At 36.4% G+C, this 67,845-nt stretch overlaps 1 protein-coding gene across 1 annotated transcript; it reads left to right on the top strand.

Annotated features, from left to right (window-relative positions):
- The first annotated feature begins 8,019 nt into the window (after positions 1-8,019).
- Positions 8,020-59,874, top strand: LOC130854962 (phospholipid scramblase 2-like). Its single transcript, XM_057737793.1, has 8 exons — positions 8,020-8,062; positions 8,580-9,011; positions 21,192-21,496; positions 22,792-22,834; positions 40,421-40,641; positions 43,432-43,593; positions 56,843-57,004; positions 59,815-59,874. The coding sequence occupies exons 1-8, from the start codon at positions 8,020-8,022 to the stop codon at positions 59,872-59,874; spliced, it is 1,428 nt and encodes a 475-aa protein (XP_057593776.1).
- Positions 59,875-67,845: the final 7,971 nt, after the last annotated feature.

Raw genomic sequence — 67,845 nt, 5'->3', positions numbered from 1 at the left:
CCAAAATTAATAGATTGCTAAATAATTTATGCACCTACAATACTTAACAGAAGGGAGTTATTTTGGTCTGAAACATTTCCATTTTATAGCCACATAGTTAAACAGCTGATTTGACATTTTCCAGGGAGAAGTGCTTCCTAAATCCACAGATTCTAGATTTGCTCACAGTATAAATTCTAGACAAGCCGGCTCCATCCTATTGTAAGCATAAATGGATAAAATCTTTCCCACTAGCAAATGCCATTAGTTCCTTATCCAGGAGATCGGTCTTTAGTATATTTACATGAAGACTTGATCATGTCACTTTTTATTCTTGAGGGCCAAGATGGTAAAGTGAGAGACTAAACTACAGAACTGCTACTTACATTTTTCAATCCCAGACTTATTATGAAAGAGTGAAAGATAAATATAAGCACCTTTGTTCTTGCTGAATTATAAAAAACTTTCAGACATACTCCCAAAATAGTGGTTTGGGGATTTTTTAAATTACTGACTTTATTAAAACATTTTATTTTTTATTATTTTGTCATTAAGCTTATAAAGGACAAAGAGTGATCTATATTTTAACTAAATAACCCTCAAATAATATTCAAGCAGCCCAGCATTTATTTTGTAGAGACCTGAAAAAGCTTTTTATATGCTGGAGACCAACTGAAGAGGCTTTGCTCTTATTTACTGAAGTCTGATCTTACTAATATGTGCACCAAAGCACCTCACGAATTATCCATTTCGCAGTTTCTAATTTTTCAAAAAGGTCCATTTTAATTTCATTAGAGTTCTTCTCTAGATTAGAATCCAAACATTTTTTGTTCCAAAAGTGTGAGAAAAACGATGACATTTCTAATTTCATTGTTATGTAGTTAAGATGGGCCCTCTGAACTCCTATCAAACCGAGTCTTTAGGAGAAATAGTCATGATAATACGAGTAGTCATGGAAACTGTAGCCTTAACAGAAGAAGTAATTTAATTGTTGCCATTTCCAAATCTACAAATATGGATTATTAACTCTCTTACTCTCCAGTTAGCTATGTCAAACACTGGAGTCTGAGGCAAGACTTTTAAAGTGGTCAAGAAGCGTTAACTGAAGCACGTCTCCTAAATCGATGTGTTCTGTTACAGTTCATGGGAACACTTTTTTAAATGAAGTGGTCCATCTCTTCTATGAAGGCTTGCAGGTAATGTGTAAGAGAGCGCTCAAAATCTCGTTCTGCAAAGAAGGGCTCAACTCGGTATATTAGGAGACAGTGCTCTTATTTTGAGAGATCACTCCATATCCCAATTCACTGAGCTAAATAGCAACACTATGGTTATTCAAGGCCTCAATTCTTCTACAAAGGATGGATTCTAAATTTTCATAAACTGTAATTCAAAATAGGACTCTCATTAACACACCATACTGAGAGCTTCTGGTGTCATTTGCAGTTACAGCAGATTTGTATCTATTTACTATCTATGATGCTAAAGTTAAGCCCTGAAAAAAGCAGCAGCATTTTCCCAAATCTCAAAGCCTAAAGTAAACATTTTTCATAGCACAACAGATGGTTAACTTGAATGATCCAGAGAGGCCAGGTCTTGTAGAACTTCTGGTAGAGGACTGAGAGAGAATCAGGACTGAGAGAGAATCAGGAAACCAGTATAAATGCAAGGATGCACCTCACCACTCACGCCGGGGGAATAACCAGTGCTACCTCAACCAGGAGTAGTGAATAGAGTAATAAGGCTGAGAACTAAGGATGCGACACGCTTCACTGCTATCAGCATCAGATTATATATAGGAATGACAATCAAAACATAACTGGTATGTCATGGGACCAAAGTGATCAGAATAAATACTGGGGTAGTTAGAATTCTAAAGAGTGAGATCCTGTTTTCTTCACACTGATAACATCTACCTACCAAGCTTCAGACTGTAAATAAGAATGTAAGATATGTCTTTTGACTGGAGATCTCCCTTCCATTCTGGAATTGGGGAAGTGAAGGGCACAATAAAATAGGTATTGTGTTTAACCAGAAGCTATGTATGAGCGCTGTTTCTTTGTCATTAGCTACAAACAAAAGGACATGATCCTGTGACCTGAGTAGCAGGACTTGGCCACCACAGCCACAACTTCTTCTACTTCCTTATCTTGTGCCTCATTTGATCACCTCTCATTCAAAGTCTCTCCCACCTTAGTTTCAGAACCATCACAATTCTGTTTTACAAATCTCTTCTTGTCCTCCCTTGCAATCCTCTTTAGGCAAAAGGTGAAGAACCAGTGCTCTTTACCTATCAGTTGTCTCTACTTTGATGTCCCACAGGCAGCTCAAATTCATTAAATTAACTGGACTTTACCCCAGATCTCATCCTGTGGTCCCTCTCTATATGTGTGCACTGCCACCCATCCAAATGCTCACCTGGAAATCTTCTTAAAATAATCCTCTTTCCTTCCTTTCTCCTAATTCTGTCTACTCACCAAACACCACATTTCTTCTACGCCTATTTCTCTCCCTCCTCCTCCTCTTCCTCCTTCTTCATCTCTGAAACCCATCCTCTCCTTCTAATTTTACTAAATAATATCTTTTTAGGGTTACATTATTTTGTGTCTGGAATTGTCACTAAATGATCTCCCATTTTACAAATCATTCTTCACCCTGTCACTAATTTAGTTTTTCTAAAGCAAGAGCCTAATAGTGTCTTTCTCACACTAAAAAGTATATCATTCTTCAATCCACCCTCCAAAATAAAATGCAATCTCTCCAGCATAGTGTATGACCTTTTATAAATGTTGCCTACTCAACTTTTCCAAGACTGATTACATAGGATAGTGGTAGCTACAGTAAGAAAATTTCAAAGGCTTTTCCCCATAGCATTGTATTTCTCTACTAAAAACTATCAAGGTGGAATTTCTGTTCTGTACACAGCTTTTATCCACATGGTTTCAGGACCACAATAATCTTGTTTTGTAGTTCTTTCTTTCTCTACATCTCATCATCTTCTGCATCAAGCCAACAGTGGCGGGGAGGATGGGGGACAGCATGGTGAAGGCTCACCTACTTCTTAAGAACCTTGGCCTGGAGGTAACATGTTTGATTCATCTCACATCTGTTGCCAGAAATTCAGTCACATGGTCTCAACTAGATGCAAGGAATTGTATTTCTAAGCTAGACATCCGATTCTTAACAACAATTTTATATCATAGAAGAAGGAACACAAATGATGTTAGTTATCACATAATTTAGATTTGACTAACAGAATGTGAAAAGCAGTGATGTGTGTGCCAATTCCAGGCCTGGCCCATAAAAACCTTCCATATGCAATGCTCTTCTCATTTCTCCTTTCTGCAGACTCAATGTCAAAGCCCAGAAAACTTTGGAAATCACATATTAAAGATGCCAGTGCTTCCATTAACTTGGGTCCCAGAATAATGCTGGAAAGCAGAGCCTCAGTGCACCAAAGGGTAACATTTCCATTTGGTTGTTATGTCATGAAATAACAACAATAATAAAAAGCCTGTACTGTGCTATAGAAGCTTTACGCTTTTGCTAATGCTACCAGTATTACCCCCAGAATTATAGCCCAACCTTCATGATTAAAGAATTAGTGTTAGTAACCTAATTGAAAATTAAAATGCTCTACTAAGCCAATTTTATCAAAATAGAAAACTCTGCCCTACTTCAGGTGAACCTGAGGCACCCAGATGTCACGACCTTCTCCTGCTGCTTCTCGTAAAGCCCTGTTATGCCAGTTCCACCTCGGGGCTAAGGGACTCTTGGAGCTACTGACTAAAGCAGTTGGCCAAGACGGGAAAAAACAAAAAAAACAAAAAGACGTAAGAGCAATAAAGAGAATTTTAGAAGGAATATATTTAAGATCTTCAGTGACACAATGCTTTTGACTAAAAATAACCTAAACAACTAAAACAGAGCCAAAATCAGGAGAGCTACAACCATAGTACAAAATTAAAAATACTTAAACCCCACCATTCAGACAGGAGAACAAAGAAATCTGCTTTAAGTATGAAATTAGACGAAGAACAAAAATAAATATCCCCTAAGTATTCATAACCACAAGCCAGGCTTCACATGATGAGTCATGGGGAACCAGACGTCACGGTCAGTGCTGCAGCTCATCAGTGTCATCATGTTCTTGGGCTCTTTCCACAATTCAGTCCTACCATTCTCAAGACTTTTCACAATGTCTCAAGATATTGTCACAATTCCACCTATCACTGCATATATAAAGGAGGAGACATATCCAAGCATCTATGTATGTATATGTGTGTGTGCATACACACACACACACACACACACGTAAAAGTAAGCAGGAAACACTTTCCTAAAGTCCTCAAGAAGATTTTTCCTTAGCCAAATCTGGATAATATGCCCATATGTACACCAATTACAGGAACAGGAAGCTGTTGTCACTATGGTTGTCTACTAATGAAAATTCATCCTTAGGGTTAGGACCCTCCTTCTACGAACACATTGCTCCCCAATACCTGACCAAAACAAGATTCCTTTACCAAGTGGTTCTCAAAGTGAGGTCCATAGTATGGCATCATCAACATCACATGGGAACTTGTTAGAAAAGCAAATTATTAGACCCCATCTAAGACCTACTGAATGAGAAACCCTAGCCTAGGTGGGGCCCTGCAAAATGAGTTTAACAAGATTTCCAGGTAATTCAGCTGCACTCTAAAATTTGAGGTCATAATTTACCATGTAAAAGCAGATACCGTTGGCCCTCCAGCATCCATAGTTTCTATGAAACTCTGATCAAATATACTCCCCCAAAAAAATTTTCCAGAAAGCTTCTAAGAGCAAATTAGAATTTGCTGTGGACCAACAATTACTTACACAGCATTTACATTATATTTACAACAGTTTATATAGCATTTCTATTGTACTAGGTATTATAAAGTAATCTAGAGATTAAAGTATAAAGGAAAATATGTGTTGATTATATGCAAACACTACATGACTGTATATAAAGGACTTGAGCATCAGAACATTTTTATCCTGGAGGATCCTGGAATTAGGCCTAAGCAAATACCAAGGGACAACTCTACTGAGTTTTGGGTAGGCAACCAATAGATTATGCCACTTCGAGATGTTTTCTAATTAAAGATGGTAATTTTCTTCAGAGATCATAATGAAATGAAAATGAAAACAGTTAAAACAGACAAAAAATCAAAAGCTGTCATAACTCCAAGGACAATAAAAACACGAGAATGTATAATAGGGAGAAAATGGAAAGTAGAAACAGATGTGGTAAATGATTCTGGAAAACAGAGGAAACCACAACTTAAAGCGAATAAAGAGGAATGTAAGAAGAAGAAGATCCAATTTAATTCCACAGAACCCCAAGGCGATGAGTACTCAGTGATGCTAAATAAAGAGGAGGATAAAGTTGAAAATTAGAAATTAAAATGAATAATGCATGAAAGTCTATATTCAAAAGGCTGTTCACCCACCCTCACTCACTGCCTCCATGGAGGAAAGGTGGCAATGGTGTGCATTACATTAAACAAGAGATGGAAGATTTCTTCTCTGTAAAACTAAACAGAGAAGTCTTGGGATTCACTGGGGAAGGAGAGGTTAAAAAATAACATTTAAATTGGAAATTACTGGATCTCTACCATTTTCCTATCCCTTCTGCAGCAGAAGCTCAGCAGTCAGGAAGCTAAACCCCAGCAGAAGTTTCTGCAAACACTGGAGACCTTGGCATCTACCTTGACTAATACATAAAAATGCTATGAACTGAATGTTTGTGTCCCCCAAATTTCATATGTTGAAGCCTTGCCCCCCTAATGTGATAGTATTTGAAGATGGGGCCTTTGGGAGATATTTAGATTTAGGTGAGGTCATAAGGGTGGGGCCCCATGATGGGCTTAGAATCCTTATAAGAGGAGGAAGACAGGGACTTTCCTGGTGGTACAGTGGTTACAACTCCATGCTTCCAGTGCAAGGGGTGCAGGTTCAATTCCTGGTCGGGGAACTAAGATCCCACATGCAACGTGGCAAAAAAAAAAAAAAGAGGAAGAGAGACAAGAGCTAGTTCTCTCGACCATGTGAGGACACAGTGAGAAGTCCGCTGTCTGCAAGCAAGGAAGAGGGCCCTAACCAGGAACCAAATCTGCTGACACCCTGATCTTGGACTTCTCAGCTTCCAGAACTGTAGGAAAAAAGGTCTATTGTTAAAGCCACCCAGTTTATGAATTCTGTTACAACAGACAAGCTGAATAAAACCAATGTTAAGACCAAAGATAAATTTCAGGATCCATCAAGCAGGAAAAGCTAATAGAAGATGCCCACTAAAATCTGGGTTCACAAAAGTTACTACCTTGTAAAATGGAAGAGAGTAACTCCACCATGCAGAAGGGAATGCACAGAAGAAACCTGACCCTCTTAGCATGTTTCCGGATAATGGAACATGTCTATGTCTATATATATGCATGTGCGTGTGTATATGTAAATATATATATGAATATATTTATGAATTAATTAGACATTAATTTCACACAAAATAGATATAAAGGAAAAGCATACTAAATGGAAAGAGAACCACTTCATAATGATAAATGTTCAATTCATCAGGAATTTACAACTTTCAGTTTTTTCCTAATCACATAACCTCAAAATGAATGAGAAAATATCAAAGCAAGAAGAAATAAACCCATAATCACAGTTGAGATTTTAAAATCCTTCTGAATAAATGATAGAGCAAGTAAACAAAATAAAATGACTGTACAATTAACAAAATGAGCAAATTTAAAAAACAGAACACTGTGCCACAACTGAAGACTAGCACTATTTTTCAAGTAATTATAAGTGCAAAAATTGTTTTGTGTACCAAAGGGCCATAATGCAAGTCTCAAAACATTTCAAATGACTGAAATCATTCATAGCATGTTCTTGGACTATAATTACAAATAATAAAAAATAAAACTGGAAATTCACACCCCTTGGAAATTAGGAAATAAACAGGTGTGAAGGAGGAAGCCGTAATAAATATCCTGGGGCACAATAGGCTTTTGAAAATCAGGCACAGAACCCAGAAGTCAAAATAAAAAAACATTAAAAATTATTAAAAACAAAACCTTATGACTCCTGAAAGCATGAAAGTTTAAATAAGTTATAAACCAGAGATTCACTGAGCAAAAGAACGGTATCTTATTTAATAGATGAGGGATGTGACAACAATATAAAAGAAAGCGCCAATAAATCAGCAAAAGGAAAAAATGCTAATCCCACAGAAAAATGGATATTAATATCAGATACATCACATAATAAAATGGTAAATGACCACTAATCATATTAAAAAGTACTCAGCCCTATTAACAATTAGATATTACAAAAAAAATGAGAAAAGGACAAAAACTGCCAATCAGAGAAGCAAACATAACTGAAATTACAGCACTGGAGAGATGTGAAAAAACAAGCATTCTCAGACTTGATTGGCAGAAGAATAGGATGTTTTCCTGTAGTTTGTACAGAAAGATATGTACAAAGATGGCAACAACAAAATTTCTAAGGGTGAAAAGTTGAAAATAAAGCACACCAAGATTATTAGATCCATGACAGTTGTATTAAAGTCCTGGAGATTTCTAAGATGCATCATCTGGGGACAGTTTGTATAAAAATAATTCTGTTTATACAAAAAAATAATAAAAAGCACTGTGTATACATATGTATACATATTTGTATGTGTCGCATGTACTGAGTGCTCACTCTGTGGCAGGCACCATTCTAAACCCTTTACATATTTAACTTCCTTAATTTTCACTAAAAACCCTATGGATAGGTACTATTATTACCTTCATTCTACACATTAAAAATGAGGCACAGAGATGGTCAGGTAACTTTCACAATGTCACAGAGACAGTAAGTGAACGAGAAAGGGATTCAAACCAAAGTGCCTTGGTCTCCTCTCTTCCTTTTTCCATCTTATTTTCTCAATTTCTCTCTCTATTCCCCTTCCTTCCAATCCCCTTCTCTCCTCCCACCTGCCCCTCTTAAGTCTTCAAATGTCTGTTAACCATGGTTAACAGTGGAGTAGGAAGAAAAACACGGAGTGGAGAGGGTAAGGTTTCACTCTTTTCTCCATATTCAGCCTTATTGTTTGGAAGATCATGTATTACCTTTGTAAATAAAAATTGTTAAAGGAAAAATAAAATCAATGAACACATTTCAGTCCAATGTAACCAGTAAGTATTTATGCATGGTTGTGTACCAATGTGGGGTCAGAAAATTAAACATTCCACACACCTGGTCGCTTTGACTCTTCAACTACTTTAAAACCTCATCTGGTAGAAAGAGGCAGAAAGCATGCACTAGAGAGAAAAGAGACCATAAAGAAAACGAGCGTGACCCATCCTCATTTGTATTCTTTATCCGTCCCCCGTGTCCCCAACCCCCACCCCCCACCCCCCTGGCTTAAAAGCAGCAGGAACGTAAAAGTTGGAGGTCAAGGCCAGAGTCAAGGAATTTCCCTTGAGTCAGCACGGAGAGCCCACTTTGGAGGCGGTTACTCCGCTATTAACGACTTCCAAGTTCCAGCTGGTGGCCACGTCCTAGTTCCTCGAGACCCTGACCCTCAGAACCAACGTTTTTGGAGCGTCGCCAGGGGCAAGATAGGGAGCGGGCAGCCTCTTCGCTCCTTGAGCCTCACCTGGGTGGGGGTCTCACCTCCAAGTCTCAGGCCCTGCAGCAGCGACGCGGGGCCGCAGGAGGCAAGAACCACCTCAAGCGCCCAGGACCCCTGACCTCAGCTTGCTGTATCCTGACTGTCCAGGACCACGCCAAAGGCAAGGCGCACGCGCAGGAGTGGGGAGGCAGTGGGCTGGGAGGGAGGGGGAGGCAGAGCTTAGTGCTGGCTTCACAGGGTGGGGGTGGGGTATCAGCGGCCTTGGGAATCGAATGGACCCCAGAAGCCGAGCCAGGACTTAGCGAGCAGCCCAGCTGGCCCCCTCCTATCCCGGCCAGGCCCAGACCTTTGCAATGCCAAGGGGTCTCCTGCCTGAAACCACCCTGTAGGCTGGGCTTTGCTTAGTCCATCTCTTCACGACACAGAGCAGCGCTGGATCATAGCCAGAACCTGGGCTCAGGGTTATCTGCCAGCATTTGGGGGTCTTAGAAGGGACATTTAGTAGAGCCTGATAGCTGTTGTTGAACAGTAAGTATTAATGAGGATTGTGGCTGCAGCCAAAATTATGCTAGGCACCCTGGAACACCAGAAGAATTGGGAAGACAGGTGGGTTATCACATAGAGTCTAAAGCCATTAACTCAGGAGTCCATCTGCCTGACTTGAACCTGCCTTCAACGTTCAAGTTATTTAGACAGTTATTCCTGCAAGTCCTGGCAGGGCCACTTCCCAGTTCCAGCAACAGGCAGTCAGTGTTTCCTCTCTAGTTTAGCAACTTGAGATACATGATTAGTCCAAGCGTGATTTGCTTACTGTCAAGTGTCAGGCAATTCAGGGTCCCACTGTTCTTCCTGGAACTTTCTTAACAATAGAACTTTCCCTTAATACAACCCTGGCAAGTATGACAATTGTAGGCCCTTGAACACTGAACGAGCACAAGGAAATGAAAAATAAATGAAAAGGGAAACGAGTGGGTTTCTGAAGTTAGATAGAAGTGGCACATAAAAGGGCTAAGTCACAGATTAGCCAGCCTTCACATCTGTAAAGTAACTGTTCTTTCTGACTGAAGAGAGTGAAATAATACTGTACACACTATTGAATCAACAAGCACCAATTAATTGTCTTGGACAAGACAAACATGCTCTGGCCTTTGAGAGCTTGGGGAGCAGGTAGAGAGACAGTAAACCTGTAAAAACTGCTCCTTGTGTGTCTCTCCATTTCGTTCTGTAACTCACAGATGTTTATTCCCTTAAATGAGCCAAGCTCCCTCCCTATTCAGCCTCAGGACTGCTACCTACACAGTTTCCCCTGCCTCTAACGCCTCACCCCATCCCACCCCACACCTCCGCCTGCATGGCCTGGTTGATTTTAGACTTCCTTTGGCTCTCTGATCTGAGTTTCTTGACAGCCCTACCACCACCATCATCTAATATGGTGCCTCCATCTCTCTTATAGAACCATCACTTTTAATTACCGCACTTAAAAGTACTTATAATATTGTACTTAATTTTGTTTAATTGTCCATTTCTCCATTTTTGTTCTACTGCCTGATAGATGGCATTGCATGCTTACAATTTTTAAACGAAAAGGAGGATCTTCTTGGGAACACCAGATTTTAGTTAAGGATATGAGGGATTCGTTGACTTTTTTTTTTAATTGAAATAGACTTGACAAATAATATTATGTCACTTTCTAGTGTACAGCATAGTGATTTGACAGTCAAAAACATTACAAAATGCTTACCATAATGTCTAGTAACCAATATAACCATACAAAATTATTAGTTATTGACTATATTCCTTATGCTGTATATTTCATCCACTTCTGTATTTTATAACTGTAAGTTTATACTTCTTAATCCCCTTCACCCATTTTGCCCAACCCCATACTCCTGTCCCCTCTGGCAACCAGCAGTTTGTTCTCTATATCTGTAAGTCTTCTGCTATTCTATTTGTTCATTTGTCTTTTAAAGATTCCATATATACGTTAGATCACAGGGTGTTTGTGTTCTTTTTCTGATTTATTTCACTTAGCATAAAAACCTTTAGGCCCATCCATATTGTCTTGTCACAAATGGCAAGATTTCATTCTTTTTATGGCTAATATAATTGTGTGTGTGTGTGTGTATAAGTGTGAATGTACATCTTCTTTATCCATTCACCTATTGATGAACATTTAGGTTGCTTCCATATCTTGGTTATTGTAAATAATGCTGCAGTGAACATAGTAGTGCATATATCTTTTTGAATTAGTGTTTTTGTTAACTTTAGGTAAGCAGTCTGAAGTGGACTTGCTTGTTCCTATGGTAGTTCTATTTTTAATTTTTTGAGGAACCTCCATGCTGTTTCCCATAGTCACTGCACTAATTTGTATTTGCACCAAAGTCCCTTTTCTTCACATCCTCACTACCACTTGTTATCCCTTGTCTTCTTGATAATAGCCATTCTAACAAAGGTGAGGAGATATCTCATGGGTTTGATTTCCATTTACTTGATAATTGATGATATTGAGCACCTTTTCATGTGTCTATTGGCCATTAGTATGTCTTTTTTGGAGAAATGTTTTCCAGGTCCTCTGCTCATTATTTAATCTGATTATTTGTTTTTCTTTCATATTGAGTTGTATGATTTTTTTATATAATTTGGATATCAGACACTTATTGGAGGAATTATTTGTTTTTTATTTACCATTTATGATGACACAGTAGGAAGCTTTAGCAAAGGGCAGGAATGGCTGGAGAGGGCTTGGGAAGGACTGATTCATATTCATGTATAGTTCAAGATAAACCAATCAGATAGAGTTTTGTCACATACGCTAATTGTAATTAACAGGCATATAGAGAGTTGGGATTTAAAGTGGAGAGATAGCAAAAATAGTAACTGGATAGTAGTGGAGAAAACTAGAATGTTATCAAGGCACTAGAAAAGGGAGGTTCTGAGTACAAAGTGTTTGTTTGTTTGTTGTTTGTTTTCTGTAGAAATGACCAATACAAAATTTCAGTTGGATTATCATGGTATTACAGCTCCTATAAGCCCTGGGTGTACGTTTTTTAGTAAAAGCATGTTTTGATATATAAAATGAGGTCAAGGTTTTCTCAAATTTGCTGTTCACGCTGGACAGAACATGTCTTCGGGACCTGGAATTTCCAGAGATATTTGTAATAGTGTGACCAGATAACTAACCCTTCTCCTTCTCATGTCTGGAGCCCAGCCCTGAGGCTGGATGTAGATCACATGTTCCCCTCAGGCTGTGTACATTGTGAAGGCTCTGATTTTTAACTTGGTTACCATGTGAGGTCTTAGGTTCACAGCTTTTCTTCATGGCTTTCTGCCTCATTGGACCCTCAGGGTTTTAGAAATTGTCCACTATCCTGGACTGACCAACCACTTCTAAAGTCCTACACAGCAGTGGGGAAGGGGTCAAGCTCAAAGGGTTTAAATGGCCAGATGTGGCTAGACCAGATGAGCAAAGAGGAATATTCCATGTGTATGACTATATAGCTTTAGAGTGTCTTGCTTCAACAGTCATATTTGACTTATAAATTTGTAGACAGTATATTAATATGAGTCTTCTTTTTTCAGAACTCTCTAAATCATGGACAACCAAAGTAAGTGATTTGCTTTGTTTACTTTCCACCCTATAATGTTAATTCTCTTGTTAACAGGTTATTTGTTATAATGTTTTATTCAGTTTCAGAAAGGACACAATTTGCTTTGTGTTCTTTATGTTTCACAATTCAGTGCGTTGTTCAGTATTTGTACTACAGAGAAGATGTAGACAAATATCCAATACTGCCTGTTTTCCCCTCAAAAAACAAAAAGATACTTTAGAGAAACCTAAGAAATTCTACTGAGAAATACATAATTTATACTACATTCTAGATACACATCCAGATCAGTTTCCCCTTTTCTGTGTACATTATATATATATTCAAATCATACTAACAAATAATAAATTTAAGATGTCAGTTCATAGTGTAAAATCCTCAGCTGTATCCCTTGATATATATTTCATAACATACACAAGTGTATAGGTTTAAATAAATGCCAATATTATGTTTGGGTTCTCTATCTCTCAAGAAACTTCTGCAAAAGATGGATATTGATCAAGCATGTAATAAAAGACCTCTTTTTAAAATTTTAAAGTTCTAAAGAGAAAAACACTATATATTTGGGGAAAATATCAAGAACAAAATCCTAAGAACAAAGTTAGAGGACTGATGTTACCCAAAATCTAGAAGACTTACTACAGCTACAGTATCAAGACAGTGTGGAAGTTGCAAAAGAACAAAAAAATATTGGTCACTGGAACAGGATAGAGAACCCATCGTTAGATACCCATAAACAAAATCAACTGATCTTTTAAAAAGGAACAAGGCAATACAATGGAACAAAGACAGTTTCTTCAACAAATGAATTAAAAGGGTATATTTAAAAAGGCATTAGTGTGAGGTTTAGTCTTCTAAGTCTTACTTTTGTTTTAATTGAAATGTAGTTGACTTATAATATTATATTAGTTTCAGGTGTACAGCATAGTGATTCAGTATTTTTGCAGATTATACTCCATTATAGGAGTATAAGATAATGCCTATAATTCCTTCTGCTATACAGTATATTCTTTAGCTGACTATGTTATACAGTTTATATTTGTTAATCCCATAACCCTAATTTGTCCCTTGACCCTTCTCTCTCCCCTTTGGTAACCACAAGTTTGTTTTCTGTATCTGTGAGTTTATGTTTTGCATATACATTAATTTGTATCATTTTTTAGACTCTACATATGAATGATATCATACAGTATTTGTATTTCTGATTTATTTCACTAAGCATAATATTCTCTAGGTCCATCCATATTACTGCAATTGGCATTATTTAATTCTATTTCATGGCTGAAATATTCAGTATTCAACTTTATACATATGTGTGTGTATGTGTATATGTGTATATATATATATGCACATACCAATTTTTCTTAATCCATTCATCTGTTGATGGGCACTTGGGTTGCTTCCATGTCTTGCCTGTTGTAAATAGTGCAGTTGTGAACATTGGGGTGTATGTACCTTTTTGAATTAGAGTTTTCCTTTTTTTCCAGATATATACCAGGAGTGCCTGGGAGTGGGATTGCTGGATCATATGGTAGTTCTATTTTTAGTATTTTTGAGAACCGCCATACTGTTTTCCATTGTGAATGCCTGAATTTACATTCCCACCAGCACTGTACAAGGGTTCCCTTCTCTCCACATCCCTTCCAACATTCGTTGTTAGTAGACTTTTTGATGATAGCCATTATGATAGGTGTGAGGTGTTACCTCATTTTTCTTTTGATTTACATTTTTCTAATAATTAACAATGTTGAGCACTTTTTCATGTGCCTGTCAGCCATCCATATGTCTTCTTTAGAAAAACAGCTATTCAGACCTTCTGCCCACTTTTTGATTTGGTTGTTTGGTTTTTGATATTGAGTTGTATGAGCTATTTGATATTCTGGATATTAACCCCTTGTCAGTCACATCATTTGAAAATATTTTCACCCTTTCTGTAGGTTGTCTTTTCGTTTCCTTGATGGTTTCTTTTGCTGTGCAAAAGCTTTTAAGTTTAATTAAGTCCCATTTGCTTATTTTTGCTTTTCTTTCTTTTGCCTTAGGAAACTGATCCAAAAATGTATTTTTTCAATTTCTGTCAAAGAGTGTTCTGCCAACATTCTCTTCTAAGAGTTTTATGGCGTCCGTTCTTACACTTAGGTCTTTAAACCATTTTGAGTTTATTTTTATATGTTATGTGAAGGAATATTCTAATCTCATGGTTTTACATGTTGCTATCTAGTTTTCCCAGTACCTCTTGTTGAAGACACTGTCTTTTCTCCATTGTATATTCTTTACTCCTTTGTTGTAGATTGACCATAGATATGTGGGTTTATTTGGGGGCTCTTAATTCTGTTCCATCAATCTATGTGACTGTTTTTGTGCTAGTACCATGTGTTTTGACTACTGTAGCTTTGTAGTACAGTCTGATGTCTGAAATGGTTATACCACAAGCTTTGTTCTTCTTTTTCAAAATTGCCTTTGGAATTCAGGGTCTTTTGTGGTTCTATATAAATTTTACAATTATTTGTTCCACTGTGAAAAATGTCGTGGGTATTTTGATAGGGATTGCATTAAATCTGTAGATTGCTTTGGGTAGTATAGCCTTTTTACAATATTAATTCTTCAATCCAAGCTCACAGGATATCTTTCCATTTCTTTGTATCATCTTCAGTTTCCTTCATCAGTGTTTTATCGTTTTCAGACTATAGGTCTTTTGGCTCCTTTGTTTAGTTTGTTCCTAGGTATTTTATTCTTTTGGGTGTGATCTTAAAGAGGATTTTAACTTTCTATTTCTGAAATTTCATTAGTGTGTAGAAATGCAACAGATTTGTGTATATGAATCCTATATCCTGCAACCTTGCCTAATTCATTTATTAGTTTCAACAGTTTTTAGGTAAAGACTTCAAAATTTTCTATATAAAGTATTGCATCATCTGCAAATAGTGACAGTTTTACCTCTTCCCTTCCAATTTGGATACCTTTTATTTCTTTTTCTTGTCTGACTCCTGTGGCTGGGACTTCCAATACTATGTTAAATAAAAGCAGGGAGTGTGCACATCCTAGTCTTGTTCATGAATTTAGAAGGAAGGCTCTCGACTTTTCACCCTTTTGTATAATGTCTGTAGTTTGTTATAAATGGCTGTTATTATATTGAGATATGTTACTACTATATCCACTTTGATGAGAGTTTTTATAATGAATGGATGTTGAATTTTCTTAAATGCCTTTTCTGTGTCTATTGAGATGATCATGTAATTTTTATTCTTCCTTTTGTTCATATGGTATATCACATTGATTGATTTGCAAATGTTGAACCATCCTTGTGACCCTAGAATAAATCCAACTCGATCATGGGGTATGATTCTTTTCATATACTGTTGGATTTGGTTTGCTAATATTTTGTTGAGGATTTTTACATCTGTATTCATCAAAGATATTGACCTGTAATTTTCTTTTTTTTATAGTGTCTCTAGTATCTTTCATATCAGGGTAATGGTGGACTCATAGAATGAATTTGGGAGTGTTCCCTCCTCTTCAACTTTTTGGAATGGTTTGAGAAAGACATGTATTGGTTCTTTTTTATATGTTTGATAGAATTACCCCCTGTGAAGCTGTCCAGTCCTGGACATTAGTTTTCTGGGAGTTTTTGTTTTTTTTTTACCTACAAATTCAATATATTAGTTTTTTTAGTTTTTTTAAACTACAAATTCAAGGACTTCTTGTCATTGAGCTATTCAAATTGTCAATTTTTATTCTTTATTTAGTGTTGGCAGGCTGTATGTTTCAAGAAATTTGTCCATTTTTTCTAGGTTCCAATTTGTTGTTCATAGTATTCTCTTATGATTTTTTTATCTATATGGTATTGGTTGTTATTTTTCCTCTTTCATTTCTTAGTTTATTTGGGTCCTTTTTTCTTCTTAGTGAAACTTGGGTAAAGATTTATCAATTTTATTTACTTTTTCAAAAAACAGCTCTTGATTTCATGGATCTTTTCTATTTTTTAAACTCTATTTTATTTACCTCCTCTCTGATCTTTACTATTTCCTTCCTTCTGCTGACTTTGAGCTTTGTCTGTTATTCTTTTTCTAATTCTTTTAGGTGGTAGGATAGGTTGTTTATTTGAGATTTTGTTTGTTTCTTGAGGAAGGCCTGTATCGCTATAAACTTCACTCTTAAAACTGCTTTTGCTGCATCTCAGAGATTTTGGAAAGTTGTGTTTTCAGTTTCATTTGTCTCAAAATATTTTCTGATTTCCTCTTTGATTTCATAATTGATCCACTGGCTTTTTGTAGCTTTTTAGATCCATTGGCTTTTTAGTTGTTTAGTCTCCACGTGTTTGTTCTTTTCACATTTTTCCTTCTGTAGTTGATTTAACATATCATACTGTTCTGGTCAGAAAAAATGCTTGATATAATTTCTATCCTCTTAAATCTGTTGAGGCATATTTTGTGGCCTACTATGTGATCTATATTGGAGAACATTCCATGTGCACTTGAAAATAATGTGTTTTCTGCTGGTTTTTCATGTAAAGGTACTGTAGATATCTATTAAATCCAACTGGCTATTTTGTCATTTAAGACCCCTGTTGATTTTCTGTCTGGATGATCTGTCCATCGATGTCAGTGGGGTGTTAAAATCCCCTACTATTGTTGTATTATAGTCCATTTCTCTCTTTATGTCTGTTAGTATTTGCTTTATATATTTAGGTGTTCCTGTACTGGATACATATATGTTAATGAGTCTAATATCCTCTTCTTGTATTGACCCCTTTATCATTATATAATGCCCTTCTTTGTCTTTTGTTATAGGCTTTGTTTTAAAGTCCACTTTGTCTTATATGAGTATTGCTCCCCCCACTTTCCTATCATTTTTGTTGGCAAGAAATAACACCTTCCATCCACTCAGTTTCAGTCTCTGTGTGTATTTACCCCTGGAGTGAGTGTCCTGTAGGGAGCATATTGAAGGGAAGGGTCTTGTTTTTTAATCCAATCAGCCACCCTATGTATTTTGATAGGAGTATTTAGTCTATTGACATTTAAAGTAATTATTGGTAGATATGTACTTATTGTGATTTTATCACTTGTTTTCCAATTGTTTTTGTAGTTCTCTATTCACTTCTTCTTCTTCCTCTCCTTCTTCCTCTCCTTCTTCCTCTCCTTCTTCCTCTCCTTCTTCCTCTCCTTCTTCCTCTCCTTCTTCCTCTCCTTCTTCCTCCTCCTCCTCCTCTTCTAATTCCTCTTCTTCCTCTTCTTTTTCTCAAGTTGTGGTTTGATGATTTTCTTTTTAGTAATATGCTTGGGCTACTTTCCTTTGGGTTTTTGCAAATCTACTGTAGGTTTTTGATTTGTGGTTACCATTGGGTTCATATATATTGACCTATACTTGTATCTACTTGATTTAAACTGGTAGGCATTATAATTCACACACATTTTAAAAATCTACATTTTTTTTTTACTCCTATCCATCACATTTTGTGTTTTTGATGTCATATTTTACATTTTCAGGCATATCCCTTAACTGTTTATTGTAGTTCTAGTTACTTTTACAATGTTTTGTCTTTTAAATCTGCCTACTGGCTTATTTAAGTTATTTTCTATCCTTATTGTAACACTGCCTTTCCTAGTGGAATTTACCCTTTTCTATAGACTCTTACTTATTTTCCATTTAGAGTAGACCCTTTGACATCTCTTTTAGGGTAGACTTATTATTGCTGAATTCTTCTAGTTTTTGCTTGTCTGAGAAGTTATCTCTTTATTCTAAATGGTAATCTTGCTGAGTAGAGTATCCTAGGTTGCAGGATTTTCCCTTTCAGCACTCTGAATATCATTCCACTCTCTTCTGGCCTTCAAAGTTTCTGCAGAGAAATCAACTGAATACCTTATGGGGATTTCCTTGTATATGACTCTTTTTTTTTTTTTTTCTTTTGCTGCCTTTAGAATTCCCTCTTTATATTTAACTTTTGGCATTTTAATTTGATATGTCTTTGTGTGGGTCATCTTATTGGGGACCCTCTTTGCTTCCTATATCTGAATACCTGTTTTCTTCTTTAGGTTTGGGAAGTTTCAGCTATAATTTCTTCAGAGACATTTTTGATACCCTTCTTTCTCTCTTATCCTGCAACCCCTATAATGCAAATGTTGGCACATTTAATGTTATCTCAGACATCTCATATGTTGTGTTCATTTTTTTCATTTGTCTTTCTGTCTGCTGTGCTGACTGAATGACTTCCATTATTTTACCTTCCAGATAACTTATGCATCTCTGTTTCATTTAGTTTGCTACTCATTGCTTCTAGAGTGTTTTTTTCATTTTATATATTGAATTAGTTTTGATTGGGGATTTTATATTTTCTAATTCCTAGTTAGGATGATCTGTATTTAGGTCAATTCTCTCCCCTAAATCAGTTAGCATATTTATTAACAATGTTCTGAAATTTTATTTGGTAAATTACTTCTGTTTTATTACTTATTTTCCATGGGTTTACTTTTGCTCTTTCAATTGAGAGTAGTTCCTCTGTCTTTCATTTTTCTTAACTTTCTCTGTCTCTGTTAACTTAGATGAAACAGTTGCCTATTGTGGTCTTGAAAGGGTGTTCTTGTATGAGAGTGTCCCTCTGCAGATGGGAGGGCTGGATATGATGAACACCAGTCACATGTTTCCTCAGTGTGTGCTGGCAGTTATCACCTTGGTAGGGGGTGTGGCTGGTGATAAAGGAGCTAGAGCCTGAGCAGGCTATGAAGCAGAACTTTCTCTTTGCTCATTGGCCATCACCACCCTGTCAGTGGTGAGGTCTGCTACCATGTTGCTGGAGCAATAGCCCTGATGGTCAGGCTCAAGCTGGCTTTGTTCTCTTTATGTGTGTGTTTTTCCTTCTCCTTGCACCAGGTTCTTTGCTCTAAAGGTGGGGACTGGTGGAGCAAGTAGGACTCATGTGCTGACAGAGGTTCAGTGCTCTGCCTGTTTAGGCACCTGTGGCTCAGATAAAGCCCACAGTGGCTTTTTCCCTGGCTTTGCTCCCCCCACCCTGATCTAGACCTGCACTGTTGCATAGAGTGGGCTAGGTTGTAGTGTTTGCTCAGCTAAGGCTGAGACACACAATGTGAAGGTCACGGGAATTGCAGCTGCCACCAGAAGTCTGGGCTGCTTCTGGGGCACCACTCGAGTAAACACAGTGGCTGCCACCATCCCACCTGAGCTATCATCTGGGGACCCAGGTAGTCTCTATCCCCAGGTCAAGTATTTCCCCTAGTCCTGCCCACCCAAGATCTTGTGCCAAGCTGTGGTGTGGAGTGAGTGAGGCTGGGGTGTTCACTTGCCTCAGACTGGAGAGTGTGGTGAGGTGGCAGCCACTAGGGCATACCACTGTTCACCCTTCCTCAGGGCGAGCCAGCACCTACACACTCCTTGTGAGTGAAGTCTAAACTTCTCTACCCTTTCTATCTGCTCCAGCATTTCTCCAAGTAGCCAAGGAGGCCTGCTTCCCACACATAGGACCCCCAGAACTAGGACACCCAGTCTGTGGCTCAACCTGTTCACTCCACAGGGCAAGTGTCCACCCATGTGTTCTCCCTTTTCCTCTGACTAACCTCCCAGGGGCACAGTCCTGATCCAATCACTCTTCTTCACATTCTCCTGATTACATGTGTATCTTTGTTACAGCCTTGGTTGTACAGGAGTCTTTCTACCAGTTTCCAGTTAGTTTTCCATGAGAATTGTTCCACATGTAGATGTATTTTTGATGTGTTTGTGGTGAGAGGCGAGCTATGTCCTCTTTCTCCGCCATTGATCACCCTCTGAAAAAGTCTTTTCAGACTTACTCTTTAATGAGGTATGTGTTTTGTCATCTATCTTCCATTTAAATGTATTTATAAATACATTTTATAATTTATATTCTTAGTATTAAATTTTTCATAGCCTCTGCTGTTAAAATATTTTGAGACACAGTCCTTTCAAATTGTATTACATTTTTATGGAATTGCTATTCTGTGTACTGTACATATAAGCTTATGAAGCTTCACTGTTTACAAATTTTCATGGAATACAGAGTATACACTTACTAAATTCTTCCCATACTATGTTTAAAACTTAAGGCAATTTTGCCTCTTAAACTTTTCATATTCTTTTGTTTTCAAATTGTATTTTCTAGAGAGCTGAGGGTACAAAATTGTGAAATTTAATTTGTAACTTAAGTGTCATAGTCAACTTTTTTTTTGATGACAGGATCTTAGGAAAGGGATAAACCATGGATTAAAACCCCAGGCAAGTTGTTAACCCAGAAGAGTATCTGGACAGTACTAGGTGGAACTGACATACCTTTACCTCTATACCAAGGTTCTTAATAGCAACACTGTAATATTTGGGAATGGATAATTCTTTATTTCGGGGTGCTGTTCTGAGCACTTTGGGATATTTAACAGCATTTCTGGCCTCTATCAACTATATCACTCTCTTCTGCATTTGGAACAACAAAAACATCTCTAGACCTTGACAAATATTCCTTAAGCAGGCAAAACCAGTGCCAGATCTATACATATGGGAAGTTCCATTTGTAAGAATTCCAGAATTATCATTTTTTGCAGGGTCATTTGGTTCTTGAAATGCTGACTTAACACCTTTATTGTGGGCCCTCTACCCAATGCCATATCTCATTTCCATGAAGGCATTCCAGAACATGTATGTGACACTGTTGATTTTTTTTTTTTTTCACTTTCTTAGGTTTCAAGCATATTTTCATCTGAATTTTAAAGAATAAGTGTAAGGATGTAGACCAACTTTATATACAGTCCAAAACCCTCAAAATAGAAGTGGATATGAAACAACAGATATTTTACTGAAAAACTATTGAAAGATAAAAACACAAACCTTAAGCTCCATAGAAAAAGGATGTCTAAGCAGAAATTTTTAGTTTGTAGATAACTAAAAGAATTGATATTTTCACTTTTCTGTGCAGTTACAAATAATCTCACTTGTTCATATTTTAGCATCTCCAGGATATAATGGCTGTCCTGCCCCCCAAGCTGGCAATAGTGAAACCCAGGCTGAAAATCACGTCCAGGATAGCAAACCTGAAACCCAGGCTGAATATCCTGATCCCCAGCCTAGTTACCCTGGAACCCAGACTGAATATCTAATCCTACCAGCTGGCGATACAGGAGCTGGCCTAGTTGGCATTCCTGTCCAATACCAGCCAGTGTCTCTTCAGCCAAGTGTGCCTGCAAGACTACTATGGATTCCAGAACTAACACTTTCATCAGACTGTCCACCAGGGTTGGAACATTTAAATCAGGTAACTTCAAATACATAAAAGACTCTTAAAAAGTAAAACTGTGTTTCCAGTTTACTTAACGACATTTTCTTGCTAACAAATTACTCTAATTCTAGACAAGTTTTACTAGTAAAGCAAACACAACTGCCTTAGGAAATTGTGTGTCCTATGATCTTGAATAGAATCTGCAATAATAACCAATAACAAACCTTTACTAAGCACTATTTTCCAGGCTTTGTTCCTAAATAGCATGCATATATTAACACATTTAATCTGTTAGAAACTCTGTGATATATATGTGCTATACTTATCACCATCTTCTCAAAGAGGAAACTGAGGCCTAGAGAAAGTTACATAATTTGCTCAGCATCAAAATGCACAGGAAGTGGGAATGGCTTTTTAGTTCTGGAACCTTGGTTCTGGATCCTGTGCCCTTTAATCCCAACACTGAATAATTTCCTAGCAGTTAGAAACAAACATCAAGTAAAGCTTAGTGCTCAGTTTCAACAAGTGGTAACAAAATATGACTTAACTTTTGAATATATGACACAACTTTTAATTATAATTAATAAAATTACACATTATGTTGCTTTTATTGTTTTGAAGACCCAATTTTATAAATGCAACCATAAAGGGAAAACACGTCCTACATTTTAATGTACTACATGATAGCCTATCTCAGCAATGTGATGTTTTACATTTGTTTGATGTTAGAAATCTCATAGGTAAAGCAGAATGGGAAGTTCTATGTGTCCAAACTATACAAAAATAAACCTGTGACATCACAACCATTTTCAAAAAATGAGCTGTGTCTCTTGCACTGTCTGTACTAATTTTATATCCCAAAATGCACTTGGGCATCATATATTATAATAACTTTATTAGTTCATATATTCTCCAAGAAATAAAGTTTTTTTTTAAATCAAAGACTCACAAAATATGTAGAGGAAGTTATCACCTACTAGAAATCATATACACTTAAAAAGAAAAATTTTGAGCTTTGTACTAAAAAATCTCTTTAAATGGATAAAATGGTCTTCATATTTCCTAAACTCATTCTAAAAGATCAGTGTGTTTTTATTTTTAAAGGGGTTTTAGTGTAAGGCATTTTATTCCACTTGAATCTGCCCACATTAATAGTGAACACATTCAATAGGTATTTTTTCATTTATAAGTATATATAAATAGTTTATATTACTTTTTAGTTTTATACTGATAAGTAATATAAACCATTATTAAATATTTACAATATTGATAAATATTGATAATCATTTATATGCATGCTTATAGCTTAATTTTTTTGTTTACTCTAATAGCTAGATCAAGTCCAGGTTCATCAGCAAATTGAACTTACAGAAGGTATGTATTCATTGTATTGCTTACATTTGTTTTAGAAAGAGGGGACATTCACATAGATAAAGGCATATCAACAACCACAAGCATAACACTTTTAGTGATGGTTATTTACAAATGTCTCTCTTCATGAGAATGAATTGATGAGGATTATCATTAGCTCATTTCTTGAAATTAGGAGTCAAGTGGTAAAATACTATTCCTATGGGTATCTGTCCTCATGATAAGGACTCTTAGAAAGAAAATAATCAAAATTTATTTTTGTTCCCTCTTCTCTCCAGACATCTCTTCAGGGAATCTGTCTCTTTACCTGACTTCTATAACGTCAGCTATTTTCTCTCCAGTTTCTGAACCTTGACATTGGCACAGAGCCACCAGCAATGGTTCATGTTAACTTATTACCATGAACTAACAGTTACCTTAGTGCATTTCCAAAGAGAGTGAACTTTTTTAATTTGGATGGGGATGTTTTGGAAAATCATATTCCTGCTCACGGTTTCTCCTAGGAGCTCAGATGAACCCTATAAAATCTGTGTTCCATGGGCTCTGTTCCATGGACTGTGAATTACCAGGTCAGATGAAGGGACACTGCAATGTTGGAGTGTGCTGACCAGCAGGCCCAGCAGCCTGGCTTCCTAGAAGAGCACTCCTGCTTGTGCTAAATGACTCCTTTGACTCTACCAGGTGTTTTCAGTGCTTTCCATGTGCAAGAATAAACTTAGGAAGCCACTAGATGCTTCAGGACTGTTGCCAGGGGAAAGAGAACCTGCGTAGATTAATGAACCAGAGTGTCTTGCTTCCAGAAATAAGGAATTTAGTGAAAACTTCTAGTTGTAGAATATATCTGTAATTCCATCTTTATATCTCTGGACAGTTCCTTTCCAGTAGTAGATTTAGAACCTGAATTTTACTAGCAGAGTAATGGATTTGGTTAAAATATACACTTATCACCTATTACATTTAAATTACTTATAATGGACCAGTTCAAGATAGTGTCAGAACAGGCTCCTGAACTCACCTCCTCCCATGAACACAATGAATCTATAGCTACCTACAGAACAATCCCCTCTGACAGAAATTCAGAAACTAGCGGAATGACTCTACACATTGACTAAGTGGAAAAAAAGTAAAATAAAACACTGAAATGGGTAGGAGACGCTATGACACACTGTCTTGCCATAAACCCTACTCCTGGAATAAGAACACAGACCAAAAGGGAACTCACATCTCCCAGCTTCTTACTGAGGAATGAAGGGTTTGACCTCACACTTGGTGCCCCAACTTTCAATATTTCTACCAGAGAAATGGGGCCACCAAAACCTCTAACTTTGAAAGCCAATGGGACCTACATCCATGAGACCCACAATGCTACAGAGAGCTCAGAGACACTTTTTAGGGTCTCATTTGAGTCATCATAGCTAATCCCTCCAGGCCCAGTACATAGGCAACAGACTGAAACAAGCACCATCTTTCTGTGCAAGTATGCTATTTGGTTAAATAAAAAAACACCTTTAAAAAATTTTATATTTGGGTGCAGGTTCTAATTTAACACACATGTAGGGACCTACTACAATACTCTTCGGAGACCATGGAGGCCAGTGGAAACTACTTACCTACTTTACACTCTGAGGTCACTGATATCTTCAAAAAGGAGTTTATACACATCTGGCATCCCCAGCTTTTTTGGCTGCCACCCACAGGACAAATACCTTGATAGCCTTGCCTCTGGGAGCCAGCAGGGCTTGTTTCCATGGGTTCAGCAGGATGGTAACAAAGAAACAAATAATCTTAACTGGCTACCCACCCCAACACCATGGCTCAGTGCATAGGAAAAGAGAGAAATATCCATCTCTCAGTCTTCTCCTGAAAAATATATATTTGTATACTTTACAAAAGCTATAGCCTGAAAGTCCAGCTTCCAATCAGCCTTCATCTAGGTGTTGACTGAAATCCTCTTCTTTAGGACACTGACAGATCTTAGCACACCCTCAACCACTGTTAACCACTAAGAATAAAGAAGGCTGCTTATACAATCACAAAAGTTTGAGACAACCAAGAGCTAGGACGGGGTTGAACAAGAAGTTTCACCTCCTAGAAAAGGCCACTCAAGACTGAGAGAGGTGAGTGTTTTATTTAATGCATAGAAATCAACATGGGGAGTCAAGAAAGTAAAGAAAAAGAGGAATATATTACAAACAAAAGAACAAGATAAAAACTCAGAAGAAGACATTAAGTGGAGATAAGTGATTTACCTGATAAAATAATTCAATACAATGATTATAAAGATGCTCACCATGGTTAGGAGAATAATCAAGTGAGAATTTAAACAAGGTAGAGAAATATAAGAAAGTACCAAACATAGATACAGAGCTGAAGAATAAAGGAAATGAAGTGGAAATTTCAAAAGGGGTTCAACAGCAAAATAGATGAAGCAGAAAAGTGGATCAGCAAATCTGAAGACAGGCAGGCAGTGGAATTCATTCAAATAAAGGATCAAAAAAGAAAAATGAAGAAGAGTGAAGATAGCTTAAGGCATTTAAGCAACATCAAGTGCACTAATGTTCATATTATACGGATCCAAGAAAGAGGAAAGGGACAAAAGATGTAAATTGTTGTATCAAATATATAAAACATGGTCAACGGAGAGAGTAAAAATGTGCATCTCTAGGATTTGTTTAAACTCCAGTTCTTTTCAACTCAAGGGAACTGTTATAAGGTGTTTTATGTAACTCTAATGGTGACCACGAAACAAACATATATAATAGATACACAAAAGATAAAAAGAAAGGAATATAAGAATATTACTACAAAAATTATAAAAGCACAAATGAAGATCAAATAGAAGAGAGGAACAAAGTAATTACAAAACAGCAAGAAAACAATTAAGAAAATGACAATATTAAATCCATAACTATCAGTAATTACTTTAAATGATCTAAATTCTCAAAAAAAAAAAGAAAAAAAAGAGTGGCTGAATGGATTTTAAAAAACATGATCCAACTACATGTTGGCACAAGAAACACACTTCAGCTTAAAGAACACACACAAGTGAAAGTCAAGGGATGGGAAAAATATTCCAAGAAAATTTTAACCAAAAAAGTTGGAATAGCTATACTCATATAAGACAAAATAGACATTAAGACAAGGACTGTAATAGGAGGCAATAATGCCATTAGTGACAATCCACTGAGAGGATATAAATTTGTAAATATTTGTGCACCCAACATAGGAGCCCCTGTATATATAAAGCAGATATTAACAGACATAAAGAGAGAAATAAACAACAATCAAATAATAGTAGGGGACTTCAATACCTATCTTTCATCAACAGATAGATCATCCAGACAGGAAATCAATAAGGAAACACTGGACTTAACACTTTAGACCAGGTGGACTTAAAAGACACTTATAGAACATTCCATCCAAAAGAAGCAGAATACACATTTTTCTTAAGTGCAAAAGGAATATTTTCAGGATACATCATATATTATATTACAAAACAAGCCTTAATAAATCTAAGAAAACTGAAATCACACAAAGCATTTTTTTTTCAAACATAATAGTCCGAAGTTAGAAATCAAGTACAAGAAGAAAACTAGGAACTTCACAAATGAGTGGAAAATTGAAGAAAGGGTCAAAGAAGAAATCAGAAGAGAACTCAGAAAATATCATGAGACAAATAAAAACAGAAATACAACATACCAAAATTATGTGATGGAGGAAAAGCAGTTATAAGAGGGCAGTTTGTATTGACAAACACAACATTAAAAGATAAGAAAGATCTCAAATAAACAACCTGACTTTACATATCAAAGAATTAGAAAAAGAACAAACTAAGATAAAAGAATTAGAAAAAGAACTAAGATGAAACAAGTAGAAGAAAAAAAATAGGAGGAGAAAGCTCAGAGCAAAAATAAATGAAATAGAGACTAAAAAGACAATAGAAACTATCAAGAGAACTATAAGCTGGTTTTTTGAAAACATAAACAAAATAGGCAAACAGCTACACTTACAAAAAAAAAAGTGACTCAAATAAATAAAAATGGAAAGAAAATATGTTACAACTGACACCACAGAAATACAAAGGATCATAAGAGACAACTATGAACAATTACATGCCAACAAATTGGACTACCTAAACAGATACATTCCTAGAAACATCCAACAAACCAAGAATGAATCATGAAGAAGTAGCAAATTTCAGTAGACCAGTTACTAGTAAGGATATTGAATCTGTAATGGATAACCCCTCAACAAACAAAAGTTCATGACCAGATGGCTTCAATACTGACTTATACCAAACATTTAAAGATGAATTAACATTCATCCTTCTCAGAAAGATGTCATCAGCTACCCTGTGGGTTTAAGGTATGGGTGTGGTCCCCCACATGTCAGTGTGTGTAATTATTTTCTCTGTATCAATTTAGTTTATCGAGAGAATGAGCCCCTAATATGCAACCTGGGAACAATAAGCCTGGCTGTTGGCACTGTAGCAGAGTGAGGGAGTCACTCGGCCCAAGGACCAACCAGCGCCGGTATTTTTTATCAATGGTTTTTCAGCTGTTTGTTGTGATTGGTGTACTCATGAAAGGAGGTGAGCTCCAGATCCTCCTCCGACTCCCTCTCTCAGGAGAGGTTCTGCAGGCTGGCATTCAGGCCCACAAGCTTGCCCACACATCTCAGCCCATACCGTGGTCCTCAGGCTTGCTAAGATGTCGGCCAAACCCACTTTCTGCTTCATGAAAGAGGCTTCTTGGCAGATCCTGACCAAGAAGGCGGTTCTGATGGTAACTAAAATGTGGTCCTGTCTCTCAGAAATTCACAGACAATGCAGGAAGGGAGGAAGCAAACTTATATTACCACTGTAATACAATGTGATGACATTAGATTTCAGCATGTTTGGGCATAGTCAAAGCTTGTTGCCTGCCACCACACAACTAAGTAAAAGGCAAATTGCTCCTGTTCTTATAAACTAGCTACATTGACTGACTTTTATCCAGTACAGTATTGGTACTAGTTCCTTTAGAAAATTAGCTGACATTCCCCCAAATGCATTATTTTTTAAAAAGTTAACTTTTTAAAGTATATTTGAATTTATACCAAAAATTTATATACATCTTTTTCTTACATATTCAATGTTAATTAAAAACTATGCTTATTTCATTTCTCATTTTTAGACTTGTCTTACATGTCTTAATTTTGTTTAATGAGGAGAGTTGGGGCCACAGATTTGTTTTTTAGAAGATAGTCTCTAGGGAGGAGACAAGATGGCAGAGTAGGAGGATCTGGAGCTCACCTCCTTTCCTAAGTACACACAGCTGAAATCATAACAAATGGCTGAAAAACCATCGATAACAAATACTGGATTCTGAGGAGTCAGGACCAAGATGGTGGAGGAGTAGGAGGCAGAGTTTACCTCCCTCCACAGAAATATTAAAAATATATCTACAAGTGGAACAGTTCACACAGAACAGCTACTGAGTGCCGACAGAAGACCTCAGATGCCCAAAAAGAAAGAAATCCTCCTCATAATTGGTAGGACAAAAGGAAAAAGAAAAAGAACCAATGAGGACAGGGCCTGTGCCCCAGGGAGGAAGCTGTGAAGGAGGAAAGGTTCCCTCACCTTGGGAAGGTTCCTCACCAGCAGAGAAATTAGACCGGGTGGACAGGGAGATTCAGAGCCTAAGAGGGGAGAGCAGCAATCAATTTGTGGAAGGCAAAGCAGAAAGGAATGTGCACAGAGGGTCGGCACTGCCACCCTGTGCACCCCCACCTGAGATACTCCTCTCTTGGTGAGGGTGGGGATCAGGCACTCAGACTCCGAAGCTCAGTCCTGAGAGAGGACCAGGGTTAGGTGTCAAAACAGCCTGAAGAGGTTGGGCCGTGGCAACTGAGGGTGTACTAGAAAGAAACCTGGGCCTGCCAGAGAGGCAAGGCACCATTATTGGGCAAACGAGGAGAGGAGCAGGATCACCATAAGAACTTCTATCCCTGTGAGCACTCCCAGGCAACAGGATACTGCCTACAGGAGCTCAAGGGGTGGGTGCAAGTCACCACCGCCATCTTGGGCTTCAGAGGCTGGCACTGGCCACCTCTTCCAGACCAGCAGGCAGATGCCAGAAGTGTGTGGGCAGCTCCAGCCACTAGCAATTCTACAGCGGGCCCCAGGACCTGCCCTTGCTGACCAAGAAGGGTGCAGAGAGGTATCCCGACTAGAAAATCCACCAGTGGGCCACAGGACCCACCCCCACTGACCCAGAAGGACACGGACAGCTCTGGCCACTAGGAATTCTGGCAGCAAGCCCAGAACCTGCCCCTGCTAACCTGGAAGGGCACGGACAGATCCAGCCACTAGGAATTCCACCCATGGGCCCTAGGACCTGCCCATGATGTCCTGGGAGGGTACAGATAGCTCTCACTACTAGGAAATCCACCAGTATGTCCTGGGACCTGCCCCAGTGTCCCAGGAGGGTGCAAATAACTCTTCCCACTAGGAAATCTGCCCAGAGAAGTGGCTGAAACCACAGAGGAGCCCCACGGGCTGTGTGACTAAAGAAGAAGAGTTGAAATCTCTCCTCACAGCTGTGCAAACTGAGGAGTTACACCTCCGCTGACGGCCTCCTAAATTCTGTGCCTACGAAACATCCAAAAGAACAAGTGCTCTTGCAGCTGAGACAGGTCTGGCTTTAGTGGCTGTGGGCTCTGTGGGCACATACATGCAGGGGTTGCGTGAGATCAGAGTCCAAGCTGCCTCCTTAGCCCCTATAGGTGTACAACTACTGTGTGACTAATGCAATCCTAGGACCTGACCTCGGTGGACCTGTACCAGTGGCTGTGTGAAAACAATGCATGAGAGTCACCAGGGCCAACTGCCAGCTACACACAGTTACGGTTAGACTGAGAGCAGTGCCAACAACAATATACTTTGTGAGCCCACACAGTGGGTGAAAGGGGACACAACAGAGCATATTTACAGGTGAACTGCTTCAGAAAAGGAATACTCAGTGGATTTTCTCCTAGTGGGAGTGCTCCAATCCCACCTACCTCACACCACAGATCAGAATCACAGCTAAGAAACAGATCTGGGGGCCTCTACTCCAACAAGTGGGGAGCAGACCCTGCCCCTGACAGAGCACTGAAAACCACAGAGCAAAGGGGAGGCCCCACTCAATATCTAGGGCAGCTGTGATCACTACAACACCAATCAAACCCCCATCAAGGGGATAATGGCACAAGCCTCTGGACCACCCTCACCCACCAGGGGGGCAGACACCAGAAGCAAGAGGAACTATGATCCTGCAGCCTGCAGAAAGGAGACCGGAAATACAGTAAGACAAAATGAGACAACAAAGAAATATGTTGCAGATAAAGCAGCAAGATAAAAACCTACAGGAACTAAATGAAGAGGAGATAAGCAATCTATATGAAAAAGAATTCAGAGTAATGATAGTTCAGATGATCCAAGACCTCAGGAAAAAAATAAAGGCAGAGATCAAGAAGATACAAGAAAACTTTAACAGAGACCTAGAAGAACTAAAGAACAAACAAACAGCCATGAACGAAACAATAACTGAAATGAAAAATACACTAGAAAGAATCAATAGCAGAATAACTGAGGCAAAAGAACAGATAAGCGACCTGGCAAAAAGAATGGTGGAAATCTGTGCTGTGGAACAGAATAAAGAAAAAAGAATGAAAATAAATGAGGGGAGTCTCAAAAACATCTGGGACAACATTAAACACACCAACATTCAAATTATAAGGGTCCCAGAAGAAGAAGAAGAAAAAGAGAAAGGACCTGAGAAAATATCTGAAGAGATTATAGTCAAAAACTTCCCTAATGTGGGATAGGAAATAGGCACCCAGGTCTAGGAAGTGCAGAGAGTCCCATACAAAATAAACCCAAGGAGGAACAGACAGAGACACATATTAATAAAACTAACAAAAATTAAGTACAAAGAAAAAAATATTCAAAGCAACAAGGGAAAAGCAACAAATAACATACAAGGGAATCCCCATAAGGTTATTAGTAGATTTTTCACCAGAAACTCTGCAGACCAGAAGGGAGTGGCAGCATACATTCAAAGTGATGAAAGGGAAAAACCTACAACCAAGAATATTCTACCCAGGAAGGCTCTCATTCAGATTCGACGAAGAAATCAAAAGCTTTACAGACAAGCAAAAGCTAAGAGAATTCAGCATGACAAAACCAGCTTTACAACAAATGCTAAAGGAACTCCTCTAGGCAGAAACACAAGAGAAGAGAACAAAAGAGGAAGAAAAAAAACACCTACAAAACAAATCCAAAATAATTAACAAAATGGCAATAAGAACATCTGTATTGATACTTTCCTTAAATGTAAATGGATTAAATTCTCCAACCAAAAGACATACATTGGTTGAACGGATACAAAACAAGACCCATGTATCTGTTGTCTACAAGAGACCCCATTCAGCTCTAGAGAGACATACAGACTGAAAGTAAGGAGATGGAAAACGATATTCCATGCAAATGGAAATCAAAAGACAGCTGGAGTAGCAAAGCTTATATCAGAAAAAAATAGACTTTAAAATAAAGACTGTTACAAGACACAGAGAAGGACACTACATAATAATCAAAGGATCAATTCAAGAACAAGATATAACAATTATAAATATATATGCAACCAACATAGGAGCATCTCAATATATAAGATGAATGCTAACGGCCATAAGAGGAGAAATCGACTATAGCACAATAATAGTGAGGGACTTTAACACCCCACTTACATCAATGAATGGATCATCCAGACAGATAATCAATAAAGAAACACAGGCCTTAAATGACACATTAGACCATACGGCCTTAAGTGAAATTTATAGAACACTCCAGCTGAAAACAGCAGAATACACATTCTTTTCAAGTGCACATGGAAAATTCTCCGGGATAGATCACATGCTGGGCCACAATGCAAGCCTTGGTAAATTTAATAAAACTGAAATCACAACAAGTATCTTTACCAACCACAGTGCTGTAAGATTAGAAATCAATTACAGGGAAAAAACTGCAAAACAAACAACATGTAGAGGCTAAACAATATGTTACTAAATAATGAGTGGATCACTGAAGAAATCAAAGAAGAAATCAAAAAATACTGAGAGACGAAAACAAAAACATGACTCAAAACCTATGGGATGCAGCAAAAGCAGTTCTAAGAGCAAAGTTTATAGTGATACAAGCTTGCCTCAGGAAACAAGAGAAATCTTAAATAAACAACTTAATGTTACACCTAAAGCAACTAGACAAAGAAGGACAAACAAAACCCAAATTTAGTAAAAGTAAAGAAATCATACAGATCAGAGCAAAAATCAGTGAAGTAGAGATCAAGAAAACAATACCAAACTAAAAGCTGGTTCTTTGCGAAAATAAAATGGATAAACCTTTGACCAGACTCATCAAGAAAAAAAGAGAGAGGACTCAAATCAATAAAATTATAAATAAGAAAGAAGTAACAACTGACACTACATAAATACAAAGAATCATAAGAGACTGCTACAAGCAACTACATGCCAATAAAATGGACAACCTAGAAGAAATGGACAAATTCGTAGAATGGTACAACCTTCCAAGTCTGAACAAGGGAGAAATAGAAAATATGAACAGATCAATCACAAGTAATAAAATTGAAACTGTGATTAAAAATATTCCAACAAACAAAAGTCCAGGATCAGAGGGCTTCACAGGTGAATTCTATCAAACATTTAGAGAAGCGCTAACACCTCTCCTTTTCAAACTCCTCCGAAAAATTGCAGAGGAAGGAATACTCCAAAGCTCAGTATACAAAGCCAACATCACCCTGATACCAAAACCAGACAAAGATATCACAAAAAAAGAAAATTACAGGATAGTATCATTGATGAACATAGATGCAAAAATCCTCAACAAAATAGTAGCAAACCAAATCTAACAACACATTAAAAGGATCATACAACATGATCATGTAGGATTTATCCCAAGGATAAAAAGATAATTCAATATACACAAATCAATCAACATGATACACCATATTGACAAACTGAAGAATAAAAAACATATGATCATCTCAATAGATGCAGAAAAAGCTTTTGACAAAATTCAATACCCATCTATGATAAAAACTCTCCAGAAAATGAGCATAGAGGGAACCTACCTCAATATAATAAAGGCAATATACAACAAGCCGACAGCAAACATCATTCTCAATGATGAAAAACAAAGCATTTTCTCTAAGATCAAGAATAAGACAAGGATGTCCACTCTTGCCACTTTTATTCAACATAGTTATGGAAGTCCTAGCTACAGCAATCAGAGAAATAAAAGGAAAACAAACTGGAAAAGAACTAAAATTGTCACTGTTTGCAGTGATATTATACATAGAAAATCCTAAAGATGCTATCAGAAAACTACTAGAGCTCATCAATTAATTTGGTCAAGTTGCAGGGTACAAAATTAACACACAGAAATCTCTTGCATTCCTATACATTAACAATGAAATATCAGAAAGATAAATTTTAAAAAATCACATTTACTATCACATCACAAAGAATAAAATACCTGGGAATAAAAAACCTAGCTAAGGAGGCAAAAGACCTATAATCAGAAAACTATAAGGTACTGATGAAAGAAATCAAAGATGAAACAAACAGATGGAGAGATATACCATGTTCTTGGATTGAAAGACTCAATATTGTGAAAATGACCATACTACCCAAGGCAATCTACAGATTCAATGCAAACCCTATCAATTACCAGTGGCATTTTTCACAGATTTAGAACAAAAAATCTTACAATTTGTATGGAAACACAAAAACCTTGAATAGCCAAAGCAATCTTGAGAAAGAAAAATGGAATTGGAGGAATCAGGCTCCCTGACTTCAGACTACCCTACAAACTTACAGTAATCAAAGCAGTGTGGTACTGGCACAAAAACAGAAATATAGATCAATGGAATAGGATAGAAAGCCCAGGGATGAACTCACGCACCTATGGTCACCTAATCTATGACAAAGGAGGCAATAATATACAACAAAGAAAAGAGAGTCTCTTCAATAAGTGGTGCTGGAAAACCATAATCCAAAAAGAAACATGTACCATAATGTTCATTGCAGCACTGTTTACAATAGCCAGGATGTGGAAGCAACCTAAATGCCCATCAACAAATGAATGGATAAAGAAGATGTGGCACATATATACAATGGAATATTAGCCATAAGAAAGAATGAAATTGAGTTATTTGTAATGAGGTGGACAGACCTAGAGTCTGTCATACAGAGCGAAGTAAGTCAGAAAGAGAAAAACAAATACCATATGCTAACTCATATATATGGAATCTAAAAAATATATCTATAATGGTACTGATGACCCCAGTGACAGGGCAAGAATAAAGATGCAGATGTAGAGAAGAGACTTGAGGACACAGGGTTGGCGGGGGGAGACAATGGGGATGCTGGGATGAAGTGAGAGAGTAACTTTGACATATATACACCACCAAATGTAAAATAGATAGCTCGTGGGAAGTTCCTGCATAACATAAGGAGACAAACTCGATGATGGGTGATGACAGAGGTCCAGGATAGGGAGGGTGGGAGGGAGTCGCAGAAGGGTGGGGATATGTGTATAAATACAGCTGATTCATTTTGGTATACCTCAAAAACTGGCACAGCAGTATAAAGCAATTATATTCCAATAAAGAGCTTAAAATTTTTTTTTTTTAAAAAGTGGTGCTGGAAAAACTGGACAGCTACATGTAAAAGAATGAAATTAGAACACCCCCTAACACCGTACACAAAAATAAACTCAAAATGGATGGAAGACCTAAATGTAAGGCCAGACACTATAAAACTCTTAGAGCAAAACATAGGCAGAGCACTCTTTGACATAAATCACAACAAGATCTTTTGTGATCCACCTCCTAGAGTAATGAAAATAAAAATAAAAATAAATAAATGACCTAATTAAACTTAAAAGCTTTTGTACAGCAAAGAAATCATAAACAAAACAAAAAAAACAACCCTGAGAATGGGAGAAAATATTTTCAAAAAAGCAACTAACAAGGGATTAATCTCTGAAATATGCAAACAGCTCCTGCAGCTCAGTATCAAAAAGCAAATAACACAATTAAAAATGGGCAGAAGATCTAAATAGACATTTCTCCAAAGAAGACATACAGATGGCCAAAAAGAACAGGAAAACATGCTCAACATCACTAATTATTAGAGAAATGCAAATCCAAACTACAATGAGGTATCATCTCATACTGGTCAGAATGGCCATCATCAGGAAATCTACAAATAATAAATGCTGGAGAGCGTGTAGAGAAAAGGGAACCCTTCTACACTGTTGCTGGGAATGTAAATTGGTACAGCCACTATGGAAAACAGTTTGGCGGTTCCTTAAAAACTAAAAATGGAGCTACCATATGACCCACCAATCCCACTCCTGGGCATATACTCAGAGAAAACCATAGTTCAAAAAAATACATGAACCCCAATGTTCATTGCAGCACTATTTACAAAAGCCAGGACATGGAAGCAATCTAAATGTCCATCAACAGAGAAATGTATAAAGAAGATGTGGTACATCTATACAATGGAATATTACTCAGCCATAAAAGAGAACAAGATAATGTCATTTATAGCAACATGGATGGACCTAGAGATTGTCATACTGAGTGAATTAAGTCAGACAGAGAAAGACAAATAGCATATCATATTGCTTACATGTGGAATCTAAAAAAATGGTACAAATGAACTTATTTACAAAACAGAAATAGAGTCCCAGATGTAGAAAACAAACTTATGGTTACCAACAGGGAAGGGGGGGTGGGAGGGATAAACTACAAGACTGGGATTGACATATATTCACTACTGTATATAAAATAGATAACTAATAGGAAACTACTGTATAGCAGAGCAAACTCTACTCAATACTCTGTAATGACCTATATAGGAAAAGAACCTAAAAAAAGAGTGGATATATGTATATGTGTAGCTGATTCACTCTGCTGTACAGCAGAAACTAATACAACATTGAAAATCAACTATAATCCAATAAAAATTAATTTTAAAAATATTCATCCTTCTCAAACTCTTCCAAACAATAGAAGAAGAGATACCACTTCCAATCTCTTTTTACAAAGATGGAATTACTGTAATACCAAAACCAGATAAGGACAGTACAAGAAGAGAAAATTATAGTCCAATATCCCTGAAAAACTTTGATGAAAAAATTGTCGACAAATATAAGCTAATGGAATCCAACAATACATTCAAAGAATCATACACATGGTCTAGTAGGTTTTATTCCAATGATGCAAGGATAGTCAAATCTGCAAATCAAGCCATGTGATATACCACTTAATAAAATGAGGGATGATAATCATATGATCTTCTGAAAAGATGCCCCAAAGCATTTAACATACATTCATGATAAAAACTCTCAAAAGACTGGCTATAGAAGGAATGTACCTCGGGCTTCCTAGGTGGCGCAGTGGTTAAGAAGGAATGTACCTCAACATAGTAAAGACCACATATAACAAGCCCACAGTTAACATTATATTCAACACTGAAAATCTGAAAGGTTTTCATCTAACATCAAGAAGAAAAAAAGAATGCCCCCTCTAGCCACTTTTATTCAATTGAAGTCCACAAGAGAGCAATTGGCAATAAAAGGAAATAAAAGGCATCCAAATTACAAAGAAGAAGTAAAATTCTATTTGCAGGTGACTATTATATGGAAAACTTTAAAGACTGCTCCAATAAACTGTTAGAACTAATAAACAAATTCAGTATAGTTGCAGGATACATAATCAATATAAAAAATCAGTTGCATTTCTATACACTAACAATGAAGTATCTAAAAAAGTAAATTAAGAAAACAATCCTATTTACAATTGCATCAAAAAGAATCAAATATTTGGGAATAAGTTTAACGAAGAATGTGAAAGATTTGTACACTGAAAACTGTAAGATATTGGTGAAAGAAACTGAAGAAGACACAAATGAATGGAAAGATACTCTCATGGATTGGAAGAAATTAATATTGTTCAAATGTCCTTACTAACCAAAACAATCTACAGATTCAATGAAAACCCTATCAAAATTCCAATGGCAATTTTCACCAAAAGAGAAAAAGCAATCCTAAAATTTGTACAGGACCACAAAAGACATAATAACCAAAGCAATGTTGAGAAAGAACATCTGGAGGCATTGTAAGACAAAAAATTCCTAGAAGAAAACAGGGAATAAGCTCCTTGACATTGGTCTAGGCAATGTTTTCTTGGATAAATTACAAAAGGACAGATAACAAAAACTAAGATAAACAAGAAGGACTACATTAAATTAAAGAGATTATTTACAGCACAGGAAACCATGAACAAAATGAAAACTCAATATATGGAATGGGAAAAATATTTGCAAATCATCTCTGATAGGGGGCTAATAACTGAAATATGTAAAGATCTCATACAACTTGGTAGAAAGGAAAATCAATTAAAAATTATTTTAAAATGAGGATCTAATAGATATCTTCCAAAGAAGACACACAAATGGCCAATAGTTACATGAAAAAGCACTCAACAGCACTAATCATCAGGGAAATGCAACCTCACACCTGTTAGAATGGTCATTATCAAAAAGAGAGGAGATAAGTGTTTGTGAGGATGTGGAGAAAAGGGAACACTAGCATACCATTGATGGGAATGTAAACTGAAGTGGCTGCGATGGTAAACTGTATGGAGATTTCTCAAAAAATTAAATAGAACTACTATATGATTAGTTCCATTTTCCACTCTTGGTATTTAACCAAAGGAAACAAAATCACTATCTCCAAAAGATACCTGCACCCCCATATTCACTGCAGCATATTTATAATAGCCAAGACTTAGTAACAACCTAAATGTCCATTGACAGACTGACAGATAGATGGGTAAAGAAAATATGATATAGTTATACACACACACCCACACACACACGCACACACGCATGCACACACACACAATGGCACGTTATTCAGTCAGAAAAATAAGGAAACTCTACCATTTGCAACAATATGATGGACCTTAAGGACATTATGCTAAATGAAATAAGTTAGAGAAAGAAGGTAAATAATGTCTTACCTCAATATATGTGGAATTAAAAAAAAAAACCTGAATTCATAGATACAGAGAACAGATTGGTGGTTGCCAGAGGTTTGGGCGTAGTGGGTTGCTGAAGTGAGTGAAGGTGGTGAAAAGGTACAAACTTCCAGTTTTAAGTAAAATAAGTCCTGGGGATGTAATTTACGGTATGGTGACTATAATTAACAATGTATTATACATTTGAAAGTTACTAAGAGAGTAAATCTTAAATGATCAGTTCATAAGGAAAAGAAATTTTTACCTATGTGTAGTGATAGATGTTAACTAACTTACTGTGGTAATCATTACACTGTATGTAGTTGCATCAATCATTATGAGGTACACCTAAAACTAATAAATACAATGTTATATGTCAATAGCTTCTCAATAAAAAAATTAAAAGTATTTTCAATAAACATTATTTATAATACATAATATTATATATTTATAATGTTCTTGGTTTTGTTTAGTTTCTTGAAACAAAGTTTTCTTTCGAAAGCAGCTCTTTGATGTTTGATAATCTGTATTCTGATTATTTTAAAATGTGTTATTTTAAAGTAAACATTACTGAGATTATAAAATCCCAAAAAAGATATGTTATACAGCACTCCGTTTATAGTTTAGGTTTAAAAACTTTATATGTATCTGTAAAATATAAATGTCTTTATCATTAAATATAAATTAACAAATATGCTGCTTGATAATTCTTCAGTTTTTTTAAACGAATGTCTTTAATTTTCTTCTTTTCTTTTTGTTTCTAAACGGAAGACTACATTGTAACCTTAAAAATAGCATAAAGTGAGGATTACTCAGTTTATTTTTAGCATCTGAGGCTATGACTGGCCATTAATCCTTTCCCTAGTTCAAAATTTAATACATCATAAAGACATAACCATAGATTCGTTTTCATTTTTCAAGTAACTAGAAGGAAACTTAAGAGAGTATGTAAGCCCACTGATCTCATTTTACAGATAAAAAACTGAAGATTTTTGAGATTAAGCTACTTAATGAAACAGATTCCATTTCATGAATCAGTTTAATTTTTTTCTCATCAGACTTTGATGGGGAGATGGAAATGTCATTAATGGTTCTTTTAAGGCAGACTCAAGTCCTGTCTGAATCATAGCAAAGACACTTAAGGGAGGTCATGGAGATAAAATCTGTGAAGAACATCTCTATCTCACTAAAAGTATATCCACACAGATATTAGACAGTGGTTTTTGTCTCCATACATATCTTTTAATCACTTTTAGCCACTTTTGGTGGCTTCTGACATCCTATGGCCCATGTGAATGAAGGCTGTGGACAAGTGGGACCATTAATTGCTCCTTCCTGGCTTTAAGCAAGGGGAGGTTTCCAAAGTGTGGCTCAATACACAGAAAGCCCTTTAGTAGGAGACCACGTGGGTGTCAGTATTTAGCACGTCTGCTTCCTCCGTGGAGAGATTAGCCCCCTCTAAGGTACAGAGTTCACTTAGGATGCCAGTGGTCTAGATATCCTACGACTTGCAGCCTTGGTTGCCAAGAGCCTTTACCCCTTGTCTAATACCCAACTCCCACTTCTGAACAACCACTGCTGAGCTAAACAATGGTGCCCTGGGCCCAGGGTGACATACTATTTTCATTTTCACCATCTCCCTTTTCACGTGTGCATTGAGAGTAAGCCCTCTCATACCTCCTCACACAGTGCAGAAAGAAAAGCCATGCCTGTGGCTCATAAAACAAAATCTCAAGCCAGTGTATTTAATATAGTATTGTAAGGTGCATAAACACAGCCATCATCCTATATTCCCCTCCACAGTTGAATACGTGAACAAGTAGACGTCTTCTGCATACACCCAGCACGACTGTGAGCATCAGCAGCACTGCACCATCCCTCACAGCACAGTCTCCCTTTCTGACACGGGTCTGTGGAATTAGGAAGATACGAGTTGTTTTCTCTTCCGTGTCTTACAAAGATACTCTTAATTTCTCAGTTTCTTAATACCATTTCCTCCTTTTTTTCTTTGCCTTTTTTTTGTCTCTTCAGATCCATCTCTAATCACCTTTCCTTTTCTTTCTATTTGACAAATATAATCTAATGTCTGAAAATATGAGTCTAAAATATTTAGATTCAAAATAGTTTTAATATAGTGGTGATTATGGTTTCCTCTTCTATGTTTTTAGCTATAATAAGTTATGAAACCAATAACAAATATGAAATTAAGAACTGTCTTGGACAGAGGATATACTCTGCAGCAGAGGATACTGTTTTCTCTTCCATATCTCACATAGATGTTCTTAATTTCTCAGTTCCTTAATACCTTCTCCTCCTCCTCTCTTTTCCCTTTTTTCTAACACTAATTCATCTCTAAACACCTTGCCCTATGTAATATGAAGTATCATCTAAATAAAAATATTTCAATCTAATGTATATTTTAACATAATTATGATTATGATTTTATTTTCTATGTTTTCAGTGATAATACATATTGAAACAAATAACAAATATGAAATTAAGAACCAACTTGGACAGAGAATTTACTTTGCAGCAGAGGATACTGATTGCTGTACCCGATATTACTGTGGGGGTTTTAGGCCTTTTACCATGAGGATTCTTGATCTTATAGGCCGAGAAGTCATAACTCTGGAGAGACCACTAAGGTTTAACTGGTGTTGTATTCCCTGTTGCCTTCAGGAGGTCAGTGAGCAATTACCTGTGTACTTTGTAAAGTAGTTCAGCAAGAATTTTTACCCTTTCAGTGAACCTACAGATCCAAATGAGATTTAAAGGAAAAGTGGTCCACAAGCTACAGTTTCATGCTTGAGAGTAAACTGTAGGAAGGAAGGCAGGTGGAAAAGACTGAGGAGTAAGTCCCATGTCCCTGAGCAGTGTGCCCCTTGGGGGTGAGATCACAGATATCAGAGACTAGACTTCTTGATCTTTGGGGAGAGCTGAGAAGGTAGGGCACCTAGGTCAATTCCCTCACCTAAAATGACGGCCTGGCCAAAGCTAGAGGAGAGTCCCACAGAGAATATCCTCAAGTGCCAGCCCAGAGGCAAGTGGGCAAAAGAGTGAGGAAAAGAACAGATGTGTTCACCTCATAATTTTAGCCAACCTACAAGGAGCAAACCTAGGAGAGGCTCCCTCTGAGAAATCTCAACTCCCGTGTTTTTCAATCCTCCATTCGAAAAAAAAGGTACCACGAGGGTGAGTCAAAAATTATCCGCACTCTGGCTGTAGAAAGTTTTGATTCACCCTCGTATATGTGAGTCCCTGTAATAGGGACATGCGAGTTGTGAGCACCTTCAGTTCCATAAAGACCAGGTGTCTCTTTCACAGTACTTGACAGCCCTCTGATAGAGAACATGGATCTCAGGGGAGACGCCAGGGCACAGAGTGTTTACAGGAAGTCAGCCTCTGCCTGCATCTCCAGTGGCCTGAGACCAGCGCTGCCTGGGTCACTCAGTCATCCATGCGGGGAGCTGTGAGAGCAGGGCAGACAGAGACACAAGCACATAGAGATCTGATGTCTAATACTGCACTTATTTTGAAAGGATAACTGAAGTTGTTCATACTGAATTATTTTGTTTTCCATGTCAGTAGGTTAGGTATAATATCTATCACAAGAGTATCTGAGGAAAACCAGAATTTGATGGAATATTCTCTACAATTTACAGAGCACGTTAACCTACATTATATTATTGATCTTAGTCCTAGGAAGTCTTCAGTTACAATGAGCATACTGGGATGCTCTCAACATGGCCCAACTATACAACAGAACAAAGATTCTAGGCCCCATTTTCTTTCCGTCCTAGCACTATTGCCACTCACATTTGAAAATTGCCCCAGTGATCAGAGCTCTGTCTATACATCTAAACCACTGTTTTTTAAGAAGTTTAAGGAAAGAGCTCTTAATAATTTAGACATTTTTCTTAAGTGTGAAAATTTTAAAATGTACGAGACCAAAAGAGCAGTGTTTCAGAGTGGATACTGTGCATGCAGCCTCCCCTCATTTGTGTCTCATCTCTTCCACTTTGTAGCTCGGGAATCTGATACAAGTTAATTAACCTCTCTGTTCCTTAGTTATGTCCTCTATAAATGGGAATAGAACCAACCTTCTAAGAATGTACTGTGAATTAAGTGGTGCATAAAACAATATCTTGCCCTTACAAAGTGAGCAAAGGACCTGAATAGACGTTTTTCCAAGGAAGATATACAAATGGCCAACACATATATGAAAAGGTACTCAACATCACTAATCATCAGAACTGCAAATCAAAACCACATTGACACATCACATCGCACCTGTTAGAATGGCTCTTTTTAAAAGAAACACTCTTGTTAGGAATGTAAATTGGTACAACCATTATAGAAAACAGTATGGAGTTTCCTCAGATAATTGAAAAGAGGACAACTATATGATCTAGTAATACTACTTTTGTGTAAATATCCAACAGATATCAAATCAGGCTTTCGAAGATTCTGTATTCCATGTTAATTACAGCATTATTCACAACTGTCATGATATGGAGACAACCTAAGTGTCTGTTGAAAGATGAATGGATAAAGAATAAATATATAAGATCTAGATAGATAGATGGATCACATTTACATACATATCTATAAATACACACACAATTGAATATTATTCAGCCAAAAAAAGGGAAAAAATCCTGCCATTGTGATAATACGCATATACCTCGAGCATGTTATGCTATTCAAAATAGGCCAGACAGAGAAATACAAATACAGTATGGTATCACTTAAATGTGAAGATTAAAAAAAAACCTAACTCTTAGAAACAGAGATTAGAATGGTCGTTACAAGAGACTGAGGGGTGGGGAAAATGGGGAGAGATTTGGGTCATCAGTGCAAAATTTCAGTTATGAAGTAAGTTCTAGGGATCTGATGTATATAATGATGACTATAGTTAACAGTATTACAGCTGACTCTTGAACAACATGGGTTTAAACTTCACAGGTCTACTTACACATGGATCTCTTTCAATAAATACCTGCTACAGTACTACAGTACTACCCAATCTGTGGTTGGTTGAATCTGCAGATGTAGAACCTTGGATATGGAGGGCCAGCTGAAAAGGCAGATTTTTGACTGTACGGGGTGGGGTGGGGAGGTTGCGGGGGAGGGTCAGGGGAGTCAGTGCTCCTAACCCCTGCATTGTTCAAGAGTCAACTGTATACTGTATACTTGAAATTTGCTAAGAGTAGACTTCAATTATTCACAGACAAAATAGTGACTATATGAGGTAATGGATGTGTGAACTTGATCGTGGTAATCATTTCACAATGTATGTGTATATCAAATCATCACACAGTACACCTTAAATATATTACAATGTATTTGTTAACTGGAGCTCAGCAGACTTGGTAAAACAGAATATACCGATGAGAGCTCTTATTAAACATGTGATGACAGTGATGATGATGATGATGATGATATATTACATTTATTCTTTTGCTTTTTCAGATAGAAATCCATGCTCCTCCTGGCATACCAATAGGCTATGTTACTGAGATCAGGCATCCGTTTCTGCCAAAGTTTAGAATTCAAAATGAAAATAGAAAGGATATACTAAGAATTATTGGTCCATGTTGTATGTGCAGCTGTTTTGGAGATGTTGATTTTGAGGTATGAGATGTGATAATTTTTATAAGATAAGATTGGCTCTTCTAATGTAAGTATAATTTTGTAAGATGTTACAAATATATTAATAAACATTTGTATACTAATCTCAAGAGGAAAGTAATGTGCTTATATATTTAACTTGGGTTAGAGAGGTGGTTTTTGCTCTTATTAAACATCAAGGTTAATTATAAATGTGAAAAAAGAAAAAACATAGTCAAATAAATATAATAAGCAAAACATCTAAAATTTAAGCATAGTGTTTTCTGTATGGAGGTACTATATATTATTCATTTAAGTTAGAATGCTAACATTGTCATCAGAGTCTGATTGCCAAAGCATATGTTCCGTCCTTAGTCTGAAACACAGGCTGCCAGTGCTCTAGGCCCTCTTCAAAAGCTCTGATATCTTTGGGTTCCTATAAAAAGCCCAATTATGCAAAGAGAATTTTAACAAAGATAATGTAAGAGGTACTACCCAATTATGCTTCTTTATGGTCTCTCCTTTGTCTTTGCGTTAAATTGATCTCTATAAACCATAATATATCAATGTATTTACTATATAGAGGAATTTCATCACAGCAATTTTCCAAACAGATGAGGCCTAGCCCCACAGTCCAAAGTATTTAGTTGCAAATGTTTAAAGGTTGAGACATTTTATAACTTAATCTTGATATCATCATTCTCTTGGAAAATCATAAACTAGACTCTTTCATTTCCATAGAAGGGGCCAAATTCTCCTAACACTGAGCAGGGCTGCCCCTTTATGATAAGATGTGGGAACTCTGCCACTGTCCCCTGACTTCCAAAGGTTTTCCATTAACGAGCATCTTTCTTTTACATTATCCACCTGGCTTCCCTAGTCACATAGTTTTTAATTCCTCTGTTAGACTGGCTATGAAGATGAATCACTCCCCTCATAGACTTCAGAGTCTAATAAAAGAGAAGGGGTAATTCTAAGAAAACACATGTAATGTAAAGAGATTTTATAAAGCTCTTTTATAGGAATATACATATATATATATATATATAATGTGTGTATAATATGTATGTATAATAAATTTATATAAAGGTATATAAATAATAATAACTCTCCATGTAGAGGATGGCATATCGAAGATACAGAGGAATGGAAAGACAGTTATTCACTTATGGAATAATATTAACAAAAGTTTAGGCAACATATATTCTGTTTGGGGAAGCTGGTTAAAACACTTTACAGAATCCATTATATGTAAGGAGTAAACTTCTCCCCTATACTTCTAAAATGACACTAACTAGGTACCATCTTTCAAAGAATGAGAAATACTCACTTGGATCAATTTCTTATGGAAAGTTTGATACCTTAAAGCAGAATTTATCAGTATGAGGGACACTGTGGAACATGGACTCCATCACGGTTTCAGCTGTCATGGGACCTTGGAGTAGAAAAGAGATATACCCTGAACTTGAAGGAGCAGATGTCATTCTGAAGGAGAAAATAATTCAGATATGTTATAAGTGCATTGAGTGGACCTGATTCATGGATTTGATCTGTGTTAAGAGGGAAGAAAGTCTGGAGATGATTCTGATGTCTGATGTTTGAGAAACTGAATGAATAATGTTCCACTGGCCAAATTAAGAACATTGGAGGAGAAATAGTTGATCTGTGGAAAGCTAATGATTTGTATTTGTGTCATGCTGGATTTTAGGTATGTATAGGAAAAGGTTGGGGAGTTTTCAGCATACACATGGTAGTTAAAGCCATGAGAAGATTATCCCAGTGGTGAGTAGAAGAAAGCCAAGTAGACTTTCTATCCCATGGAGATGATAGCGAAATCTGTCTTCTTCCAGGACTCTTGGTGGGGGGAAAATATGCCTACATGAAACTGATACCCAATACATCCCCTGTCTATGACTTTGAAATCTGATTTCATACCAATGTTTTGGCTCAGGAATTTAAAAACACAGAAATTGATCTTAAGTGGCAATACAGATGGCACAATTGAATGCAAGAGCATACTAGAAGATTTTCAGCAAGGGCACCTCTGTTCCTACAGAACAAGCCTAACTTCATATTGGCAGATTCAAAAATTACATTCGGCTCTAGGAACTAATCCACCAGCAACAAGTTGCATTTTAGAACAGTCTGTAATCAATCATGTAAGAAATACCTAAATAACATTAAAGAGGGTAAAGGAGAAACAAAGAAGGTCACAAGAGAAGACTGAGACAGAAGGATTTGAAAACAAGCCAAAGAATCTCTAGAAATAAGGAACAGTTATTGATTTAAAAAAAGCAAACAAAAAACAAAACAAAAAAACCTCACTAGAAAGGTTAAGCTGAAAATTCAATATAGGTAAAGAGAGAATTGAACTGGATGATCTATATGAGGAAAATAAAGAGGAGGTGAGAAAAAGACATAAATTTAAAGAGACAAAAATAATTGAAGAGACATGGAGCTAAAATAAACTGTTTTTCCATATACCAAAGAGGAGATAGAAAGACAAGACAGAGAATGTGCTGAAATAATATTCAAAGAGATAAATAGCTAAGAGTCTTGCAGATTTGATGCCAGAAATACTTAGATTTAGAAACTTTCAGGAGTTCTGATAAGAAAAAGAAATGACAACCAGAACAGCTTGGATAAATTGCCAATTGCAAACTAAAAAGAGAAATCTAAAATCAGCGAGTGGGAGGGGAGAAATTATCTCTATTTTAATATGTAATTCCTTATTCATTAGAGATTTTTAGCATTTTACTCTAGGTTTACTGGCTACTTGCATTTGCTTGTATCACTTTGTTTATTAACGTCTATTTATCTGAGTGGGTTTTTCTGTCAGTTCATACAAATAATTTCTGTATTAGAAACATTTATTCTCCATCTATCCTCTGATTTACAAGTATTTTCAACAAGTATTCCACTTTATGTTTACACACACACACACACACACACACACACACAGAGCAAGAGAGCCTTATGAGGGTGAGTCAAAAATTAACCTCACTCTGGCTGTAGAATTTATAGAAGTTTAATATAATCAGAGTGCGGATAATTTTTGACTCACGTGTGTGTGTGTGTGTGTGTGTGTGTGTGCGTGCGCGCACGCGTGCGTGTATGTGTCTGCCTGTGTCTGTGTGTTTGCCATACAGAAATTTTAAATCTATATGGTCAGTTATGTCTATTTTCATAGCTTCTGATTCTTTTGCCCTAATTTTGAAGGTGCTCTCCAAACCTTATATTTTATCTACTATTTTTTAAATCTTTAACTCACTTGGAAATGTATTAGTACAAGATAGGAGTAAACTTTCTTTCAATGGCTAAACAGTATGTCATCAGAATTTATAAACTATTCATTCCTTGCTAAATTAAAATACCACCCTTACCATACATTAAATTCCCACAAATAATGAAATCTATTTCTAGAGTCTCTGCTCTGTTGAATGGACCTAACAATCTCTTTTTACAACAGTGCCTTATGATATGATTATGGTGACTTAATGATATGTCCTCTGCCAAGTCATACCAAAATGATCACTCAATATTCTTTTATCATATTTTCTTGCTATTATCTAATGTTTCCCCCACATGAATATTAAAGTCTTTTAATTTTTCATAAGTTAGAATCTAATCAGCATCATGTGAGATCTGCTTATCAATTTTTAAATTAATATATTTATGGTGCTAAATCAGATCCATCCAAGAAGTAGTATGTCTTTTAATTTACTCATATCTTGTGTTATATTCTTCATAAGACCATATAGGTTTCTTCACATAGAAACTTTGAGTTTTTATTGTTTATCTGTAATTTATGCCACAACACTGTTAAAAACTAATATTTATATTTTGAAGTGCTTATTATTAATTGTGAGAAAAGCTGTTTATTTTTCTTCTTTTTTTAATCCAGTCATATGACAATATTATTATAATATTAAATTTAGGTGTTTCTGCTTTATTTACTTAATTTTCCTAGGTGTAAAATCACAATTCAAATGATATTATGGTAACTCTTCTAATATTTCTATATCAGTTGGCTCATTTTTTTTCCAGCATTCCTACAGATCAAAAATTATAATGATGACAATAGTGAGAATAACTACCAATTTGATTATTTCAGTTGAAACAGTAGCAAATATTATACTTTAGAAATGTACTGCTATTGTCTTTCATACCATTTTTCTATTCCTATGTTGCCTAGCACAGGAATCGGCATTTTTTTTTTTTTGGGTAGAGGGGCAGAAAGAATATATTTAAGGTTTTGTGAGCTATATGGTCATTGTCACAACTACTCAGTTCTGCTATTATAGCATGAAAGTAGCCATAGACAATACATAAGTGAAACAATATATTTGTGTGCTAATAAACCTTTATTTAAAAAACAGAAGGCAGACAGATGGATTCAATGATCATTATTTCCTAACTCCTGACTGAGATTTTTATCAGAAATTACTTAGCTTCTTAAAAGTCAGAACATCGTAATGATCAAGAGTATAGACTCTGGAGCCAGAATGCTTGGTTTGAAACCCATCTCCATGATTTCTTATCTGTGTAATGTGGACAAATTACCTTATCTTTCTTTATTTCAATTTTTTCATATAAACATTGCATATACTAATAGTACGTATTATGTAAGGTTGTTGTTGGCATTAAACTACATAAGAAATGTAAAGAATTTGTACACCATGATCGTACCAAATGTTATATAATTTATTAGTCAGTAATAAAATATCTTTTCAGCAATCATTGATGTGGTCATTTGTTTATAATTTATCATTCTTAAGCTCTTTATTGGAATATAATTGATTTACACTCTTGTACCAGCTTATGAGGTACACCAAAGTCAATCAGCTGTATTTATACACATATCCCCACATCCCCTCCCTCCTGTGACTCCCCCCCACCCTCCCCGACCCAGGCCTCTAAGGCATCACCCATCGACTTGATCTCCCTTTGTTATACAGCAACTTCCCACTGGCTATTTTACACTTGGTAGTATATATATGTTTATGCTACTCTCTCAATTCATCCCAGCTTCCCCTTCACCTCCCACCCCCCAAATCCCATGTCCTCCAGTCCATTCTCTGCATCTGGATCCTTACTCTTGTCCTGTCACTGGGTTCATCAGTACCCTTTTTTTTTTTTTTAGATTCTGTATATATGAGTTAGCATACAGTATTTGTTTTTCTCTTTCTGGCTTACTTCACTCTGTATGACAGATTCAAGTTCTATCCACCTCATTACATATAGCTCCATTTCATTCTTTTTATGGCTGAGTAATATTCCATTGTACATATATGCCACATCTTCCAGATCCATTCATTTGTTGATGGGCATTTTGGTTGCTTCCATGTCCTGGCTATTGTAAATAGTGCTGCAATAAACATTATGGTACATGTTTCTTTTCAGATTATGGTCTTCTCTGGGTATATGGGCAGGAGTGGGATTGCTGGATCATATGGTAGCTCTATTTTTAGTTTTTTAAGGAATCTCCAAATTGTTTTCCATAGTGGCTGTACCAACTTACATTCCCACCAACAGTGCAGGAGAGTTCCCTTTACTCCACATCCTCTCCAACATTTGTTGTTTCTAGATTTTTTGATGATGGCAATTCTGACTGGTGTGAGATGATACCTCATTGTGGCTTTAACTTGCATTTCTCTCATGATTAGTGATGTTGAGCATCTTTTCATGTGTTTGTTGGCCACCTGTATGTCTTCTTTGGAGAAATGTCTATTTAGGTCTTCTCCCCATTTGTGGATTGGGTTATTTGCTTTTTTGGTATTAAGCTTCATGAGTTGCTTGTATATTTTAGAGATTAATCCTTTGTCCGTTGCTTCACTGGGAAGTATTTTTTCCCATTCTGAGGGTTGCCTTCTTGTCTTGTTTATGGTTTCTTTCGCTGTGCAAAAGCTTTTAAGTTTGATTAGGTCCCATTTGTTTATTCTTGACTTTATTTCCATCATTCTAGGAGGTGGGTCAAAAAGGATCTTGCTTTGGTGTATGTCATAGAGTGTTCTGCCTGTTTTCCTCTAGGAGTTTTATAGTGTCTGGCCTTACATTTAGTTTGAGTTTATTTTTGTGTATGGTGTTAGGAAGTGTTCTAATTTCATTCTTTTACATGTAGCTGTCCAACTTTCCCAGCACCACTTATTGAAGAGGCTGTCTTTTTTCCATTGTATATTCTTGCCTCCTTTGTCAAAGATAAGGGGCCCATATGTGCTTGGGCTTACCTCTGAGTTCTCTATTCTGTTCTATTGAACTTCCTTTCTACTTTTGTGCCAGTACCATACAGTCTTGATCACTATGGCCTTGTAGTATAGTTTGAAGTCAGGAGGCCTAATTCCACCAGCTCCTTCTTTCCTTCTCAAGATTGCTTTGGCTATTCAGGGTCTTTTGCATTTCCATACAAATCGTTATGGTTTCTTGTTCTAGTTTTGTGAAAAATGCCATTGGTAATTTGATAGGTAGTGTGCTGAATCTGTAAATTGCTTTGGATAGTATACTCATTTTCACAATGTTGATTCTTCCAATCCAAGAACATGGTATGTCCCTCCATCTGTTTATGTCATCTTTGATTTCTTTCATCTGTGTCTTAAAGTTTTCTGCATACAGGTCTTTTGCCTCCTTAGGAAGGTTTATTCCTAGGTATTTTATTCTTTTTGTTGCAATGGTAAATGGGAGAGTTTCCTTAATTTCTCTTTCTGCTCTTTTGTTGTTAGTGTATAGGAATGCAAGAGATTTCTGTGCATTAATTTTGTATCCTGCTACTTTACTAAATTCATCAATTAGTGCTAGCAGTTTTCTGGTAGAGGCTTTAGGGTTTTCTATGTATAACATCATGTCATCTGCAAAGACTGACAATTTTACTTCTTCTTTTCCAATTTGGATTCCTTTTATTTTCTTCTCTGATTGCTGTGGCTAAAACTTCCAACACTATGTTGAATAATAGTGGTGAGAGTGGACACCCTTGTCTTGTTCCTGTTCTTAGAGGGAATTCTTTCAGTTTTTCACCATTTAAAATGATGTTGGCTTTTGGTTTCTCATATATGGCTTTTATTATCTTGAGGTAATTTCCTTCTATGCCCATTTTTTGGAGAGTTTTTGTCATAAATGGATGTTGAATTTTGTCAAAAGATTTTCCTGCATCTATTGAGATTATCACACGGTTTTTATCCTTCACTTTGTTGATATGATATATCACGTTGATTGATTTGCATACATTGAAGAATCCTTGCATCCCAGGGATAAACCCCAGTTGATCATGGTGTATGATTTTTTTAATGTGCTGTTGGATTCTGTTAGCTAGTATTTTGTTGAGGATTTTGCATCTATATTCATCAGTGATATTGGCCTGTAATTTTCTTTTTTTGTGACATCTTTGCCTGGTTTTGCTATCAGGGTGATGGTGGCCTTGTAGAATGAGTTTGAGAGTGTTCCTCCTTCTGCTATATTTTGGAAGAGTTTGAGAAGCATAGGTGTTATCTCTTCTCTAAATGTTTGACAGAATTCACCTGTGAATCCATCTGGCCCTGGGCTTTTGTGTGTTGGGAGATTTTTAATCACAGTCTTAATTTCTGTACTTGTGATTGGTCTGTTCATAGTTTCTATTTCTCCCTGGTTCAGTCTTGGAAGATTGTAGTTTTCTAAGAATTTATTCATTTCTTCTAGGTTATCCAATTTATTTGCATACAGTTGCTTGTAGTAGTCTCTCATGATGAGTTGTATTTCTGAGGTGTCCATTGTTACTTCTCCTTTTTCATTTCTAATTTTGTTGATTTGCATCTTCTCCCTTTTTTTCCTGATGAGTCTGGCTAATGGTTTGTCAATTTTGTTTATCTTCTCAAAGAACCAGCTTTTAGTTTCATTAATCTTTGCTATTGTTTCCTTCCTTTCTTTTTCATTTGTTTCTGATCTGATCTTTATGATTTCTTTCCTTCTGCTCGCTTTGGGGTTTCTTCGTTCTTCTTTCTCTAATTGTTTTAGGTGTAAGGATAGGTTGTTTATTCAAGATTTTTCTTGTTTCTTGAGATAGGACTGTATTGCTATAAACTTCCCTCTTAGAACTGCTTTTGCTGCATCCCAAAGGCTTTGGGTTGTTGTGTTTTCATTGTCATTTGTTTCTAGATATTTTTTGATTTCCTCTTTGATTTCTTTAATGATTTCTTGGTTGTTTAATATCATATTGTTTAGCCTCCATGTGTTTGTACTTTTTAGTTTTTTTCCTGTAATTCATATCTAGTCTCATAGCATTGTGGTCAGAGAAGATGCTTGATATGATTTCAATTTTCTTGAATTTACCAAGGCTTGATTTGTGACCCAAGATGTGATCTATCCTGGAAAATGTTCTGTGTGCACTTGAGAAGAAAGTGTATTCTGTCGTTTTTGGATGGAATGTCCTATAAATATCTGTTAAGTGAAGATGGTCTAATGTGTCATTTAAAGCTTGTGTGTCCTTATTTATTTTCTGTTTGGATGATCTGTCCATTGATGTAAGTGGGGTGTTCAAGTCTCCTACTATTATTGTGTTACTGTCGATGTCCCCTTTTATGGCTGTTAGCATTTGCCTTATGTATTGAGGTGCTCCTATGTTGAGGGCATAGATATTTACAATTGTTATATGTTCTTCTTGGATGGGTTCCTTGATTGTTATGTAGTGTCCTTCCTTGTCTCCTGTAATAGTCTTTAAAGTCTAATTTGTCTGATATGAGTATTGCTACTCCAGCTTTCTTTTGACTTCCATTTGCATGGAATATCTTTTTCCATCCCTTTCCTTTCAGTCTATAAGTATCCCTTGGTCTGAAGTGGGTTTCTTGTAGGCAGCATAAAGAAGGGTCTTGTTGTTGTATCCATTCAGCCAGTCTGTGTCTTTTGGTTGGAGCATTTAATCCACTTACATTTAAGGTGATTATTGACATGTGTGTTCTTATTACCTTTGTCTTAATTGTTTTGGGTTTGTTTTTGTAGGTCTTTTCCTTCTCTTGTATTTTCTACTTAGAAAAGTTACTTTAGCACTTGTTGTAAGGCTGGTTTGGTGGTGCTGAATTCTCTTAACTTTTGCTTGTCTGGAAAGCTTTTGATTTCTCCCTCAAATCTGAATGAGATTCTTGTTGGGTAGAGTATTCTTGGCTGTAGGTTTTTCTCTTTCAGGACTTTCAGTATATCCTCCCCTTCCCTTCTGGCCTGCAGAGTTTCTGCAGAAAAGTCAGCTGTTATCCTTATGGGTTTTCCCCTATATGTTATTTGTTGCTTTTCTCTTGCTGTTTTTAATAGCTTTTCTTTGTGTTTAATTGTCATTAATTTGATTAATATGTGCCTTGGTGTATTTCTCCTTGGGTTTATTCTGTATGGGATTCTCTGTGCTTCTTGGACATGGTTATTTCCTTTCCCATGTTGGGGAAGTTTTCCACTATAACCTCTTCAAATATTTTCCCAGACCGTTTCTTTTTTTCTTCTTCTTCTGGGATGCCTATGGTTCGAATGTTGGTGCACTTAATGTTGTCACCAAGATCTCTGAGACTGTCTTCCATTCTTTTTTTTCTTTTTTCTTTTTCCTGCTCTGTGGCAGTTATTTCCCCCATTCTATCTTCCAACTTACTTATTCATTCTTCTGCCTCAGTTGTTCTGCTGTTTATAGCATCTAGATTATTTTTAATTTCAGTTATTTTGTTGTCCATTACTGTTCATTTGTTCTTTGTTTCTTTTGCGTCCTTATTAACTGTTTCTTGTATTTTCTGTATTTTCTTATCGAGATTTTGTATCATCTTTTCTATCAGTACTCTGAATTCCTTTTCAGGCAATTTTCCTATTTCCTCTTCATTTATTTGGTCTTGTGGGTTTTTTTCCTCCTCCTTTGCCTGCATGGTGTTTCTCTGTTTTCTCATAGTAGTCCAAACTTCAGAGGTTGCTTGTCCTGGTTATGTCGGGATCTTTGCAGTCCTTTCTGGTGTCCAAGGTCATTTGCTGGTGTTCCGCAGGTTCTCTGTGGGAATTATTGCGTCTTTTCATGTATTCCTGACGCATCTGTGGAGAGGGATGCATTCCACGTCCTTCTACTTCGCAGTCATCTTTCCTGGAAGTGCAGTCTTAACTCCAGCCTTCCTTTTAATAATAATAAAGGACTGAGTCTAGAAACTGTTCAGTCAGAAAGCCTCTATGGTATTTCAGCTGGTTTAGCAGTTTGTGAAAGGTTATGATAAAGGATACAGATGAACACCCAGTGGAAGAGATGCATAGGGCAAGGTATGGGGGAGGGGCACAGAGCAGCCATGCCCTCTCCATTCCCCAAATTCTGCCCACATCTCCACGTGTTCACTGACCTGGAAGTTCCAATTTATCATTTTTAAAGTATTTTACACTTTATTACGGTATCTTCTTTTGATACTTACCTAGGTTTATGCGCTAGTGTTCCATTTGGATTTTTTTTTCATTTAAATATACATTGTGATTTATAGTTTTCTTTTTAGAAGATATTTATAAAATATTGGCATTAAATTTATGGATTTATAAATTTAATTCAAATATAGTATACAAAAATGCTATTTTTTATGCATAATTCTGATACAAAATGTATGTGGTATTTTTTTTTTCCTCATATGAAACAGTTATCCTATTCTCTGGACACTAACTGCATGTGCAAATCAACTCAATTCTGACACTAGCTAATTGGAATTGATACAGACCCCACAGCTTAAGGGCTCAGTTTCACTAAACTGCCCCTACTTCAGATACTAATCACAGGCCTCAAACCTCCTGTTTCTGACCTACTGGCTATATATCAGGGATACCCACAACCCCTTCCTCAGGTTGAACAATTTGCTAGGATAATCACACCACTCAGAAACATACTTTACTCATGTTTACAGGGTTTTATAAGGGATTTTAAAAGACACAGATGAACAAGAAGATGAAGAAGTATATAGGGCAAGGCCTGGAAGGGCCCTGAATACAGCTTTTGTGTCCATGGAGTTATGCTATACCACCCTCCCAGCACATAGATGTGTTCACCAACCTGGAAGGTCTCCAAACACCATTGTTTAGAGTATTTATGGAGATTTCACTGCATAGGCATGATTTATTATATCACTGGCCATTGGCGATTAAGTCAATCTCTAGCTCCTGTCTCCTCCCCAGAGATCAAGACAGGGGCTCAGGGTGCCAAGTTTCTAATTATTGCTTGAACTTTGTGGTGACCAGCCCCCATCCTGAAGCTATCAGGGGTCCACAGCCACCAGTCATCTCATTAGCCTACAAAACTTTTATCACTTAGGAGATTCCAAAAGTTTAAGCATCTGTGTGCCAGGAACCTAGGATAAAGACCACATATTATCACAAAAGACTCTCCTGTTATCCCTATCAGTCAGAAAGCTACAAGAGTTTTAGTGCTCTATGTCAGGAACCAGGGACAAAAAAACTAAATATGTATTTCTTCTTGTGTCACAAGTACTAATTAATTACTTCAGGGTTGAGATAACTTTATTATAAAAATTTCTCTTTTTAAAAGTTTATCTAGAATTTAGCTAAAAATTACCTGGTCCTAGTAAGTTTTCAGTTGGAAGTCATTACTCATATTTTTGATGCTTTTCATTAAAAAATATTATAATTTTTATTTCTTACATGAATTTTGATACAGTTTAAAATTTCCTGCTATAGGAATCAAGAAGGGGAAATGTTAATATCTAATAGTAAGATTATGGTGGCAGGTAAGTAATCTTCTGTATTTTTTAAGCTTTCAAATATTTCAAAAATTTAAAATAAATTTTTAAAAGATTTCTTTACTAGCTGCATATGCTTAAATGACAGCTATCAGCATATAAAAAATGAAGGTATGCAAGAGATTTGTATAAATCTGTTTTGCCACAATAGAATTACATAACATGTAACCCCTAAAGCTCAGTGGCTTAAAAAATAGGCATTTATTCTCATGCTTATGGGTCTGCAAGTGAGCACAGTCTAGGGGATATACCTAGGCTCAGACAGATGGCTCTGATTTAGGCTGCCATTTGGTCTCACATCTGCTCCAGGTATGTTTGTCCTGGAGCTGTAGCAAAAGCAGCTGCCTGGATCATGCTTTACTAGTGGTGATCACTGGAGAGCAAGACCAAGCCCAAACCACTCAGCCATGTTTAAGATCTCTGTTTGTGTCACATCCACTAATACTCCATTGGTCAAACAAGGCACATGGCCAAGCCTAATTTCAATGTGCAGGAAAGTATACTGGGCTTACAAAGAGAGGGGATTGAAATGACTGTCTGATGAACAGTAACCCATGCTATCACAGTGTTCATATTAGAAGTTTACTTCAGGTTTTTAAAGAACTTAACCACCCACATCTAAATAAAATGAGTCAACTCTTTCTAGTTTCCCCACATTTGTGTAGCTGGTGCCAACCTGAGCTAGGTCTTCAAAGGTTGTTGCCAGCACGTGTGGCACCTTGTGCACATCTGAAAAGGACACTTCCCTTCCTGATTTGACACAACTCTGGCTATACATACCCTGGCAAGTTTGGGCTACATTCAGCCCCCACATGCCCACTTGGCGAGGTACATTTCTCTGGCTATAAGCTGTTCAACTCTTCATCATGGCCCTTGGCTTTCCTCAGGCAGAACTATAAAACTAGAAAATTTTTATTGGAGCTTTTTTGTTTCATATACTTCCTCTTTTGTTGTCCCCCATCCCCTCCTGTTGTCTATTCTTATCCCAAGCTTTGAGCTGGAGCATCCCATCAAGTTACTTATTGGTTACGTTACTTCACTCAAAACTGCCAGTCCTCTTTTCCAGGCTCTTGGCATTTCACATTTTCCTACTGACAGCGGGTTATAATGGGGCCTCCCATCACCTTTAAACATTTGGTCTACGTCAACTCTTTGCTCTTGTATTAAAGCACAACTCAGATGGGAGTTTCATCTACTACCTTCCTGATGGCTTCTGGAAATTTCATCAAAGAAACATTTCATTCATTTCATGGCTGTATCTTTTCCTGCTTAACTTTTATTTGTGATCAATTCAACTCATTTATTATTGTCTATCTTAATGTAAAATAAAAAATATTAAATATTTTAGCAAAGCTACTTTCATATAAGTTCTCTATAGCAAAGAAAGTTTCCTCATTTATGTAGAAATACATATGGGAATCTATATGCATCTAATGAGTGATATAATTTTCAAAGTTTGTTATGGCACATAATTTTAATAGTGTTCATTTTATTCCAGTTTTGGAGGTAGTTTTATTATTAGTTTTCTAGAATTCTTTAAGACTGTCTCCTTTATGTCAATTTAGATTAACTCTCTTGATGGAAAAAATGTGCTTGGCAAGATTTCCAAGCAGTTTACTGGGATCGTGAGAGAGATATGTACAAATTACAGTAACTTTGGCATCCAGTTCCCTTCAGACGTTGATGTGAAAACGAAAGCTGTGGTGCTTGGCGCATGTTTCCTCATTGTAAGTTTATTCTTGCTAATTTTGGGTATAAGTGGTTTCTCTAGTATCATTCTGAAATGATTTATTAAATTTCACATTTTAAAAATGACCTTAAATTCATAGGTTTTATTCAACGGGGTCTCATTTAATCTTCACTCTGAAATTCGATTTTCTCCTGATACTGTGAATTCACAGGTGACTAGTTATTTCTGGAAAGTCAACTCAATTTCACATGTCAGTATATGGACCTTATGTGTTAAGGAAAGGCCCTGGTCTCTGGGGCTTGTATTAAAAAATCAGATTGGTGCTTTGGGGAATAGTTTGAATATGGGTTTAACATGGCATAAAACTCAGTGAAACACAGAGATTTCCTCTGAATTCACTAGGAAATTAATACACTCTTGCATTAGATGATTAATTACAAGAGTGTAATCTGCAATAAGAGTATATATATCAAGCCATTAGATAGAATTGCCAATTTAGAGGAAATACATAGGATAGAGCAATGATCCTGAACTTGTCTTCACATTAAATCACCCAAGGAGATTTCAGAAACCCCAAGTACCAGTTCAATTAAGTCAGAAGCTCAGCATCAGAGCTTTGTAAAACTCCCCAGATGATTCCACATGTAGCCAGGGTCAAAGACATCTGGGACAGGGCAACGATTTTCAATCTTACCTGCACAGTAGAAACACCTGGGTAGCTTTCACACTCCCTATGTCAAGACTGCAACCAGATCTAGTAAACCAAAATCTCTGGAAGTGGGACCAAGTCTTTAAGCTGATTAGGGCTCCCAGGTGATTCCAATTTACAAACAAGATTTGGAATCATTAGATAAATATCTTATGGGGATTCATTCATTTGGGGGTGCAATCAGAAAAAACTAAAAGGCAAGAGGATATATAGCAAAGAGGACCCAGTTCTTTCAACAAATAAATGTCAAGGAAGATAAAAAGATAAAAATAAAATGAAAAAAGGAGAGAGACATCAATCTTACCTAGCTTGTAGACCATGTTTGGATATTGATTTGGACAGATCAATGTAAAAACACATTAACAAAGCATTCAGGGAAATGATGATATTAATGAATTATTACAGCTTTTTAAAATCTCTGATGATGACATACTGGTTATATCAAAGAAAACACATCTTTTATAGGCAAATCCTGAAGTACTTCAGTATAAAATGGTATGATATCAGGGTTTGCTTATAAATAATAAAGGTGAGGGCAGGGGGATCTAAGAGATGGAATAATTGCTGAACCAAGACTGGTCATGTTAATAATTACTGAAGCTGGGTAAGGGGTCTTTAGGGCTTTGTTATGCAATTCTGTCTAATTTGGGATATGCTTAATATTGTCTATATTAAATTTTAATATAACCAGAGTTCTATGTAAAAATTGTGTTTCCAATAAGGTTCATGTCACATAAAATGCAAAATCTAACCTTCACCTTGAGGAAATGGTTCAACCAGAGGCAGGATAATTGAAAGATGCTATGTTTTAGGGAAGAGAGGCAATCTGTGGTGTTTGGCTAAATGGTTAATGAGACTTAGGGTGGTGGTGGGATTATTAGGAAATGACTTCAGCCTTCCTCTAAAGGATTTCTGAGGTGCATTCCGACTTGTGAGATGGCTGTCATTCTTATGGAAAAAAATCTTCCATTAAAGACTAAGCAACATTTTGTAAAGATTGGTAATTCATTGAAAATTGTTTTGTTAATTGGTTAGTTTTAAATTAGATATAAATAGAATAGTTATAAATCCAAAGTTGAGAAATATAAATCCTGGTGTCTATGTGAAAAATGAATTTGAGAGGTAAAACTACAATAGTGTATTTACAGGGCTTCCATGGTGGTACAGTGGTTAAGAATCCACCTGCCAATGCAGGGGACATGGGTTTGAGCCCTGGTCCGGGAAGATCCTATATGCTGCAGAGCAACTAAGCCTGTGTACCACAGCTACTGAGCCTGTGCTCTAGAGCCCAAGAGCCACAACTACTGAGCCCGTGGGCTGCAACTACTGAAGCCCATGCACCTAGAGCCTGTGCTCTGCAACAAGAGGAGCCACTGCAATAAGTCCGTGCACCACAATGAAGAGTAGCCTCCATTTGCCACAACTAGAGAAAGCCCACATGCAGCAACAAAGACCCAACACAGCCAAAAATTAAATAAATAAACAAATAAATAAATAAATACCAGTGTAATTACAGGTGACTTGCACTAAGGATGAAATTATTTCTATTGAAGGGACAGAGGAAAATAATAGATGTGAGAGAAATAAATTCCATAGGATTTGGCTAAGGTCATAGGGGATGGGATCTGAATAGACACTGATGGACTGGAACAAGCTGGAAAACACAGTGAGCAAATTTGGAAGACAAACCATGAAAGTGACACAAAAATTTCTAAGGTGCATTCTGACTCTTGAGATGGCTATCATTCTTATGGAAAAAAATCTAAAAATTGTACACACAACTCTAGTCACAAGCTATATTGCTAGACAAAGACTACAAAAAGTTGAGGAAGGAAAACTCAAAGAAGATTCCAAGGGAGACTAGAAAAAGTAAAATATAGAGAAATTACCAAAGAGTAATTAAATTCATGCAGGTATCAACAAATGAATGAAAAATAGGATTTAATTGCTATTCAAATGGAAAGCTGAAGGTAGAACTTATGTGGCTATAGACTTGACCGAGATTTATTTTTTACAGTTAATTTTTCTTGTTTAACAGATGTATCACTATGTTTCATCAGACCCCTTAGCATTTCTGCATCAGAGAATTCTCCATGTTTTACTGCTGAAAATTCATATCTGTATTTTTTTTAATTTAGGATTTCATGTTTTATGAAAACACTGGATGCACTAAGCTTTTGACACTAGGATTGTGGTAGCAATCTCACAAAAGTCTCAGAAAATTTGCTGTCTATACTGATGGGGACTATAAAAAGGAAAACTCAGTGTTTCTTCCTTGAAAGTCATTATACTATATGTGAAATAATCTGAGATGCCTGTAGTCCAGGTATGTGATTTCACTTCAAAACTATATAGTTTATTTTCTGTTCACTGGCTTATAAATGTTTTTACACTTTTTCTTTGAACGTTCATTTGAAAGAAATTATTTTGACTTTTTACCTTTAGACGTGAATCTTCTTATGAAAAACTGTTTTGAATTATAGTCTGTTTTTTTCCATTTTATAGCAAAAATTAAAGACTATTAGAGTAATTACAATATAAAATATACTTAATTATATCTAGTTTTTTTCACATGTAACAACTAATGTTATTCTGCAAATACTGTATACTCAAAAGTTAACACTACCATATATTAAATATCCTTTATAATTATGTTTAAATAATACTTAATATACATATTATCAAGGAAAACTAAAATCTGTATTTGCCTTATATGCAGGCATCCACTCTATATAAACTTCATCTATAATCTAACCTGTTACTACAAATAAGACTTATTAACAGGAATATAAATTACCAATTTTTGATTGTCTTCAGTAAACCAAGAGAGATATGACTCTATTCCAAAGAAGGATACATTTTAAAGTCTCACTCACTCTAAAACTAGGATATTGTTACAATTTTTGGAGTAGTTTTTAATATGGAATTATTACCTCATATATTCTATCATTCATAGAACATAGTAGTTAATATATCTAGTAACACCTATGAGATCACTCTAGGTGTTAATAGACATATTCCTTCACAGAGCATAAACTTCAATAATGGTCTATTATTATTTATATCAATACCAATAATCAAATAACTGAAAAATCCTTGATATATTTCTTTGCATATTTGCTAGTTTTAAAAAAACTATGATTAATTAATTCAGGTGGTACTCTGAACCCTGTACATTTACCTCTCATTCCCTTTTAAATTACTTTTAAAAGGAGCAAAAGCACGTGATACCATGAGTAATATTGATACTGGTACTAGAAACTAGGATTTCTATCTGTCAGAAAGAGGAATTTTTATAACCCTGTTTTGTAAAGAAACTTGAATCAAGTGAGAGGAGATGTCCAACTCACAGTTTACTTCATGGAAAGGAAAAGTGTGCTTAGGAAATAAGAGCTTGGGGAAGAGACTTGTCATCCTCAGCAGAACTCCAACACCACTAGCACCTCATGTTGAGAACATTGGGAGGGCAGAGGAGCTTCAGGAAAAGTAACGTCTAGACTGCCTTTCATTAGCCTACATAATTCAGCAGATGCCAGATTACAATGATAAGATGTAACAGAGGTATTCACGTTCAGTTTACAGTTGGACCATACAGCATGCCGGTAAAGTGAGGTACCTGCACAGCTGGATCCTAAGGGCATTAATTATGCCAGTTAGAGAAGGGGAGGGCTTTCCAAGCCAGCTGTCAGGTACCACAGCCAACCCAAAATGAGGCTAAAAGACTGACATTATCTCTGGTGACAACTGCATCTTGCTTTCATTTTCCTCCTCAGCTTCCCTGCCTCCGTTCTTCCACTTATTTGCTATAAGACACAGGATCTCTGGTTAAGCAAAGTAAAACAGCAACCGATTAAAAACAGTTCCTTCCTTCTTCAACTGTACAGGGAAGATTTGAGCTGAAACCCATTTAAGTTCAAATATTAGACAAATATCTTCTCTTTAAACATTTACAAAGAGAAAAGTGATCACACATAAAAAAATACAAATTTAAATAAGAAAAATACCAGGAATTGCAACAAATGTCTTAATTTGTAATCTCAGTGAGATTTGAGGGACTGTTGCATATTCATTTGTGGACAGGCCGAGAAAAAGGAATATTCTGATGCAGCAAAATTTTAATAAAATTGTAAAATATGGTGATTACATTTTAAAGTATGATGGAGACAATGGAAGAGTAGATTGCATAGCAGAAAGATAACACAATAAGGGAAAAGATTTAAAAAATTCTTCTGGAATTCAGATAAACACAAAGTATAAAGAGAAAAGATTCCTAAGGAACAACTTACATTTATGCACAACATAAAATCCAAAGGGAAAATTCAGATGGAGCCAAGAGAATAATAAAAAAAAGTAAGAAATCTTATTTGCAATCAGGTCAGACTGTATTCTTTCAGGTGAAAGAATTTACCATATAACACAAAAATTCAGGAAAATACCTATTTATAATAGGTATTTTATATTATTTTATAATAATACCTATTATGATTATTTATCAACAAAACGATGTTACAGACATTAGGTTTTAGTAAAATGGTCTCTATGGCCTAGATTCCATGATATTTCCACAGTCCAGTTCATTTTTTATTATTTTATCAAAAAGGTTCAATCAATTCAGCACTGTTTAATTACACACATTTAAAGGATCAAAATATGTGGAACAAAAAGAAATCCTATAAAGGTATTGTGGCTTTGTACCCTATTTCCCACACCTGCCTTTAAGTAGAGACCTTACCCTTTCAGAGATTCTTTCCCTCAGGATGTGACTTAGAGATATGGGGTCATGGACTCATTCAGAACAGGGTCTCCCTTTGCCTGTCTTTCTCACCCTGAAAAGAACAAAGGAAAAGCATCACATTTCAGGTCATTATTCTGCCCACCAATCTTCAGCTCTTGGCTTCTAAATACCATTCTCTACCCAAACTGAGCTCTTTGAGAAATGGTTGATCCCAGAGTTAAAGCAGGGAAAAGTATAAGATGAGCCTCGAACAACTTATGGAATAGCAAGCAGGTGCTCAAGGAATGATGGTGGCGTGTGAAAGGATAAAACTGAAACAGCTCCAACCAGCAAAATTAAGGATAATTTGAGCATCAACATATTTTATATGAGATTATTACCATTAAATAAAATAGAACACTATGCATCCCTACAGATATAATAAACCCGAAAATTAAGTTTGATGAATAAAAAGATATATATAGTTTCAGTATACTTTCACATGAAATCCTTTAACTTTTAGAGGGAGAAAGTAACTTTCCTAGCAGAGCCTAGCAGCCACCACCATAATCAAGTGATTGAAGTGATCACCCTCAGTAAGCGAACAAAGTGCAACTCAGTATTGCCTGATCGAGTGCAGTAAGATGCAGCATCCCAGGGATCCTGACGTTGTCTAGAACAGCACATAGTGAAGTAACAATTTTCCAGGTTTTATTGAGATACAATTGACAAATAACATTGTATTAGCTTTAGGTGTACAATATAATGATTTGAAATATGTATATATTGCAGAATGACTACCACAATAATTTAGTCAATATTCACTACCTCATATAATTAGAATTTTTCACTTGTGATGATAACTTTTAAGATCTACTCTATGAACTTTTGAATACACAATACAGTATTGTTAACTATACTCTCCATGCTATACATTACATATACAGAACTCATTTGTCTTATAACTGGAAGTTTGTACCTTTTCACGACCTTCATCCATTTTGACAAACCCCTAACCACTGCCTCTGGTAATCACCAATCTGTTCTCTTATCAATGATTTTTTTTTTTTTTAGATTCCACATATAAGAGAGATCATATGATATCTTCCTTTCTCTGACTTCTTTCACTTAGCATAATAATCTTGTCACAAATGGCAAGATTTCATTCTTTTTTTATGGCTGGGTAATATTGCATCATATATATGCGTACACACACCCACACAAACACACACATATCTTCTTTATCCATTTATCTATTGATGGGCACTGAGGTTCCTTCCATATCTTGACTACTATAAATAATGATGCAATGAACACAGGGGGTTCATATTCAGATTAGTGCTTTATTTTCAAAGTAATGTTTTCATTTTCTTTGGGTAAATACCCAGGACTGGAATTGCTGGATCATGTGGTAGCTCTATTTTTAATTTTTTGAGGAACCCCATACTGTTTTCCATAATAACTGCACCAATTTACATTTCCATCAACAGTGCACAAAGGTTCCGTTTTCTCCACTTCCTCACCAACACCTATTATCTTTTTGATAACAGGCATTCTGACAGGTGTGAGGTGGTATCTCACCGTGGTTTTGATTTACATTTCCTTGGTGTTAGTAATGTGGAGCATCATGTCATGTGCCTGTTGGCCATCTCTACATCTCCTTTGGAAAAATGTCTACATTTTTTCAATAGACTGACTTTTTAAAACAAGTGTCTCACATGTCTCTTCCAGTTCAAAACAAATAGAAAGAATATAGTTCCCCTATCTGCTAAGTCTATAATAAAATCATAGTAAGTGAAGATATTGATGGAAAAATTAGAACCAGCAAAGGCAGTCCAGAACACACTTGAACAGTCTAAAATGGAGAAAAGCCTTTATCCTTTGGTGGTAACTGGCTCAAAGATAGCAGTGTCATGCAAAGTGGGAGCAGGAAGAATGTTTAAAGACAGAGTTAATTGAAAATCTGTCTACTGAAATACTGTGCCAGTCAGATTGCCCCACACTCACCCCACTTCTAACCCCTTCCTTTACCCCATGCACATTAAGCATAAACAGCCCAGCACTAGCTCTAAGCACCCAAAAATAGCACTCTTAAATAATTTCAGTTAACTGCATGTGTATAATTAAGATTTCTATAGTTGCTGAAATGGCTTCCAGTGACACAGAGTAAAGCTCTCCCCGTTTTAGCATCCAAGGAGTGGTTTCCCCGCTACTCACCCTAAAGGTGGCAAGTATTCGTCATACATGAGCTCCCACCTACTCCGATAGGGAGAGAGGTAACAGAAAAACAGGCATACAAAAAGCAGACAAAATGACAGATTATGTGTATGTGGGTCGATTTCTGGGCTCTCTATCCTCTTTATTGATCTATTTGTCTATTCTTTCACCAATATTATACTGCCTTGATTACTGTAGCTTTACAGCAAGTCTTGATATCAAGTACTGCCAGTATTTCAACTTTGTTCTTCTCCTCCAATGTGTTATCTATTCTGGGTCTTTGTCTCCCCATATAAACTTTAATATCAGTTTGTCTGTACCTATAAAATACCTTCCTGGGATTTTAATTGGGATTGAGTTGAATCTATAGATCAAATTTGGAAGAACTGGCATCATGACAATAGTAAGTATTCCTGTCCATGAACATGTATTATCCATCCATTTATTTAGTTCCTTGATTTCATTCACCAGAGTTCTGTTGCAATTTTTCTGATAATAGACTTAGACATTGTACATACTTTGTTAGATTTATATCTAAATACAGTAACACCTTGGATTGCGAGTAACTCGTTCTGCAAGTAACTCATTCTGCGAGTGTTCCGCAAGACGAGCAAATATTTCCAATAAAATTTAACTTGATCAATGGGTGATGTCTTGCAATACGAGTAGAACAGTAGTACATGACGCCGAATATCACATGATCACAACTGAGCCAATGGAGCTGACCACCGATGAACAGATGGATCTGCATCACAAGCAACAGCAAGAGGTTATGGAGGAGATCTCATCTGTAGAGGAGGAGGAGAAAAAGGCAGAGGAATCCCTCACTTCAAATGAGATTAGGGAGATGTGTAAAATGTGGGAAACAGTGCAAAATTTTGTAGAAAAGCACCACACCCGAATAAGGCTATAGCAGTGCAAGTGATGAATCTGTTTAACAACAATGCAATGTCACATTTCCGCGAAATCCTAAAAAGGAGGCAAAAGCAAGTATCATTGGATAGGTTCCTTGCTAAAGTTGCATGAAAAGAAAAAGATTCCATTGAGCCAATAGATAGCAGTGATTCTGTTAGTAATAGTGAAAGTCGTCCTACACAATAACGCTTCTCTCTCTTGTCTCCCTCACACAAGACGTGAAGGTTTTAAAAGGTAAGTGCAGGTTAATTTGTTTATTTTTCTTTATATTTTGTATTTTCTTCATTATTTTGTATTATAGTATTGTAATCATTTTTATATGAATATTTTTGGGTTGTGGAACGAATCATCTGAGTTTCCATTATTTCTTATGGGGAAATTCACTTTGATATACAAGTGCTTTGGATTACAAGCATGTTTCTGGAACGAATTATGCTGGCAAACCGGGTTTTACTATACTTCATTTTGATAGGTTCTAGTATAAATGGTACCATGCTTTTCATTTTAAATTCCACTTGTTCATTGCTGGTACAGGAAAATGACTGACTTCTGTTTATTAATCTTATGTCCTGCAACATTAATACTTGCCTATTAGTTCCAGTAGGTGTTTGTTGTGATTCTCATTTTTTGTAGATTTTTTAAATCAACTTGAGGAATTTCCTCTCTCTTCCTAGTTTATTGAGATTTTTTTCCCCTAATCATAAATGGGTAATGGATTTTGTCATGTGTGCTGAATTATGTTAATTGATTTCAAATGTTGAACCAGATTTGCATACCTGGGATAAATCCCACTTGGGCGTGGTATGTAATTCTTTTCACATGTTGTTAGGTTCATTTTATTAATATTTTGTTGAGGATTCTCATACATATTCGTAAGTGATATGGGTCTGTAGTTTTCTCTTCTTATAATGTCTTTGGCTGGTTTTGGTGTTAGGGTAATGCTGGCCTAATAGAATAAGTTAGGAAGCATTTTCCTTGCTTTTATCCTCTGCAAGAGACTGTAGAGAAGTGGTATAATTTCTTCCTTAAATAGTTGATAGAGATCACTAGTGAACCCCTCTGGATCTGGTGCTTCCTGTTTTGAAAGCTTATTAGTTTATGGTTCAATTTCTTTAATTGATATAGTTCTATTTATATTGGCTATTTCTTCTTGTGTGAATTTTGGTGGATTGTGTCTTTCAAAGATGCAATCCATTTCAACTATGTTATCAAAAGCATGCACATAGTATAGTTCAGAATGTTCTTTATTATGCATTTAACATCCATGCTGTGTCCCCACTTTCATTTCTAATATTAATCATTTATGTCCTCTTTTTTTTCCCCTTAGTTAGCCTGTCTAGAGGCATATTGATTTTATTGATGTATCCAAAGAACCAGCTTGGTTTCACTGATTTTCTCTATTGATTTGTTTTCAATTTCATTGATTTCTGCTCTAATTCTTGTTTTCTTCTTCCTCTTGCTTTAATTTGCTCTTCTTTTTTAATTTCCCAAGGTGGAAGCTTAGATGAGGATTTGCTAAAACATGTAAAAGAAAATAACTTCTTTTATACATTCTGCTTTTATAATTTATAAATTCAAAATCCTAAAAATGTAGCTAATTTAGAAGGCTACATTTCGCATATTGAAAAACAAGAAACAAAAATAACTTACACACATTTTTAAAAGTTAGTAAGAGTTTAAAATAACAATATACATTTCATAGCAATTATAGACATACAACTTGGGTGTCCCTGCCACTAGACTGCACTACTTTCAGAAAAACAAAGTCTTGGGACTTCCCTGGTGGTCCAATGGTTAAGACTTTGCCTTCCAAAACAGTGTGTGTGGGTTTTGATCCCTGGTTGGAGAGCTAAGATCCCATATGCCTCGTGGCCAAAAAACCAAAACATAAAACAGAATCAATACTATAACAAATTCAATAAAGACTTTAAAAAATGGTCCACATCAAAAAAAAAAAAAATCTTCAAAAAGAAACACGCAGTCTTTTCAATTTTCCTTCGCTAGTGCAAAGCACAGTACTTGATATCATAGAAGAAGCCTGATAAATATTTGCTGAATGAAAGTCAATCTTAACCTCCAACTCAGAATATATATGCCAAATTTCTCATTATACTATACTTACCCACTATGAATATATATGGAATAAATCCCAAAGATATATTTATCTGGATTATGTAATAGTGGATATATACATTTTGTAATCCTCATCTGATTCTGAATACCTATGAATAAATTCTGATGATTTAACAGAGCTGTACCTGTAGGAGTTATGTATATATTCCCTCAAGTTAATTCTTCAAGACTTATTTTAATATATAGAGGT

The sequence above is a fragment of the Hippopotamus amphibius genome, chromosome 6 (genome assembly GCF_030028045.1).
Source record: "Hippopotamus amphibius kiboko isolate mHipAmp2 chromosome 6, mHipAmp2.hap2, whole genome shotgun sequence".
Classification (NCBI taxonomy): Eukaryota; Metazoa; Chordata; class Mammalia; order Artiodactyla; family Hippopotamidae; genus Hippopotamus; species Hippopotamus amphibius.
The sequence above is the reverse complement of the archived record's forward strand: the minus strand, read 5'-3'. Positions and strand labels throughout refer to the sequence as shown.

What these genes read in the sequence shown, in the direction of transcription:
- LOC130854962 (XM_057737793.1), top strand. Translation starts at nt 8,020, where the DNA reads ATGGTTAACAGTGGAGTAGGAAGAAAAACACGGAGTGGAGAGG. An exon ending in TTCCCTGTTGCCTTCAGGAG is followed by an intron (nt 40,642 to 43,431) that starts GTCAGTGAGCAA and finishes TTGCTTTTTCAG; the next exon opens with ATAGAAATCCATGCTCCTCC. An exon ending in TTGGCGCATGTTTCCTCATT is followed by an intron (nt 57,005 to 59,814) that starts GTAAGTTTATTC and finishes TTTTTAATTTAG; the next exon opens with GATTTCATGTTTTATGAAAA.